Source organism: Pinus tabuliformis, chromosome 8 (assembly GCF_031772625.1).
Source record: "Pinus tabuliformis cultivar Carrire ecotype Pingquan chromosome 8, CPIR1, whole genome shotgun sequence".
Lineage (NCBI taxonomy): Eukaryota > Viridiplantae > Streptophyta > Pinopsida > Pinales > Pinaceae > Pinus > Pinus tabuliformis.
The window spans coordinates 1341941164-1342013252 of NC_142294.1; the positions used below are offsets into that span (position 1 = coordinate 1341941164).

Genomic DNA, 72089 nt, shown 5'->3' on the forward strand with positions numbered 1-72089 from the left:
TTTGACGATACTCCTTACCTTTATATTAATGGATGCTAGAGTCTTTAAAAGCTATAGGCAATAAATTAGGTCATTTCTTAAAGATTTTAGAGGAAACTCTAAGGGGAAAATATACATCCTATGCCCGCATTTGTGTGGAGATGGACCTATCAGGAGCCTTTCCAGATGAGGTCATTCTAGAAGTCTATGATGAAGAATGGGTTCAAGCAATTGACTATGAACATATCCCATTCAGATGTCACAAATGTCATGAGCATGGGCATCTATCAAGAGACTGTCCACTCGATCAAAGGGAGGAAAACTTAAATCCCAACAAAGGAAAAGACTAGATAGGTTTCATTAAAGTGGAAGGAAAGGAAAAGGGAGAGGAAGGAAGACACGAAAGAGCCATAGTGTGAATGATAAAACAAAAAGTTACAACAACTTGATATCTTAGGAGAAAAAGAAGTCAAGGAAGGGGATAAGGAGAGTGAAAAGAAACAGACAGCAAGGGGGAAAGAAAAAGAGAACAACTGATCCAGGTGGATATTGGTGGCCACCTGCCAAGTCCACCTGGACCCCCACCATTGTCTTTCTCAGCATTTTCAGTTTCCTTAATTGTAGCACAACTTACTATTTTTAGTAGTTTTTCGGGTCCTGAACTTTCGGAGCCGTTTTGAGGCCCTAAACGACGTTTTTTGGGGAATCCGGGGGCAACACGAGTCCATGGAATGGACTGGTGTTGCCTGTTCCAACAATGATAGTGCTCGGATAGATCTCTCTAATGAGCTATTGTACGCGTCAAACGGAGATCATATGCCAAAGTTACGACCCCGGGAAGTTGATGTACCAACTTACCCCCAAACGGGGCCCACAGTTTGGCGTTTCATCTCCTAGGGTTAGGTTTTGGAATGTTAAGGGTTTTTCCATTGTTTCTCAACAATAAATAGGCCTTCGAGCCTCATTGTAACACAGTTCAGAGGCATGTAGCCATCACATCTCTTCTCAGAGATAAGCTACCATCGCCCTAGCTAGTTTATTTCCATTTCTGTTTGTAAGCATATTTCAGTATTTTCCATTAATGAAATGAAGTATTATTTCCGCTGCATCTTTGTGTATATGGTTATCTCTGTAATTTGTTGCGTTCCTGTTTAAATCCAGATCAGTGGTATCAGAGCAGTCTGCTTTTCCTCTGTTTTTCTTTGCATGTCCCCAACAAGGTCGGGATATAAGGAGTTAGGGCTTGAACTGGTTGAACCTTTGCAAGACCAGCCTCGCAAATCCCAACGGCCTCCCATGGCGGACGAGAAGAAAGACGAGGGGGCAGGAGATCCCATCAAAATCTTGCTCGAAGAAGCGCTCGAGCGAAAACGGAACGCGATGATGGACAACTTTGTGCAGATCCTTCAGCGGCTACCCAGAAGCGGTGCATCGGCTTCCAGCAGCTCCTCTGGAAATGCCACACCCTTTAAGGTACAAGTTAATTTTGAAATCCCCATATTCGAGGGTCAGATAGACGCTGATGCCGTAGATAAATGGTTAAATCCGCTAGAGGGTTATTTTTCTGTTCATGAATTTTCGAGTCGGGAAAAGATTGTTTTTGCTCTTCTCAAAGCAGCCCCCCACGTCAAGGACTGGTGGGAAACCTACTGCGAGCAGAAGGATGAAAGTACTGGCTCACTATTTTCAGCCACACCCACCTGGGATTCGTTTCGGGATGCCATCAAGGAGCAGTACTACCCTGTCGGAAGCTATGAGGATGAATACATAAAGTGGACCACGGTGCGGCAGGGAAGGGACCAAGATGTGCCGGAGTTCACCAATCTTTTCCATACCCTTCGCACAAAGTTGGGTATCAAGGATTCAGAGCAACATTTGATACTCAAATACTGTGGCTGCCTGCACAAGTACATCCAGGAAGAAATACAGTTCCTAAACATCCCCTCGCTCGGCGCAGCATACCGGTATGCCGTCAAGGTCGAGCAGAAGTTTAAACAAAAGAAGCGAGACTTTGGATCTGCGAATCCAAAGCAGGGGAAAAGTGCCCCTAAACCACAGAACAAAGGACAAAGCCAAGGCGGGACAGCCCAAGACAACCAGCCGAAGCTGCAAGCAAAGAGCAACGCCGCGAAGCCGAGAAAGGACACTGGAAAATGGTGCGAGTTCCATAAGAGCTCCACTCACAACACAAGTGAGTGTCGGGCCAAGAAGTCACTGGTGGCTGAGCTAAAGGTTTCAGAATCAGATGCATGTTCCGACTCTGAGTCAGAACTTGATAAGGGGTATGAAAAAGGAAAGCAGATCATTGATGCGGATCCCAGCGCCACTGTTGCTACCGCAAAGATCCAGAAAAATGAACCCGAAGATCCAGAGGAGGAGGAGCGTCTCTTCCACTCCCAGATGTGGGTAAAGGGCTCCCCGATACAGTTCATTGTTGATAGCGGGAGTCAAAAGAACCTCATTTCGGCAGAGGTCGTGAAGCGGTTGGGCTTACCGACCACAGCACATCCACAACCATACACCATTGGGTGGCTTCACCAAGGGCGAGATCTTCGCGTGAGCCAGCAGTGTCGCCTTCCATACAACATCAAGCCCTTCACGGATGAGGTATTGTGTGACATTGCTCCCCTTGAAGTTTGTGATGTATTACTAGGACAACCATACTTGTGGAAGCGACATGCTGTGTATGAATCAAGGCCCCGTGCTGTTATTATTACATTGGGAAATAAGTTGTTCAGGATGCCAGAGGTAGCACCACCTGCCGCCATCTCTTTGATTACTGCAAAACAATGCAGTAAGATCATTTCCAAAACCAGGAAATTTGTTTTCCTGATGATACGCCCTCAAGGGAAGAAGAAGACAGTGGCCGCGGCCTCCAAATGGGGTCCCTCTGCATGGCAACTACAGATGGACAAGATTGTGGAGGAGTACGAAGACATCTTCACCTCCCCGGCAGGGGTTCCTCTGCACTGTCAAGTCAAGCACTCCATCGATCTGACCCCAGGTGCGCCGCTACCCAATGGACCAATTTATCGGCGCTCCGTTTTGGAGAACAATGAAATCAAGAGGCAGATTCAGGAGCTCCTGCAGAAAGGTCACATCCGTCTGAGTTCTTCGCCCTGTGGGAGCCCGATAGTGTTGGTACAGAAGAAGGATGGGACATGGAGACTCTGTATTGACTATCGGGCACTGAACAAGATCACTGTCCGTAATAGGTACCCGATCCTGCAGATTGATGACCTCCTAGACCAACTAAAGGGGGCGAAATATTTCAGCAAGATCGATCTGATGTCAGGATATCACCAGGTACCAATTGAACCCTCAGATGTGTGGAAGACTGCCTTCAAATCCAAGGAGGGCCTCTTCGAATGGTTGGTCATGCCTTTCGGATTGACGAATGCTCCTGCAACCTTTATGAGGCTAATGGATGACATCTTGCGGCCATTCACCAACTCCTTTGTAGTAGTATACTTGGATGACATTCTGATCTTCAGCCAGAGTTGGGAAGAGCACCTCCAACACATCCGACAGGTTCTCCAAACACTGCGGCAACACAAGCTATGTGCCAATTTGGAGAAATGCACTTTTGGCATGACCGAGGTTCAGTATCTGGGATACATCATTGATGAACAGGGGGTGCATGTCGATCCAGCCAAGGTCCAAGTCATTCGGGATTGGCCCTCTCCAACCACTCTAACAGAGCTCCGCAGCTTTCTAGGTCTTGCCAACTTCTACCGCAGGTTTGTGTTGGGATTTTCTCATATTTCGTGGCCCTTGAGTCAAGTCACCAAGGGCGGGGCGGAAGCAAAATTCTTTTGGTCTGAATCTCAACAGAAGGCATTCAGGGAGTTGAAAGATCGCCTCTGCACGGCACTAGCGCTCGCGTTACCAGATTTACAACAACCATTTGAGGTCGAGACAGATGCCTCTGACTATGCTATTGGGGCAGTCCTTACTCAACATGGACATCCAGTGGCATATCACAGTGAAACACTTTCAGACACAGTCCGGAAGTACCCCACTTATGATAAAGAGATGTATTCCATTGTACAGGCCTGCCGACAATGGAAGCATTACATTTTGGGAAGGAAACGGTCATCCACACAGACCACCGACCTCTGCAGTTCATACAGACCCAAGGGAAATTGCAGAATGATCGCCATCAGAAGTGGTCTACATACCTGCAACAGTTTCACTTGAATATCAAGTATAAAAAGGGCAGCACCAATAATTTGCAGATTGCCTCAGTCGACCACCGATCATGGCGCTAACCACCGTGCTCAACTCTTGCGGGCACGAGACTTCTGATTGGCCACTTCTCTACAAAAGCGACCCAGAATTCGGCCACACATACCAGACACTCTTGGAGGGTCGGCAGGTTGCAAATTTTCACCTCCAAGATGCCCTATTATGCCACCTCGGTCACCTTTGTGTTCCTTCAAGCGAGCGTGCCAAGATGATTTGGGAAGCACACTACAGTCGGGCTGCTGGGCATTTCGGGGTCGAGAAAACAGTGGCAGTATTGCAAAACTATTTCTATTGGCCGAATCTTCGACAGGATGTTGGGAAGTACATCGATCATGTACTGCCTGTGCCATTGCCAAACCGACCATTAAGAAGCAAGGCCTCTATGCCTCGTTGCCTACCCCTAGTCGACCTTGGGAATCCATCTCCATGGATTACATGTCAGGCCTTCCTTCCACTAAGCATGGAAATGACTGTGTTTTTGTGGTCGTCGACAGGTTCTCAAAGATGGCCATTATGATGGCCTACAAGAAGAATATCACAGCAGAAGCCACTGCTAAACTCTTCTTTGAACGAGTGTGGGTGCACTTTGGGATCCCACAGTCTATCATCTCAGATCGGGACAGTCGGTTTCTCAGCACCTTTTGGTCCAGTCTCTGGTCAATGCTAGACACCAAACTCACGAAGTCCACAACCTTCCATCCTCAAACTGATGGCCAGACAGAGGTTGTCAATAGGATGATTGTGCACATTCTGCGCATGTATAACTCAAAGCATCCACGCACATGGGACGAGAGCCTCCCCTACGTTCAGCACAGCTACAACCGAGCTCTTCACAGCTCCACTGGCCATAGCCCTTTTCAGGTGGGTTTGGGATTCTAGCCACTATGCCCCATTGATGTGGCCATGCCACTTGCAGCTACTCACATGAATTCAGCTCATGTCCAGTCCGAAACAGATAAGGCCACCAGCTTCATTGAGCGCATCCAACATATTCGCCAGCAGGTCCATGACATTCTTGAGAAATCAAATGCCAAGTACAAGCAGCGACATGATCAACATCGGGTGCCACACAAGTTTCAGGTGGGCGACAAAGTCTGGTTGCATTTGCAAAAGGAACGCCTCACTGGAGCCTATTGGAAATTGAGACCACTCCGATATGGTCCTTACACCATTACTAAGGCTATGGGAGACAATGCATTTGAGCTCAGCATTCCCCCATTCCTTGGCCTGCACCCAGTATTCAATGTGGACCGCCTTCGGCCATACTTTCCACCATTGCTAGACACATCCAACATTGCAGAACAGCTCAAACCCACAGAATTAAATCCAGATTGCATGGAACAAGCTGCAACTGATCGGATCATGGACACACAGATCAAGAACACTCGCCAACAGAATATCCAACTGAATCGAGTTGTCAAAGCGGGCCAACTCCTTCAGCAGGGCAAGTGGCTCACCAGGGAACAAGTTCAACAGAAGTTTCCTCATCTCATGGAGGAGCTCAACGCAATGGGGACCATTGCTTCCTAAGGGGGGAGGAATGATCCAGGTGGATATTGGTGGCCACCTGCCAAGTCCACCTGGACCCCCACCATTGTCTTTCTCAGCATTTTCAGTTTCCTTAATTGTAGCACAACTTACTATTTTTAGCATTTTTTCGGGTCCTGAACTTCCGGAGCCGTTTTGAGGCCCTAAACGACGTTTTTTGGGGAATCCGGGGGAAACACCAGTCCATTCACTGGTGTTGCCCATGCCAACAATGATAGTGCTCAGATAGATCTTTCTAATGAGCTATTTTACGCGTCAAACGGAGATCATATGCCAAAGTTACGACCCCGGGAAGTTGATGTACCAACTTACCCCCAAACGGGGCCCACAGTTTGGCGTTTCATCTCCTAGGGTTAGGTTTTGGAATGTTAAGGGTTTTTCCATTGTTTCTCAACAATAAATAGGCCTTCGAGCCTCATTGTAACACAGTTCAGAGGCATGTAGCCATCACATCTCTTCTCAGAGATAAGCTACCATCGCCCTAGCTAGTTTATTTCCATTTCTGTTTGTAAGCATATTTCAGTATTTTCCATTAATGAAATGAAGTATTATTTCCGCTGCATCTTTGTGTATATGGTTATCTCTGTAATTTGTTGCGTTCCTGTTTAAATCCGGATCAACAACGTGGAGTACATTTAGGAATAGAATTAACACACGGTGGACTCTTTGAATACCATGATTGTAGAAAAAGACCAGGAAATGACTCAAATTGAAAGCGGTATGGAGGATCAAGATTTGTAGGAGATCTTGGAAAGGGAGAACCTAGAGCTGGAAAAGTTTCTAGAACAGAGCAAAAACTTGGGAATAAAATCCATCCCTCAGGAGGACGTGGATAAGTTCCAATAGATATTCCTTAACAAGACACATCAAACAATTGTAGGAGTCAAAAGAGGACATGACAACCAGGAAAGCAAAGGAACCTCTTCAATAGGATTAATAACCGGAAAATTAACAAAGAATCTAAGCAAAAGGAGGGGTAGAAAGAGACAAAAGGAATTAATACTAGAGTGTGGAAAGCTCATGATTGATTTGGGAAGGATGAAAGACCTTTCTAGTTACTCCTTTATAACCCCACCTCAATGAAAATCACAACCTGGAACATTAGAGGACTAGGGAGCAGAAGAAAACAAAGGAATCTTGGTAAAAGGATTAGAGAGGAAAAACCTGGCATAGTATTCATACAGGAAACAAAATGCTTAGTGGAGAAGATTCGTGAAAAAAATAGCTTATGGGTAAATAGATATGAATACCTTGAAGTTAAGGCAAACAAATTTGCTGGTGGTATTCTCACTCTCTAGGATCCATAGAAATTTGGTGTGATTGATGCAGAGGCATCCAAACATCACCTTTCTCTGATTTTCCAACCGGTGGGAGACAGGCAATGTTACATGATCACCAATGTCTATGGTCCACAACCAATGGATGACAAACTTCAAATCCTCACAACACTTGAGGATATGAAAAAGAGATACCCAGCTATACCATGGATTCTTGGAGGTGATTTTAACATTATCACTCATGGAGAAGAAAGGAGGAACTAGAATACTTGGGAGAGATTCAATTGCCTTCCAGAACTTCATCACCAACATGAAATTGGTTGATATGGAAACAAGCAATGGAATCTTCACTTGGAACAACGAAAGAGGAGGCACTACCCAAGTGGCCTCAAAATTGGACAGATTTATGGTTTAAGAGGAACTTCTTCTCAGGGGAAGCAACATTACTGCACACATTTTACCTTTTGGGGGTTCAGATCACTGGCCTATCCAATTAGAAGCCTCCTTTTTTGGCAAACCAAGGAACATCCCCTCAGGTTTGAGAATGCTTGGCTCACACATTCATATTTCCTCACAAATATTGAACAATGGTGGAAGGAAGATGTTCACCTTCAAGGTACAAATATGTTCTTGCTTCATTGTAGGCTCAAACATATTAAAGGTAGACTCAAAGAATGGAACAAAACGGAATCTGGTAACATCTTCAAAGCTAAAGGGGAGATGGAAAATAGACTAAAGGAAATAAACCAGATTCTTATCACAGAAGGATACACAGATGAAAGGAAAGAGATAGCAGAGTCACTCTAGCAGAAGTGGGACAATAGATGCCTTCAAGAGGAAATACTCTAGAGACAGAAATCCAGAGTACAGTGGATCAAAGAAGGGGAGAGAAACACTAAATTATTCCATAGATCCACCATAGCTCACAAAAACAACCATAGAATTGTGAAACTTACAAATCAACATGGTGTCAAGAGAAACACTCATGAAGAAATGGAGAAAGTTCTACTCTAGCATTTTCAGAAAATTGCTAAGGAAACCTCGGAAGATAGATACCAGTTCATAGAAAAATTCACTTAGTACATCCCTAAATTGGTCACCAAAGAAGATAATTTCAATCTCAATAGACCAATAACAGTGGAAGAAATTGAGGAAGCAGTGAAAGAGATGCAAAATGGGAAAGAACCAGGCCCAGATGGCTTCAATGTGGACTTTTTCAAAGCTTGTTGGAAGATAGTGAAATAGGACAGCCTGGAGGTAGTGGAAGACTCCCGAGGATTTAAGAAAGTCTTAAAGGCGCTCAATGAATCTTTCATAGCCTTAATATCCAAACAAGAGAAGGCCACCTCTCCAAAAATATTTTGACCTATATCATTATGCAACGTGATCTACAAAATTATATCCAAAGTCATTGCCAATCGTCTTAAACCTCTCCTCCCAACCTAGTGTCAGAGGAACAAATAGGGTATGTGGAAGGAAGACAAATTCTAGATAATATAATACAAGCACATGAAACGATTCATTCACTCATCACCAATAAACAAGCTGGAATGATAGTGCAGCTAGACATAGCAAAGGCCTATGACAAACTTAGCTGGTCATATGTAAGAGAAATTTTAAAAGCCTATGGCTTTGATCACGATTGGATAAAATGGGTTATGGCGCTAGTTACCATAGCCAGCTATTCAATTTTCTCAATGGATCTCCTTCTAAAACCTTCAATCCTTCTCAAGGTCTAAGGCAAGGACATTCTCTTTCTCCTTTCCTCTTCATTCTAATGATGGAAGCGTTAGGAAGATCTATCAGAGCTGCTAAGGAGGAAGGGAGAATTCAGGGTCTGAGACTCACTAATGGTGGGGACACGGTGACACATCAACAATTTATGGATGACACTATGCTTCAAGGCACTCCCGCCGTCAAGGAACCAAAGCATTCAAACAGATTCTGAGTGAGTTTCTAGGGAAGCAGGCACTGAGGTATGTCTCACTAAATCAAAAATCTTCTTTTTCAATACAGATATTTCAATTCAAAGAAATATTTCCAGAATTTTGGGCTTTCAAAGGGAGACACTGCTTGTGAAATACCTGGGAGTTCCTCCCACTACCCAACCGCTTCACAAGGATGTCTGGGATCCCGTTATTAATAAGCCAAAAGATAAGATCAACAGATGGACAAACAGAGAACTAAATCTAGTAGGGAGACTAGTTCTAACTAAGCCTATCCTACAAAGTATCCCTATCTATATGCTATCTTCCATTCCAGCACCAGCTAGTGTTCTGATCAATATAAGAAACATTCAGAGAGACTTTCTATGGGGGAAAGATGAAGAAAAGAAGAAATGGGCCCTTGTGGCATGGGACAGAGTATGCAAACCTAAGTCCCATGGTGGCTTGGGTCTTCATGACCCAGGAATTCTAAATAGAGTTCTTGGAGCCAAAATTTGGTGGAGATGGCTGAAAGAAATTCAAGCCCCTTGGGCAAAAATCTGGAAGCACAAATATGCTAGCGAATGGTAGGAGGAAAATCTAATCAAAATGACAGGACAAATCAAAGGTTCTGCAATTTGGAATAGAGCATGGGAGAATAGAGCCCTAGTCCAAAACCTTAGATTCTGGGAGATCCGAAACGGGAACCTGGCTTGGTTATGGGAGGAAAATTAGCAACAGGAGGACAATCTCTGAAGTGAAGAATTATTAGACATTCACACTAATTCCATCAGCAAAGGACTAAAGTGGGTAAGTGATTATTAGGACCAAGAAAGGAATGATAAGAAATGGAGAACTTGGAAACTTCTAGACTATAGTGGAATGGGCCTGTTGCATTCTCAAGCCAGAACCCTTCAAGGTCTTTTAGACAAGAGACAAATCTTAAAATCAAACTTGAGTGATCAACTAAGATGGGGAAAAACAAGACAGGTCTCTTCAACCTTGAGGAAGCCAAAATAATAGAGGTAGGGCTAAACCATCCCAACACCGATAAGGCATGGAAAGAAATCTGGGAAAATCCTCATTGGATGAAAGTAAAGCTGTTCAAGTGGTTCGTTCAACAGGGCAAGATTCTGACATGGGATAACCTAAGAAAAAGAGGTTTTGTTGGCCCCTCAAGATGTCACTTATGTAGATGGTAGGAAGAAACTACAAATCATCTCCTGAATAGATGCACTTTCACCACAACTCTTTGGAATTGGGTTCGAGAAGTCTTTGAGTAAACAGACAAAGATGCTAATGACATCACCACCACTTTGAAGAACTGGAGGAAAAAATTCTCGAATAATGAGATCGTAAACTCTACCTGGATTCTGACCCAAGGATTCTTAATCTGGAATGTCTGGAAGGAGCGTAACAATAGGATTTTCAAGGAGAAAGTGAGTCCGGTGAGTAACATCCTCAATCTTGTCCTTAAACAACTCAAAGAAACTGTACATATCATGGGAAGAGAAGTTACAGGTAAACCTATAAAACAAAGAGAGGTAAGAATATTGAAGAAATTAGAGCTCAAGGTTAATCCCCCTCAGGGTTCTATGTAGATTCTCAAGAAAACCTCAATAGAAAAGTCTTCTTGGCAATCCTCTTCTCAAGGTTTTTTAAAAGTCAACATATATGGGGCTTCAAATGGGAATCCGGGAGAAGAAGGTTATGGAGGGGTTCTGAGGGATGAGGAAGGAAATATACAGGTCATCTTCCATAGCTATCTTGGAAAAGCTACTAACAACATGGCTGAGCTCATGGCGATGGAAGCATGCTTGGAAATACTGCTCAAGTACAACATTCAAAATGTCATCATTGAGGCTGATTCAGAACTTGTCATTAACTCAGTAAAAAGGATAAATACTGAAGCTACTCCTGAGAAAATCTCAAAACATTGGCAGCTTCTGCAAGTCGACCAAAGAATCCAAGCGACCTAAGAACGCTGAGAACCCTCGGGTTGGTGCATGTTCGTAGCGAAGCCAACAAAATGGCGGGCTGGCTTGCCAATGAGGGGGTATGAAATAAGAGTATTGATTTTTGCTGCTGGTGGGAGGAGATAACAGATGAAAAGTTGAAGGAGGGATGTTCAGCCAAAGCCCTTAAGGACCGACAACAGCATCAGGAAAATCAAGAGACCGTTTTTTCTGACCCGGGTTAATACTTTCATATCGGATCCTAGAGGTAGTAGCTTGGGCGTTTTGGTTTTTTGGATGACAGGCAGGATGGTAGGTGCTTATTCTCACATTGGTTTAGGTAGAGTAGACACAGTGAGAGGCCGAAAACCAGGAACTCTCGGCGGCCTTGAAACCCGGGGTCTTTCTGCTTTATTCGCAATACCGCATCTTGGGTGGTTTTTTGGTGATCGCAAGCCCCACAAGCGGGAAGTGGTTTTTCCATTTTGGGAGTGATTCCTTTTAGCGATCTCCACGTGGAAGTGGGGTCGGATGGAATACCGCCCTCATCACACGCTATTTTTCAGTGATGTAGACCGGTGCGATATGATCCCCATCCGTCAGATCTTGTAACATGGATCTACGGATGGGATTGATCAAACATGTTGGTGGGTCCATATGGGTAAACGTCATGCTTCTAAGCACAATGATATTGACCATAGTCGTGGGATCGGGCGAAGAGGTTCGACGGTTGAGATTAAAAATGCAAGTCAGGTAAATGGCAGGAAGCAACTTTTTTTATACATTCTACAGATTCATGGGTTTGTGGGTTATGCGGAGTCACTTGAAATATTTATAGATTGGCACATATGTTCCTCTTCGGGTTCGACTCTAGATTCTTGTTAGTCGGTTTCCGCAATATATTTCTTTAGAGAGTTTTGAGGTTTGGTTGTAGGGGTTGGGGCTTTTGCCTTTAGCCTATTAATAGTTAGTGTTGGGTTTTCTCCATAGGCCACTGCTTATCAAGGAATGTTTTATTTTATGTATTTTATTTACTGATTAATGAAATAGAAGGTCCGATTCTTGCTTCAACAAAAAAAAAGATAATGATTTGTTGGAGCCCTTGAGAGTGGGTTTGAGGAAAAGAGCAGGTTTTTCAGTAAATCCACACTTCATCTTCATATTCTTTCAGTCTTTTGGATATGGAAATTTTGATTGGTTTACTTATGTTGTTTTTCCAATAGTGTCAGGGAAATAGTTTCAAGGAAAAATTGAAACTAGAACATCCTCAAATTAGTTATTTAGGTTTTTTTGCCATATCCATTTATTGTTTGGGCGTGAGTTGGTAAAGCTAGAGGTTCAAGAAATGTAATATTTTATGTGACAGTTCTTGATCAGTTACAATCTTCCTATTTACAATTAGGTTCATAATGACCTGGTGACCTGGGGCTCTCTCAATGTAGTATGTTGCACTCCTAAATCCCTTTTGGTCTCAATTACAGTCTACATGTTTATCATAAGGTCATAGTGGCCTGGTCACCTGGGGTACTCTCAACCTAGTCACTGCCCCCAAAGTATCTAACAAGGTTGCTAGACTTATTGGCAAAAGCTCACAATTCTATTAGGAACTTGCCCTTAGGGAAGGGTGGATCTACCTTACCTATATGGTTGTTGACAGTTGGCTTATTCTTACATTCGTTTTTTAATTAGTTGATGGAAGGCTTTTTGGAGGAATTTGTGGATAGAGTTTAAGTTGGATTCTGGATGACAAGAAAAGTATTCCTACATTACGCATTTGTAATTTCATAGTTTCATTCACATTAAGGAAGAACCAGATTCATTGCATCACTTTTGTTTTCCCTTTCTCCACTTATATAGTGACATTGCAGCTTTGGATTTATTTTTTCTCTCTGAGATTGAATCTAAAGTCTCCAGCACCTAGCAGAGCCTTTTTGTCTTCTATGATAAGATGCATGTATGTGTAAACTTATGTAGTTGTTGAAATAAGGTTGGAGTGGATTGAAATAGTGAGATTTTGTTGTGGTGGTGGAGATCATTGAATCATTTTTTCAATTGAGCATAACATGTCTATATGATATAATGCAAAAAAATGGAAAACAAAGTGAAATTTTCATAGGGTGCATTGATTTTCTCTCTTTTGGCTATTCATCTTCAGTTGTGTTGAATGTTAGAAATGGGTTTCAACTAAAAAACGTTTTTTCTTTCACGAGACTGCAGAAATCAGTTTCCAAGTGAATTGAAAATGTCCTAGCGCACTCTGGGTTATTCTATCACTAGTCTTACATGGGATGTTTGTATTCAGGTCATTCAGGTTATTATTATTTTTAGTTACTATATGATGTCCAACTGTGTGGGGCCTTCTAAATGGGTAATTTTTACTTGGGTATTATGGACAATTGAGTCCTCAATTACTTTTTGTGCTTTGCCTTTCACTATAGGGTCTTTAACATTCATTACTCTTTGATACGCTGAGCATTTTTGTTTTGGTAGATTTGATGGATGATGGCACTAAGTTTTTCTAATCTATTTATTTTATTGAGATATATGTGTTTGATATGCTGGGCAATGTGTGCTCTGATCCAAGAGGTATTTTAAGGTGAATGGTATATGTTTTTTTGTAAATTTGGCTTCACAAAGTAAGTGCTTCTGATGGATTGTAGAATCTTTAAATATATATGAAGGCCAAATGATATTTAACTTCCAATTGTTTTTTTTTAAAGAAAAGGTAAGTGTCTATTTTAAAAGTTTGAAAAGAAAAAATTCATAGCAAAGTGTTGATTGCACTGTGAATGCCTTATCATCTCCATCTATAGTTTATAAAGAGGAAAAGAAGGCAACTTGCTTTCCATTTTTCACTCACTTTTATTTTTTTTCACTCAAAGTCTCTTGAAATATGCAATTTTAATTTCCAATTGATTTTTTTTAAAGAAAAGGTAAGTGGCTATTTAAAAGTTTGAAAAGAAAAAAATTCATAGAAAAGTATTTATTGCACTGCAAATGCCTTATCATCTCCATCTATAGTTTATAAAGAGGAAAAACAAGCAATTTGCTTGCTATTTTTCACTTACTTTTATTTTTGTCACTCAACTCTGTGGAAATATGCAATTTCTTTTTTTTTGAAATTCATTGTGTAGTTGCATTTTTTTAAATCAATGACTATAAATGTAATTTTAAGGATTTCCATAACTCTTCACATAATTTTTTAAAGTGTGCTCTCTCAATGGAAGAGCATCTGCTTTACAAGCACGAGGTTGGTGGTTCGATTCCACTGTGCGCTAACATGAATTAATCAATGATTTTCTAGTTCATTTTTAATTAAATGTTTTTTATATCGATTTATTTCAATGGTGATATATTTATCGATCCATTGTTTTATATTGTCTCTGAAGAGACAAAAGTGATCTTTAAATAATTTTTTATCGTCTCTAGAGAGACACTAGCTAGTATTAAAGACATATTGACACTAATCCGAGTGTTGTCTTTAGAGAGAAAAAAATGAAATTGTCTCCTAACACACAATAATGGTTATGTTATATATTGTCTTTATAGAGACAATATTTTTTAAGACAATAATCTTTAAAACAATAATCTTTAAGACAATATTTTTTAAGACAATAATCTTTTAAGACAATATTTTTTAAGACAATAATATTTAAGACAATAATTTTTTAGACACTCGCTTAAAGACAATATTTAAGAAAATACACAAGTTTTTTTGTCTTAAGTTAAAGACAATTTACTCAAAATTTGTCTCAAATATTGTCTTAAAACCCTCCTTTATGTAGTAGTGACTCTTTCTTAAATTCGACTCTCTTATAACATTTTAGTTCGACTCTGTTGTAATTTGTTTTCTATATTGGTTTAAACCCTCTTCTGATGTACGCACGGCTCGGAAAATCCTAAAGGCTCATGGTTTCCTGGCTGTTTATGTTTTGTTTGAACATAATACATGTTATTTTTTTTCCATATGTATTTTGTTATTATATCAGGAGTTACATCCCACGGTTGATTACTTTTCCCGACATCTCTTCTAATCTCTCACGTTATTTTCTTTCATGATATCGTGGGATGTAACCTCCTTGTACCCAAGGTTCATATATATATATATACACGACAAATTATTAGAAATGGTTCAGTTGCACTAACATAAAATGGTTGAGTTATCAGAGTAAAAAAGCCTCAATTGCATAGACATGATTAAAAAATGCCATAATTATGAGAGTAAAATGGGCTCCCCTCGATTAACTTACATAGGTTAGGGTTTGAACAATAAATAACAGAGTTTGAGGCTTAATTGCATAAAATTAGTCCATTTATTGGCACTGAATGGTTACTCATCACATGAATCTAGAGTTGAGACTCTGTTAAGTTAAAATTGCTCAAAATTAAAATTATATGATTGGATATTTGTATGGTTACTCATCACATGAATCTAGAATTGAGACTCTGTTAAGTTAAAATTGCTCAAAATTAAAATTATATGATTGGATATTTATATGATGAAACTAGAGATTTGAAGTTAAGTTAAAATTGCTCAAAATAAAAATTATACGATTGGATATTTATGTGATAAAACTAGAGATTTGAATTTATGTTAAAGTTGTTTAGAGATATCAATTCTTATAAAATGGTTAGTTCAAGGGAAGATGACTATTGAGATAGGAAACAAAAAATCATATTTATAAACATTATAACTATATAAAATTTTTGAAATTATTTATTATTATTAAATATTTTTTATTAAATGAACTGTTATAATATAATGTATATTTTTAAAATTTTTATTATATCGATTTTTTTATTATATATTAAATTGATTTGCGTTATTTTATATATATATATATATATATCACATTTATTAATATAAATATTCTAATTATTCTCCAAACCTTATTAACATTATAGTAATATTAGCATATTATATTATAGTAATATGGTAGTAGATTTGGGTATCATGCATTTTAAGTTCCTTGGGTTTCAATACTTTTATCCAAAATGTAAAAGCACGATCAATCGACCGATCTATCACACCGAGACTCTAGAACGAGAACACCTCAGCAGCTTTGAGATGAGAAGATATATGCTGCTGAGCTAATAAAAAAATATATATTAGATATAAGACTTTTGTAATTTATAATGTAAAAAGGAGTTTTTTGATTAATCATATTATTAGAATTAGGTCGAAACCAACTAATATGATTTATGGACAAAATGAAAAATAAGTTTATTGAAAATAAGTAAAAGAGATGCATCATTATCAGAATTTGCTTAAAATTAACCATTGGTAAAATTATTACTAAAAAATCTAAGAATTTCAACCTGAGAAAAAACTCTTAATATTAATATAAAAATGAAAATAATATATATATATATATATAAAATAAATTTTTATTTTTTTATTATTCTTAATATTAAAATGAAAACAATATATATAAATGAAAACTCTTATCTATATAGACATTCGTGGATAGCAGCCAGAGATGGTTGTCAAAACTGTTGGTTTGACACCTGAGTTTGATAGGTTTTGCCACCTTCGGAAGAAAACTCTTATCTATATATAAAAAACAAATTTTAACGTTTTTATTGAGAAAAGGTCCTTAATATTAATATTAAAATGAAAACCATATTCCCAGCCGGAGGCCGCAGCGACTCGGATTAAAAACCAGGCTTATAGTGTTATCAGGAAAATCCAGATTTATTGAAGAGAACTTCCGGGTCTGCAGAAAATCTAATAAATGACAGAAAGAAGGCCAAAATGGGAGCTCGAGTCTAGGTTCGGATACGACATTCCTCCCTTTTAATAAATCATAAAATGAAGGAAGGAACTGTCCGATCCACAAGCAGATAAACAAAGAGACCCTATGTATTGTATCCATCTGAACCATGATGAAAGACGTAAAGAATTGACAAATGAAATACTCTGTAAAATACTAGAACAAGCAGTGCATCATTCTTCATTAAGGCCACAAGTGCATTCTCACTGCATCCCTGCCTTCCGATACATTGCCAGGGAGGCATACGCTTTTGAACTCTACATCACGCTTCTTGCTGCAATAACATTCATTATTCCCACAATCAACATACTGCTCATGCTGAACCCCATCATCGATCCTGCATTGGCAGAGCCAGTTGGCACCCCATGGCTACCTGACGGAGAGAGTACCCCAACAGAAGTAGCTGGTGGACGAGCTGACGGATTAACAGACGTGGCGGGAGACTTAGCAATACTTGAAGCAGTTGGACTTGGAGATGAACTGGCGGTTAGGGGAGGGCTGGAAACTGAAATCACCAACCAAAAACTAAATTCATTCTGCTCATCGTTGTTCGATTTTTCAAACAGTAATTAGGAATAAGAGAAAAGGAAAAGGTACGTACCCGGAGTACCAAGTGGAGCACCTGCACCTATTTCCCCACAAAAACAGAAAGAAGCAACAACAACTGCAATTAGCAAAGATAATTCTACAATCTATTTTCACGAATATTGCAATTTGTTAGTAAACATTAGCGATTATAATTAGCAGTCAGTATTTACCAGCAGTTGACAAGCATTGGGTGAGAGAGCCAGTAGTAATTTTGCAGGCTCCTGGAAGAGTGAGAGCCTGAGTTCGGTTGATGGGGATCGACTGGGGAATGTTGTTGATAGGAATCCCCAGGGGATTGTTGGTGGTGGTAAAGAGCTGGCAGACACACACGGTGCTGCTGTCCACTGCTGAAGCAAGGGCAGTGCAGCAGCCCTGTGTTGGAGTAGTGTTGTTGGCTCCTCCCTGCAAGAAGCCCAAGCACGGCGCCAAGCTCGCCAGAGAAGCTCCACATGATGACGACGACGACGGCGACTGAGCTCCAGCCATGATGATGCCTCTCATGTGCTCCGCTGCTATAGCGATGACTATTAGTGCCAATACCTGGATGTTGGCCATTATATTAATGCAGAGAGAGATCTCTATTGAGAAATTAGTTAGTGAAACACAAATTCAAACAAATGAACGAATAAGTAGAGTGAATTCAGTCGCTAGCGTTTGAGAGAAGAACGGTAAAGGCTTTGTTTATATACACGAGGCGAATGAGATGAGGATGAGTGCCCATACACGGAAATACCAGAGCAGGGATAGGTAAAGTATTGGTGGAAAGTCGTTAATCCAAATTCCTGCAAGATCGCCAATTCCAACTGTTAGCCTTTCGGTGGCCAACTAATTCAATCTTCCGTCTTGTTTTGCCTCTCTATGTTTGTTTGCTAGCAAATGAGAAACGTAACTCCGGGTTCTGTTTTTTTAATATTATGCGACGATCAACAACTTTTGCCAGATAAAAACAAAGACTAAAGGTCCGAAACAAAACGCAAGTTAAAAGAAAAAGACGAATTTGCCTATAATAATAAAAAAAACGGTAGATCGCCAACTCTGGTGCATTCGGGTTCATCTTGCAATCCATGGTCAATAATTCAACACAGAGTTCGCCTGCCCTCTTTCTTTCCCAGTTGGTAGGACGGTGTCATCCATCGCGACACTCAATATGCAGATTCTCCGAGTAGATATTATCATTTAGATAATTTAATGAAGTTTCTATGATGTGCGAGAGTTATATTATGTTACAGATTTACCTTATCTCTAAGCGTCAAATAACACTATTCTCTACATCACTTTATATGAGTTAAAAGGTTGATCTTTATAGTTTGATTTACTTTTATTATTTTATTCATTAGTTTTCAACTTATGTTATCCCAGAGCTACCTATATTTGTTGCATGTTTCTCTTATGTTTAGTAAACTAATTCAACAATGTTTAGATTACATTTATATGTCACTTATCATGGATTTTATAAAATAAATATATAAAAATATTAATAGAAATGGTTATATAAATGAAAGAAATGTTGAAGATGGTTAAAAGGATTAAGCATTAAAATAGAAATGAGAAAAAATCCTCGTTTTGAAAGAGAAAAGAGAAAAAATCATCCTATGACTGTACGAAAAGAGAAAAAATCTTGGTTTTGAAGAACTGGTAAAATCATCCTATGACTCTACGAAAAGAGAAAAAATCTTGGTTTTGAAGAATTGGTTATTCGTGACCCAACAAATTATCAAAATTAGCAAGATAATTTTTGAAAATTCTTTCTAGAACAAACACATACATTTCAAACAACCAAGTCCAAAAGTGTCATAAATAGAGAAAACATTTCAAACAGCCAAGTCCAAAAGTGTAATAAATAGAGTAAGCATTGAATAGGCTATCGCTGTGGAACGTGGTGGGGTGAACCACCTAACTGGGTTGTTATTTGTTTAGCATAGAATCATAAGATAATGGAGAAAATTGTAAAAAAAGGCATTATTTTCGATGAATATCGTGTCACATTGAAAAATAAAAAATATGATAAGGTGAGTAAAAAATCGAAAGTTCAAAATGTAAGGGTTGAAGATAAAAGGATTATTGGTCAGGAACACATGAATATTAATATGTCTAGTATTGACACAATGGAGCTCATGGTATTGCATTAATCTACTAATGATGAAATTACTCAAAATGTTACCAACATGGTTGCAGAAAATCATATGTTGAAAAGGAAATTAAAAAACTACAAAATGTTGTGAGTCTTGTTCCTCTACTAATAACTCTACTAGCAGTATGGTCACCTTCATTGTCAAGTTTTGTTGTTGCAACACCACAAGCATTTAACAAGGTTGCGAGTCTTCTTAATGCAGTGAAGGCATATATCCTCGAGAACATATGTGAGAGATTAAAAATTATTGATGATGCATGGCAAGAAATTTTCAATTTAATGCATTTACAAAAGAAAATGATGATATTTATGGACTTACTTATTAGTAATCTTGTAGAAGACAAAAAATTGTTCACAATGAATTATATACTTTTAAGTGGTAGCTATGACTACTCTTTGATTTCAAAAAGCAAAACCAACAGTTATCAAATATTGAATGAGTGAAGCAATTGGAAGATGGATATCAGAAAGGGTCACTACACTTGAGAATATTTCTTTTGCCTGTAGTAACCTATGCAAAAGGAGAGGTAATGCCTATCTCAAGGATATGGATATTATAAAAGGCTTAGACAATCTGTGCATGTTATTGGAAAATGGAAGGTACAGTTTCCCCTGACAAAGTCTACATTAAAAAAAATGTTGAACGAGTCATGGAATCATAATACATCTTATAGGTTGTTGTGTCATTCAAGGAAGAATAACAACAATTTACGCTACAACAAATCCATTTTATAGTTTTCTTTGCACAATTCTGATTCTATTTAACAATTTTGTCTTTTAAAACTATGTTTTGAATATGATCTCGTAAAAATATGAGATGTGGCCACGGTCATTGAATTTTATCCTCACTAGAATTCTTACTGAATTTGATTTTATATAGATGTTATGATATTGTTTTCTTTAAATTTTGAAAAATTGCTTTCAACTTTTCTATTACATTTAGCGTTGTGTTGTTGCTTTAAATGAAATTGAAAATTTCACAATGGTTTGGCATTTTAGACATATATCTCTTAATAATAGAATATTGACACAATTTCTTTAGACCTGTACAAATATTATTTTCTTAAGTAATTAATTAATTATGTTTTTGACACACCCTTTCTGCCTATAGTGAAATAAATCTCAGTATTAGAGTTCTGAACCTATTGAGCTTCATTTGATAATTATGTGTTATTTAGTTCCTTTTATAGAGCTCTCATTGTGCAGAGGCTACAGTGAAAAGTTTCATTATGCAAAGCAAGTTTCTTTCACACAGTGAAATCTCTACACAAAGAAATATCATATGGCCATGGTCATTGACATTTTATTTTAAAATAAATATTACTGAATTTGATTCTGCATCAATTTTATGATAGCGTTTTCTATAAATTTCCAAAAAAAGGCTTTCAAATTTTTTATTATATTCAGTGTTGTGTTGTCACTTTAAACGAAATTAAACATTTGATAATGATTTTTCATCTTAGATATATGTCTCTTAATAATAGAATACATGAAAAATATCTTCATACCTAGATAGATAGCATTCCACAGAATAATGAATCAATTATGTTTTTGACACATCGTTTTTACCTATAGCGAAATAGCTCTTGATATTAAATTTATGATCTTGTTGAGCTTCATTCGTTAATTTTATGTTATTTAGTTCTGTGTACAGATCTCTCATTGTGCAAAGGCTACAATGAAAATTTTCATTTTTGACAACAAGTTTCTTCCACACAGTGAAAGCTCTACACAAGAAATACTGTACTTAAAAACCTATAAACCCAAAAATCTTAGATATAAATTAAATTAAATTGGTTATAATTCTATTGAGCAAATTTGTTTCTAATGCCTATGTCTTGAATCTAGACAAGCTTTGAACTAGTTTCTATTTACAAATTGAACTACAAGAACTAATTTCCATTCAAAACTACTTGATTGTATTGATTTTATGATAACGTTCTTTATGATAATGTTGTGCCAAGAGAGGAGCATTCATTTTCTGCCAAAGATGCAGAGCGTAGAAGAAGTTGTGTGGAAGCAGAAGAAGGTTTGTGAAGGTGGCTTCCGTTGTGCGTGTGTGGAGGAAACAATAAAAACAAATTACAAATGAGAAAAGCATCATGAGTAAGAATGAAAAGAAGATTTAATAATGAATAAATGACAAAACGAATAATTGTGCAAAGAAATATATGCAAAAGTGAAATAATATTCTCGAATAAGGATGAAATGTGGAGCCCATGCTAATGATCAAATGAAAAAAAACTGCCTTGATTAATTAATTAGCAGTAAAGGCAGGGACTATGCTGCATCACATCTATTCTCCTTATTTCTATTAAAATGTCACAATAATCTCTTAATTTATGAATCTCAAAAGAAACTCTTGGATCAATATGAGCCTTTTAATTTTTTTAGTCTCCAAATTTTGCAATGTGACATACTATTCAAAGAAAACTATAATACCAACTTTAAACATAATATCCATTACCCTTGACATGTATAAATGAATATTAAATTAAAAGTAATCATATTTTTACTACCAATTTGTGGTCATATGACATTATTTTATAGCGAGTCTTTGATAATATTAACTATCGAAGTCTCACTTTATACAATAAAATTACCATTGACGTTAACTATATGATTGGTTCGACATGTCATAATGTGATATAATCGTTAATTTAACCTCCTATTTTATGGTCTTAAAACTTGACATGTTTTACTGCATTTATCTCAACCATATTGTCAACTTCATCATATTACTATCTCATTCTTGAAGAATATTATAAATATTTATAACCATTGATGAACAACACAATGTGACATAAACATTGAGGAATGCATAATTTGACATTAATAAGAAAAAATAACATCACAATGCAAAAAAATCTTTGGGAATCACAATTAACATAACTCTTCGAGAATTTCTTAATACAAGAAAACCCTTTATGAAAATTGAAATGTGGCACTACCATTAAAGAGTATAGAAATTGGAAATAAGTCAACCCACATTATCATTGCAATGTAACATAATCATAATCAATCACGGTCAACAATAGTGATATGGGCAATAATGGTCAACCATTCAATCATGGCTATCCATGGTCTTCCTCTACACCCATTGTTTTTTATATAGGCCCTATGACATAACCCAATCCTCCATGAATGTCGCAATGTGATATGACCATTAAGAAACCAAACATTTCCTTATAAGCTGACCAACATGAATATGTAAATGCATCATGACCATTTAGGAACATCTCACTTTAACATTACTCTTAAGGAATTTCCTTATTTGATGAAACCTTGAATGAACATAATTATATGACATAACATTGCAATGTGATGCAATCCAACATATCTTTTCATTAACGTCACAATGTAACGAATGTAGCCCTATGTTATAATATTGTGAACAAATATTGATGTCACACTTTGAGGAACATTACCCATCATTGCAACATGTTGAACAAAACTGGCAGTGCCACATTTGAATATAACCCTTGATGAATGTCATAATGTAATGATATTCAATTATGATAAACATCACACATCCAAAAAACCCCTTGACAAACATCACAATATGACACAATCTGACATATCCTTTCATAGAAACATAATATGATCAACATAGTCCTACAATGCAATTTGATGAACATATTTCAATGTCATAAGGTTACACATATATCTCAATGTTGAAACATGAAAAATAATACCCTATATTGAAATCTAGCATAACCCTTGATGAGCATAAATTATGATGAAATTTGACCATACTTGACCATAGTATACCATATCCATAGGGAACCATGGCCAACTAAATACAACCATGGCTTGCTCTAGTTAGCCATGGTAACATTGTTACATGAAATAACAATTAAGGAACATTAAAATCAAACTTAACACTTCAAGAACACCAAATTACAACATAACCCTTAAAAAATATTATTGTTGACATATGTCCATCAAGATGAAAGAAAATTTGTAATAAAATCATTATGTGATCCAGTGATAAAATTTTAGCTCAAAAATGGAAGTGCCTACAATGTTTCAAAACTAGAATCAAATTGAAGTGTTTGTCATTCTGAATCATACGACACTCATTTCACCTCAATCTAATATAGTATGCTCAAGTTATCACGTTTTGATCATTTGGCCCAACAGTGAAAAATTTAGTAACTTTACTGACTAGGTTGCCATATTACTGACATCATTGATTTGACTATGCAGGTATGAGCCAATGGATATGCCAAGTGGCAGGCTTGTACTAGGAAAGTTGGTTGGTTTTCATTGGTCTATTTGTTTGTGGTAGCCAATGAGGGTGTGCCACGTGGCACTCCGTGGCTAGGTATAATTTTGGTATAGGTCACAGAGCCTCAACAAGGTTTGAACACTCGACGTGTCATCTAGAAATCGGGCACCTTTCCATTACTCCATGAGGGTGGTTCTTAAATCGTAAGGGATTCGACTCTATCTAAGGTTTATGTGGCACATATATATGGAGGAGGGGTCAGGCGGTTAGTCCCAACCCCTGGTCACTTGCTCGCCATACAACCAGACCCTAGGCACAATGTTTGGGGGCTCGGGACTGTGGCTTGGCCCTTACTCACAGACCTTCGCATAAAACTATGGGTGAGGTCTAAGGAGTATATATCCATTGAAATAGGGGCTTGGGATAGCCCTAGCCTTGGTTATATGGTGCCTATACAAAACCATGGAACAACCAAGAAGGTGCTCAGTGAAGATAAGCTCCAGGCTCTAGTAGTATGGCACCTATAGGACCCCAGTGAAAGATGGTGAGGGGCCTTGAGTGGAGAGGGTGGGAAGTTGGCTCGGTCATTAACCCCATTGGCATAACATAATGAACAACCTAAAATTTTGGCGCCTAGGCTTGTGGGGGTGGATGGTTAGCCCCAGACCTCAGGCTTATGGCACCCCATATGGCCAGACTATTCAATATTAGGAGTTATTTGACAAATTAAATGTCCAACAAATTGCACCATCGGTGGATGAACTTGTTGCCTTTGCAACAGAAAATAAGGTGAAATTGTAGCGTTGTTAGACTTTTTATCCATTTTGTAGGACAGATAACAGGAGGAGGAGTTTCCAAAGGTTGTTGGAGCCATAATTTGTGGATTTTTTGGCCTTTTGGAGCTCAAGAAGGGTCCAGATAGGGGTTTTGGACATTCTAGATCCAATGGTGACCTTTATTTACTAATTAGGGCACATCTCCAGAGACATTTTACAAGTTCAATTCCACGGGTGTATGGATCAATCAATGTTTTGGAGCAGTTCTTGAAGGTGTTTGAGCATGGAGAAGGCCTTGTAGGGGTTTTATTACCTTCATAATTTTATTGGAACAACTATGGCTTGTAGGTTTCAACTCATTTTTCCTTTTCTTACTATGTCTTGTTGAGGAAATATTAGTTTTTGTGCCTAAATATGGAATTGAATTACTTATGTTGTCATGCACGCTTATTTTTCCAATGGAGTACTGGGTCTTTGTAGGAGACACCTTTTATTGCTGATGGTTTGATGACTGACTATAGGTTGTCATGTTGTTTATAGAGAGAGTTCTTTGCAGGATAATGTTTCTTTGAAGGGGAAACTGACCACTTCTTTTATCATCAAATTATAGGTACTCCTTTTCACTGAATATATGGAGTAGTCTAGCTATATTTCCAGGCTCAGAGATGTAGCTCAGGAGGGGTGAACTTCATCATCAAATTATTTTTTGTTGCTCTTCATGAAGGACTGTATGAGTTAAATGATGAGATTTTTCTTACGCTTTAAGTTTACATGAAAAAATATCTCGTACTCCTTGAAGAGACCTTTGAAAACTTGTTTTTTCATAAGACCCATCTTTCCTTGCAAAGCGCCAAAGAACAATCACTTTTTAGGAAGGAGAACCTCTCCTCCAATTTCAAATGATTATGGAACATCATAAATGTAACATGAGCATATATGAATGTTATATGACATAAATATTGAGGAACTTAACAATTCCATGTGAGTTGAACATGATGAATCATGACCATTCATATAAGTCACTTTGAAACATATTCCAAGTGAGAAATGTTTCAAGGTAACACAACCCTTAATGAACACCACAATATTATTTAACCACTCAGAAATGATTTAATTCAACATACCACATTGAAGATGAATGTTAGCGTCCAGCATCCAACATAACCCTTTGTTACACGTCATTTTGTCACCATTAGGAAAATGACTGCAAATCTAGATCTCTCAATATCTAATGAACTCTTGCAAACAGTTCCCTACAATGTTGGAAGCAAAACCATTATGAGAAAAACAAGAATCCAAAATTACAGTGCTTAAAAAACTATTCAAGCATTGTCACACTTTTCCTAGCAATTATCTATGCAAATGCGGTTCTAATCATTGTATCCTACACAATCTTGTGGTATGTCTTCCATTAAAAAGTGAAACGACCTTTTAACATAGGAAAAAATAAAAATAAATTTAAAGAAGCTTTATTGGGGAATATTATACCAACAAGAAGGACTCAAGTCCCTACCTATTTCACAGGGGCTTAACTCAATGAACCTTTGACATCTCACATGTGTTCATGGTATACTAAACAGTACCCTTAATTTGACTACATATTATAAAATACCGCTAAAAATCACACTATTTAACTCCCCACTGTTATGAACCCAATACACCTCCCTAATTTAAAAGACCCCTACTTTCACTAGATATTGTAGGTATGCATTTGTTTTCATCACATTTTTTATGCCCTTTTATTTTTTTCATTAACTTTGAGCTCCAATTTTTATACCTGACAATATAAAATCCCTTTACCCCTTATTGTATGCTCAATATATTACGTTGTTTTTTCCTAAATATATATCCCCTAATATGAATGCATGCGGTATGGTATTTCTCCCCAAGTGAAGCCCCCATGACCTATTTGGGCCTCATCCCATTGTTCATGAATCTATTCCCTCTCATTATGTAACCCTAATCCCCATCATTGTGGATCCAATCCTTAAAAAGAGGATCTCTAACCCTCTCCTTTTGTCCTATAAATTCACTACGTACCATAGTTCAACAATTTGACTTTTGATGTAAAATTATGTTGTCAATTTGAGGATGGAAGCTTGTCACTTAAGGGAGGATTGCAGACTATTGGAAGGAGATTTTCCAACATCAAGGCTAGGTTATATCTCTCCCTTTCATTCAATTATCATACAAAAGAGTATTTCTTTGTTAGTATATTATCCATTGGATATGATACATTGTAAACTTACTTACATTGTCCATTGGTTATGATATTAGTTACTAGTCTCCTTGATCACTAGTATAGGTTGTATTGAATCATTTATATATCGTATGCTTTTGATCCTTTGTTTGTTATTGTGTTTGTAGGTATGGATTCTGAACATTGGTTATTTGTATCAAACCATAGTGAGAATCTTCATCAAGCATTTCATTTGAAAGGTATGGATTTCATACTCCATTACTCCTACTTATGATTCAATAGAAATGGACCTAGGGAATATTTACTAGTTTTTTTGTTTGTTACTAGATTCAATGATTGAGTAGAGGGATATCTGGTCTTGTTCACAAGAAGAGATTTGTCTACCTAACAAATTGTCGACCATATTGGGGAACATTTTTGTTCTTCTATATGCCTTCCTTTCTTCTTTGATTGTATTCCACTACCTTGATTGGCCGCATTTAAATGCTTGAAAAGTTTTTTTTTTTATCTGTGGCTACATTTTTTTCTTTGTTTTTCTCAAGTGTCGTACTCTGCCATTTAGCAACAAAGTGATAATTTCCTAGTTTACTATTAGCAATAGTACGACACCACAGTGGTATTAATAGCTTACCTATAACACACTTTGAAAATTTGAAAAAAATGGGGTTTTTTCCATTTGGGTCTGAAAAGTTTTGCTTCTTATGATTTATTGGGTCTATTTACATAAGGAAAAAGGAATTTGTATTTTCATTTGATTTTTTGGATCATCATTTTGAAAAATTACATATCTTTGCAAACTAGGTTTTAGAGTTTGATTTGTTGATTTATAAAAATAAATGTTGGCCATTGTTGGGTTAGTGTGAGTCTATCTATCTTCTCTAAATAGAATAGATTAAATACTTGTGTATAACTACTTGCAAAGCTTCCTTAGCATAGGAGAAAAGTTAGATTTTTTCAAAGTGATCACTTTTGACTCACAATTGGTTTTTTTTGTTGAATTGAAAAGAATAATGGTTATTCTTTTTTTATAAAACAACATAGAATTTTATTACAGTGATTTGATATTCATCACATCAATTTGAAATTATTATTTTTAAGAGTTTGTTGGTTTTACCTTTAGCATTTTGAAGTTTATGTTTTTAGTGATTGAAAAGAGCTTTTTGTAATTATTGTGTTATTTGATGAATTGAAATATGAAAGTGAAATTTCTACATTTGGTGAAAAGAAATATGGTGAAAGTTGCATTCTGGGATTTTGCTGGAATGTCAAAAGAACTTTCTCCTTCCCATAGATAGAATTTCATAAAATTAGAGAATTCATTTTAGCATACTTGCGGCATTAGATTGGATTTGAAATATTTATACCATTTACATCATATCATATCAAATAAAATTTAATGAAAAGACAAACTTTCAAATCAAACATTAGTGTGTTTGTAGGTAAGAGGACATGTTCTAGCATCTATAAACATAGGAGTTGTCATTAATTTTTTGTGTTACATTTTGGAGGTAGTCGGCATTCCACGTACATAAGTATATAAGATCATTCTCCACGTACGCTTCGTTATATCAGATGGCACTCCACGTATGAAAAGTATATTAGAATTCTTCCTATTGTTTAGGACGCACTAGAAAATACTAATAGAGACGGAGATTCCACGTACTCTTAGGTATATGAGAAGATCATCTCTTGGTTGCATACCATGATTAGGTAACCAAGTTGGCTACCTTTTCATCTATGATACACCGAAAACAACATTCAAGTATATTTCCTACACATACTAGAAATGGTATTCCGTTTCACAAGGCCTTCATAATCCTTTCATACCTAGTTACCTTTTTATTTGATTTTGGTTATTTATTTGGTTGATTAACATTTGGAACAAATATTTAATAAAATTCACCGTGGAATAATTACCAAGACATTCATGTAGAATGCAAGGTTTACCCCCTGAATATGCACTTGGTCAATTGGAAAAAATCAAAGAAGATAAATTAAAAGTGGCATAATCTGGAACGTCAAACCAACTTGAAACATCTGGTGTTGGAGAACTTGAAACGACAGAATCTGAAGTAACTCAAAAACAAAGGATAGGATTATAGATAGTTCAATATGAACCCGAAGTTACTGAATGTAAGTATTAAGCTTGTACAGAAATTACCTACAAACAAATTCTTAGAAAAATAGAAAATATACAATGGAGAGAAACACAAAACAAATACACAGATATTTTCCCCTAGATCCAAAAAGCAGGACTTACATATTGGTTTTTCATTATATTTATTTCAATGTTACAAGACATATATATACATGTTGAAGCATTCATAAAACCCAAACCATTAACCTTGGATTAGAACATAACCGTAGTTTGCTTGATCGAATCTACAAAATACCATGGGCAGAAAACCATCATGCCCGAAACCATGTGAAAAGACCATGCACCTAACCATAGGTAGGTCCACCCACCTAATATAGGGTCCAAAAAAACATTCCCAAGGAACTTCCTTGACGCAACGAACAGAGGGGACTATTGCCCCCCATATAACCCCCCTATACCCTAATATCATTCAGTGTGAATCAAAGATTAACAAGAATTTACAAACAAAATTTATCAAACAAAATGTTGAGGAACCTGAATTTGAGATTTTTGAACTTGAGTTAGATTTAGTTATGATAGCTCCTACCCCTCTATTGGTTTCATCCAAAAGAACTATTATTACAACTTGTCTACCTCCCGGTATTTTAAGCATTGAAGATATTACTGAAGAAAAAGAGGAAAATATTTAATATCCTCTTCTTACTACTGGTGACCCATTCATTGTTCAATCTCTTCCTTTTAAACCTTTTCGACTAGGTCCTTGGTATTCAACTCCATTAAACTTTTTAGGTCAAGGTATTCCTCATTTACACACTCATTTTGATTTTACACCTAGGTGAATCATGTTAGAAGATTCTCCTATAAGTCAAACCTTGTCTTTTCAAATGAGTAGACCACCTAGACAATCTGTCGTGACTTCTATGTTTACAAGATCTCTGGAGTCATTCCTATATGGTGGACCTTTGGTTCGTGCAAGGTATCAATCACTCAGTGGAATTTTTTCGGGAGTCACTCCTTCTTCTAAACTTTCTACTTTCGTTTCTGGAACCTCATATGGTTTATCTACTACGAATGTAGAAATTACTCCTTAAAGGATGACTTCCATGCTTGAAAAACCTTTGGCATCAAACCAATACATTCATATGTTATCTGAAAACACAGGTATTCCTCAAATGACTCTGACTAGGATTTACTATCAAGCTATGGGTAAAACGTCCTATGTTCTTCCTGGACGAATTTATTTCCCATTTATAGTACCATCTATTATTGGAACGTATACAAAACCTAGTCAGATACCCCATATCAGTCTAAGACAATATGTTATATCTCAACCATTGATTGGTGCTCCATTTCCAAGAATGGGGGGTTTTATTTGGAATACTCCTTATGTTCAACAACCTATTCAAGCTACTCCACAAGTGCTTGTCTATCAACTTGTCCAAGTTATTGGACAAACTATATCATAGACACCTGTCTAACAACTTTTCCATGGTATTCCTCAAACATCTATTCAACCTACTATGTAAATAATTGTTCAATAGTCGATTCCATGTACACATCAAACACCTACCCAATCTATGCCACATACGACTATGCAAGGAATGCCTTAGATATCAATTCAACAACTTATAGAGACCATGCATGAAGTGTATAGTTATAAAACTGGTCAAACTATACCTCAATATTTTATTAGTCCAACTTTCTAGTCTATGGCACATACACTTATTGGCCAACCTAGTGTAGGAACAATTCAAACATCGTATCCAAGTCGACCTTACCCATGCCAACTTTTTCAAGGTGAGCCTTACCTAGGTCAACCTTTTCAAGGACAACTTTACGAGAGTCAAATGGTACAAGGTCAATCGTATTATGGTCATCCTTTTCAAGGTCAACCATATCTTAGCAAACCTTTTGAAGTATTTCCATTTTAAACTCAACCTAGTATGACTTTCCCTCGTTATCCTAGATGAATGAAAATTCCAAATGCAAAAGCTATTCCAAGATATCCTATATATCATCCTCTAGGGGTTAGACTAAATCCTCAAAGGTATTTCTATTCTAGACGAGACTTTAACCACAAGTTACCTTTCATTGCGGCGTTAGATTTACCATATCTATCTAGGCTCATGAACGACTCAATTTATCATTGTCCTTTTTGCTCGACGATTTGTGTTAAATTACCAAGTGACATCTGAAATTTGATGGTAAAGCCTAGAGAGGATCCGTCAAATCATGTAATGACTTATCACCTGTGGTGTTCTTCAAATTCATTAAATGATAATTCCATTAGGTTACGACTTTTACAACGAAATTTAACAAGTCCAACAACAAAATGGTACATTGAGTTACCACGTGTCTATTTCTACAATTTCAATTCCTTAGCAACTACATTTTTAACACATTTTTAGTTACCTATTTGATATGAATCTGGTACTGAGATTTTGAATTCATTAAAACAATCTGATTCCACTGATATCTTGGATAATATACATAAGTGGAGACTTTGACGTTGTTTAGCCAAAGTTTACATTCTAGATCAATTGTTAGCTTAAAATGTTTGTTAAATCTTTACTTCCTGGTATAACATAAGGTGTTGCTAAGGGAGGAGTTGTTAGGGAAGAGAAAGTTATTTCTTGTGTCCAATACTTAGACCTTGTTTATTCACAATCCAACACCTTGTACAAGAAGATTCCAAATGCACCTCGCACATCCAACATGACTCAACCAAATCCATCTCCTATAGGATCTCACACCTTTGATGGTGTAATCGGTTCTATTAGCCAACACTGAAAGAGTAAACAATATAAGAATAATTATAAAACTACTCTTACTTTGTCTACACAAAATTCACCCAATGAAAATATTACTCTTGAAATTACTTCTGAGGTTAACACAATAGAATCATCTACTGGTAAGCCACAACAACCTAGAAGTTAGAGAAAGGGAAAAGGAAAATCAAAGCAAAACAACCCTCAAAAGGAAAAACCAACAAAACATGAACATTTTGAAGAGGGAAGGAAACCTCGATATCCTTGTTTGATTTGTAATGATGGCCATTATACTAAGGAATGCTTACATCGTGCATAGGTTAATAAATTTCTTAAGGTCCCTCATCACTTGTTGTCTTAAAATATCCTTTTCCTTCTCAAGACAGTAAAATAGTTGCTCACAATTCGTCTACCTCATCCACATATGCAAATATCATGATGTTCTCCTCTCAAATTTTGGTAGAAAAGGGTCTAAATAATATGGATCTAAAACTAATTCGAATGAAAATGATGCCAATCAACCTTTCACATTTTTTCAACCTCCTTCTAAAACTTTATAGATTGAGAAATCAATTTATGACATATTAATTCGTCCTCCTCCTAAAGGTGTTATTTGAAAGTCATCTTTTAATCGACATGCTAGAGTGGCTTAAAATTATAACATTGTTGAAGACCTGGCTCAATCTCCTTCAGCAATGTCGGCTCTCAAATTGCTTCAAACATGTCCAACAAAATGAAAATTACTATTGTTAGCCATTGGTGCAATCGATCCCCATTATTCTAACCTCATATTATTTGATCTAGAAAGTCATATACCTAGACTCTCGCATCAATTGGAATTTCAAATTTTGGTTTTTGTTAAAACCAAAATACTTTTTAGCACAATAATTGATGACGAAGCTTCTACTTGTATTATGTCTATTTCTTGTTGGAAAGCTTTGGGCTCCACCACAATCAATCAATTTCCTACCGCTCTCAAATATTTTGATGGAAGAGTATTTCAACCTTATGGAATGTTAAATGATCTAAAAGTAGAGTTAGAGGGTGAAATAGTTGCTATTGAAGTAGAAGTTGTTGATTCTCAACTTGATCACAATCTTTTACTATGTTGAAGTTGGAATTATGCAACGTTGGCAGTGGTCTCGTCACATTTTCAATTAATATTTTTCTCGCATCAAGGGAGGATAGTTAAATTAGACCAACTGGATTTTTACACTTCTAATCCAAATTCCACTGCTAGTGTACCCTTTATGGGGAAAAAAACTAGTTCTTATGAGAATATTGGAATTGGTTTGCTTAAGGATTCATCATTCATGGGAAATTTCACGCTCTCTCCACCCAATGCTATTTTTACTCTAGTCTAGTTCAATATGATTTCATCAATCAATCCAGAATCATATGATCCTTAAATCATGCCTACACAATTAGAATTGACCACTTACAACAATCAAATGCCTCTAATCCCATTGGAACTAGCTTATTGGTTTGTTAAATCATTTTCAGAACTACTTCTTAATGAAATTGGTATAGTGAATGCGATCATTGATGAGTATTCTCAATCATATTGGTTGGAACCTATTTCATTCCCTGACCCTTTCGATAACATGTTTCCAATAGAAAAGAGTATAATGGAGGTTATGATTTTAGATAAAATGCCTTGGGACGATTATAATCATCGTTCCTCTTTTCTTTCCAACCTTGAAAAGATTGAGAACACCTTTTCTACAATGTTTTCACCTGAGGTTGTAGATCACCCTGAGTTCCCTATATCGATTTTTGAATCTAAACTTGGAAAGGAAAGAAAATATTTTACGTTGATTCATTCTGAATTATGCAGATCAAACTAAAAGTTTCACTCAGATTTTGAAAAAGGGCATCCTTTTCATTTGGGATGAAACTACTCAAAATACTTTTGATGCACTTGAACACATGTTGACTCACATACCTTTATTGCATGCACCTAATTATTACTGTGATTACTTTTTGTAATTAGTTGTATCAAATTTTACCATCGATATGATATTAGTCCAAGAGGATGAATTAAATAATGAACATGTTGTTACTACTTGTGTAGGAATCTTAGCAATTCTGAAATAAAATATGCACATGTGGAGAAATTGGCCCTGTTAGTTGTACACGTTATCCAAATATTTTGTCATTATATTCTATTGTGCAAAATAACAATGGTTTCAGATTGTAGCCCCATGGTTTATATTATTACTAGAAAATTGATAGGGGGGGAATATTCCAAATAGATTGTTATCCTATACGAACTTGACTTAGAATTTGCTAAATCCAAGTAAAAGAAAACACTAGTGTTTGCTGATCTTATTTGTGACTTTCCCTATTATGAGATAGAAACACTGGAAGATGATTCTCTTTGAGATGAATCTCTCTTTCTTATCAATACAATAGATCCTTGGTATGTAGATATTATTATGTATCTAGAGACTCAAATTTTTTGCCTATCTCAAATTGACTATCGTCACATTCGGCACCAACCCCAGACATACAATATTATTAGTGATACACTTTATTGTCATGGTGTTGATTCAATTTTCTAATGATGTTTAACACATGGTGAAGCTGAAAAAGCTTTGAATCATTGTCACTCTGGAGCATGTGGCCGTCATATGTCAGGGTTTTCCACTGCTCAAGTAATCTTGTGCATTGGATATTTCTGGCCTTCTATGTTCAAAGATTGCATTTTTGTAGTCCAGAAATGTCCTAATTTTCAAACATATCATCGTAAAATGTGTTCACCTCCTACACCTGTTCACCCAATAATCGTTGTTGGTCCCTTTTCAAAATAGGGCATCTATTTTATTACATGTAAACCTCAGTTGACCAATGGGCAGGGATATATTATCCTAGATGTGGATTATTTTATGAAATGGATCGAGGTGATGCCTACAATTAGGGATCATGGTAAAACCATTTCTCTGTCCCTATTCAATCATGTGATTTCTTGGTTCAGTGTCCCACAGGCCATCATCACTAACCATGCAAGACATTTTTGAAACTTTATGATGATTGAACTTATCGTGAAGTTGGGCTTATGTCATGATAGCTGGACTCCCCATTACTTGTAGGCCAATGGCAAGGAAGATGTTGTGAATAAATTTTTGACCACTATGATTCAACGGATGATAGGGATCCATAAGCAAACTTGGCATCTAATTATTTTCTCAGCATTGTGGGCATATTGCACCTCAATAAAATTTGCAACCAGATTTACACCTTTTTAGTTAGTTTATAGTCTATAAGCAGTGTCACCTATTGAATGCATAATTCCTTCACTAAATCTAGTAATCAAACTACTTCTTACTAATTTTGTAGAGGAGGAACGTTTTTTATACTTGACACATCTATATGAAACTCGTTGTGATGTCACATTGGCTAGCAAGGCTCATAAGAAACATGTTAAAGGACATTTTGACCAAAATGTAAATCCTCATGTGCATTCAAAAGGTGACTTGGTCTTGGTCTATGATCAAGAACATGAAAAGTTAGGAGCTAGCAAGTTCAAACCTATTTGGCATGGTCCCTATATTATAAAACGTGCACTTGCAAAAGGTGCTTATGGGTTAGTTAACTATGACGAGATTCTTTTGTCTAAGCCTAGGAACGGGCTTGAATTGAAAAAGTACTATGCTTAGGTTACCACATGACTACATCTTGTATTGTTGTATCATATTTTACATGTGTGGAAATTTTATTTCTTTTTTACAAAATCCTATTTCTCATTCTTATCTTGTGTTACACTTGATTTGAAAATGTCGATTCTCTCCCAAACTTACGTTGGCTATGTTGATGGTGCTAGTCTTAGTACTCATAATATTTCTTCTATTTATTGGGTCATCTCTTCACCCACCGATGAGTTAGTGAGTTTTCATGGGGTATGCATTGGTCACATTACGAACAATATTTCATAATACAGTGCCATAATTGAACTATTATCTTATTGCATTTCATTTAGTATTCATAATTTAATCAACAGATTAGATTCTCAACTCATAGTATTACACTTAAGTCACATTTATTTAGTTAGAAGTTATTTAATGTTAAGGATGTTTTTACAGGTCCATCTCTTGGAAAGAGAATTCGATTACATTGAATACCAACACATTCCAAGACATTTAAAAACATTAACTAATGCATTGGAAAATTACATGTTAAATTGACATTTAAAACACATGTAAAAATAAACAATAGTCATTCAAACATTGTATAAAATAAGATGAGTAAATAGAAGTAGTCTCCATAAATTATAATGTGTGTAAAAAGTTTTTTGTTTTTACAAAAATGAATTCCAAAACATATGAAACCATTTGCCTTTATTATACATATATATGTTTATAGACCAAAAAGAAAAAATATAGTTCCGTGCCTAGAAGCTAAGCATGGCGCTTATGATAGCAGATGATAAGACAAGCCACTCATCATAAAATATTACCAATATTCCCAGGTACACCTATTGTATGCCTATGATAATGGGGAGGAAGGTCATAAATCTTGATGTTTGGGATATCCAAAGTCAAAATATCTAGGTTCCTCTCAATCCCAGCTAAAGTCTCCACTACAACATGATCCTGCTCAACAGGAACTCGTTGTACACCATGCGTAGTTGTTCGTAAGATCATTTCTAGTTTGATTGGTCCCATATCTGCATAATATTTACAAGTTAAGTTTTAGCTCAAATTTAAAAACATAACAAAAAAATCTTGAAATGGAAAAAACAACCATAGTGAGTTTTACCCATGTCACCCCATTGCATTCCATCAGGAAGAGGGATATTTGGATCGCCTCTAAAATCTACACCTATATATGCATAATCCTCAATCATGAGGAATTTTTGGCCCAACCCTCTGAAAAATGTAGGGGTCAATCTAATCACTGAGCCATCACCTCCGTGGTGAGCCAAGAACAAACCCCATTGTAGAATACGAGGATCTCTTGGACCTGTCATATCCATGGAAACCCATGGGCATAGTATGGGGATGCTCTCCAAGTAAAATGATACTACAATCAAGCCATATCCAATGTGCTTCATTCATATTATCTTTTCTCTAGTAATTTGTTCTTTTAATTGGCTAGAATCCCTTAGCACCAATTGAATATGGTAGGTTGCATGACCTCTAATGAAATTTGCATTTGCGCTTTTGTAGCTAGGCGAAATGTTGCATTTCTACATAAGCGATAAATAGTGAATGTGATGATTGGAAGTTCTCTTATGTCCATAATTTCAATTCTTCCAGTTCTTATTTGGGATCCATGATTACCATACTTTCTTAGGTAAAAATATTTTGGTTCACCTCTTTCCCTAGGGTTGAATAGTGAAATATTGCTTCCTTAACATGATTAGTGTTATCACCAATCTCAAAACATTGTTCCTAAAGCTCTTACTAACCATATCAACAAATCTGTTTGGGCCCTCATGCTTGGAATTAAGAATTTATTTGCTAAACCACAATTCCTGAGTGTTTGCATTGTTGTTGGATCATTCACTGCCTCAACATCTTGGGATTTATGTTATATCTCTCTCCATTCCATTTTTACAAGAAAAAAGTTTGCAATGAATGAGAAAAATGTGTTAGATAACAAGTATCAAATGCTTGGGAGAAATTGTTGAGCATTTTAATCTTTTTTTAGATTCCCTCGCTACCTTGCACACATTTCATTAAGATATAGAGTGAATTTGCGCACTTTGTCCCATGTAAAAGTGTTCAAGTCGTACTTTCCCATATTGGGAGCATAGGGCTTACACACTTCTCGATACACAAGAAGGGTGCTATCCTGCAAGCACATTGTTTGGTTTTAAAAGACTCAAAAAACTAAAAAATGACCTTCAAAATGAAAAATAACAACCATGAATGTCAAGAACATGGAAAGATGTCTCACCTAGAGAAGATGGTACTTGAAATGGTCCACCATATTGATCACAATCAACTCTTGCATATTTGGAAGAAAATACACATGCAAGAGCTCTGAAATGGTAAAAACAAAATGGTGAAATTTTATTTACTTTTTGACTTTTTATGAGAAAATTAGGTCTATAAAAATAATATTTTTTGTCTATAGCTTTAAAATTTCAAATATTTAAATATTTTTCACTATTTTTGACCAATTATTATGATTTTGAGACTAGGTGTGCAAATTACAGGCTTATTTTTTCAAAATTGATCATTTTGGCAACAAGTGTATTTTTATCAATTTTTGAGACTCTTTAAACTTACAAAAAAGCGAAACCTTGGATTGATCTTTAAAATATTTTCTGGCTCTCAAAACACGAAAAGGTTATTGAGTACACTTGTTTCTGTCGAACTCGTAAAAGTAAATGAAAATACATCTACCTGGTATAAGTTTACCCCTTTTACGGACCAACAAGGCTAGTTATGAAAATGGTATACTTTAGTGGATCACGGCTAAAAGAGTTCTCCCCTACATTATTTTACCATTTTTTGGGCTTAAGAGACTAAATTTATGAAAAAGGGACATTTTGGGGTTTACTTAAGTCTTTCTCCTAACTCCCTAAACATGAAAAACGTTGAGCTTTACTTTCTTTGGGCTCGTAAAAACTTTAGATTGAAATAAGTGCATGCACTTTCTTTTGGCCTCTTTTTCAACTCTTAAAATATGAAAAGGAGTCGAGTTACCCCTATATTGGAGTCATAAAATTAAACAACATAGGACTTGTTAATCATGATGAGAACGAACCACTCCTTCCTAGGGTTCATTAAAAATACTCCAAAGGAATCGTATGAGGGATGAGCTTACATGAAAATCATATGTTATCCTCCTAAAGCTTATGTAAAATTAAAGAGGTACTTTCTAGTGATAGTGGGGGGAATGGGAAATAAACATTTATTTTTTTATTGTGAAAAGGAAGTATGTTGCTCTTGAACATGACACTCCACCACTCTTGTGTCTGGGTTGGGAAATCCATTTGCCTCTCACCTCATCATACCTCGTTGTTCAAGTATTTAAAATGGTTCTTGATTTTCTTTTTTGAGTTAAATGTTTCCAAGTCAAAATTTCATGTCACCAATATGTTCAAGATAAGTCCAACCTCATTCAAAATTACCTTGTAAATCATAGCCTTCAATCACGTCGTCTATCCATGAGTCAATCCTGAATCATTCCAAATTTTTTCTTCAAAACTTGACATGTGTTTCATATCGTAGGCCCTCTTTGATGGATCACTTCCTATAAACTTTAGATCATTATCTAGGAAGTTGATCTAGAAACTTCCTTTAGTACCTTGGAGCCTACATACCTCAATGGTAGGTTTCTCACTTTCGATGACATATTTTCATTATTTACCTTTGATCGAATGATTCTATGGGTGGTCAAATTGAGGATATTTATTCACGCCTCGTAGATTATACTGGAGTGCCTTGATAACCATAGTCATTATTGGTGATTTCTCTCACACCTACTAACAATCCACATCATTGGTTAATAATCAGGTGGTTTCTACCATGTTTGAATTTGGAACATTCACTGACATGGTTAGATTCATACTACGGATCAATACAGATGAATACCAAGACCCTTGATCTAGTTTCATCCATCCAGGTTGAGTGGAGTTTTTAGATATTCATGATTGTAAATATAGATCCATATTTGATGGTTGCATCCATTCTAAGTGTATTATTAACATGTATCTTTGTGCATTTCCATACTTTTTCTTTGAGATAATCGTACCCGGAGTATGGGAATGCCTACCTTCATGATGACTATATGAAGATATTGTATTGTAATCCTTGATTTTTTGTTTCAGATCTCTAATGAGTTGGCTTGTAATCCAAACTTTTGCATGATAAAGCGCTTTAGTCCACAAACACCTTTTATGACTTTGCACTTTAGGGGGGAAATATATTACATGTCATTTTTTCACCATTAGGAAAATTACCGCAAATTTGGATCTCTCACTATCTAATGAAATCTTGCAAGCAATCCCATACAATGTTCGAAGTAAAACCATTGTGAAAAAAACAAGGATCATGAATTACATTGCTTATAAAGCTACTTTCAAGCATTGTCGTAATTTTCCTAGAAATTATCTATGCATATGAAGTTTTAATTATTGTAGCTTGTGCGATCTTTCACTCTATCTTTCATTAAAAAGTGAAACAACCTTTTAATGTAGGTAAAAATAAAGAGAAATTTTTGTAATATTTGTTGGGGAATATTATCCCAACAAGAAGGACTCGAGCCTCTACCTATTTGGGCCTTATCCTATGGTTCATGAATCTAATCCCTCTTATTATGAAACCCTAATCCCCATCTTTGTGGATTTTATCCTTAAAAAGAGGGTCTCTAACCCTCTCAGTTATCATATACGTCCATAGTCAAATGTAGACAACCAAATTTATCTGTGGCTAGAACAATTGAAAATAGTCAATCATGGTCAAAAAAACTCTACCATATTTTGGCATGGTTTACTAAAGTCAATCATAGTCAAACATAGTGGTGCACATAATCAACCATGGCTAACCACAATCAATTATGATCAAACATTACCAAATATGGTTAACCATGGAAAACTATAGTGCAAGATGGTCAACCATAATAAAATATCATTGATATTTCATTTTTGTTAGATAAATATTTTAAATGTGCAAACCTACTAATACTCCCTACACAAGTAAACCATAGTAAAAAAATGTCAATAATATGTTGACTATAGTCAACCAAAGTCAATGATGGTAAACCAAAATTTTCTATGGTCAATTATGGTTAACCATGTTCAAGAACACACAACCATGGTTAGCCACAGATAATCATGTCCAATTAAACATAACCATAATAAATCATAGTCAATGCTAGTGAAAAATGTTATCCACTATAAATATGGACAACCTATGGTCAACATAGTCAACCATAATCAACCATGGTCAAATCTGGTTAACAAATTTTAACTATGACCAATAAAAATATATCATAGTAAACCATAAGTAACCATGAACAACCAAAATCACCATGGTGAAGCATGGTAATCTTAAAACAACCTTGGTCTCCCATGGTCATTTGTAGTCGGCCATAGTCAAACATAATTCCCCACAGTCAATGTTTTCAACCTTAATTACCAATAATCAAACAGGGTCACCCATGGGAAAGTAGAGTTAGATGTTGTCAACGAAATTCAACCATGTCTAGTAATAGTTACTCCTAAGATACTCATAGTAGAACATGTTCAACCTTGTCAAAAATTCAACCAAAGTCAACATCACTATCCATAAGCAACATAGACACTCATGGTCAACCATGATCAACCATACTTAGTGAAATTCAACCATTGTAGACTATTGTTTGTGAAATTCATTGATACTCAAATATAGTTACATAATCAACCATGTCTAACCAAAGTCAACTATGGTAAAACTTAACCAAATATGGTCAACCATACTCAAGCATTGCAAACCATAGTCTATTGTGTTCAATCATTGTAAAGTATTGGAGATTTTTTATTATTAATTATATTTATTACTAATTCAAAAGTATATTAACCCTCCCCATGTCAACTAACACAACCACATAATAGAAAGTGGCTGATATATGATGATGAACAACAATATTTTCAAAAAGTAGAAAACAATAATAATATAGCATATATTAACCATTGTAATTATATAAATATGATCATTACTAACACATCCATATAAATTAAACCTCTGCTAAATGCTTATATGCATCTATTCATAATAGACATCAAAGCACTTACCTCATGATACATCTCAAATTAACATATATATGTGTGTGCCTGTGTGTGTGAGATACTTTGAAAAAACATAAACTATAAAGAAATATTTGTGCCAATGAAATACATAACGAAATGGATCAAAAAGGGCTCAGAGCATTTAGTAAAGATCAACTTTATTTAAAATAACTCTAACCACTGCAAAGAATTAAATCATTAAAGGTTCCAAGTCCAAGTCCACACTCTAAAACCATATACTCTTGAAAGGAAGGGGATGATACTATTCATTGATATCAAAACGTTCTATCTCATCTCCTATGAGATGATACTATAATTAGCATCTGCACCGGAAGGTGCAAGGTGAAAACCGATAGTGTTTTGGGTTTCTTTAACCCCTCGAATATATATACAAAATAATTTAGAATAGAGGTGGAAGGATATGTGGGCACTGACAATGAAAATCACAGTTTTTGGAGTGTAAGCATAGGCAAGCTTGACAACAAAACCATTAGTGGTTTTGAGAGACACCCCCAACAGAAAGATTGTGTTTTGAATTTTTTTGACCCTTAATATATATATGTATGTATGTATGTATGTATATATGTGTGTATGTATGTATGTATGTATGTATGTGTATGTATGTGTATGTGTGTATGTATGTATGTATATATATGTATGTATGTATGTATGTATGTATATATATATAGATAATAGAAGTAGAAATAGAGGGGTTTCTAATGTCTCACTGAAGGTCAGGGGTCATATGATTAGACAAGCTTGAAGCTCGGGTATCTCCTAAAGGGTATGGTGTGCTGAGGAGCCTGACTATGCAAGCCCTTCCTCAAGTCAGGTCTCAGGGGGGTCATGCTAGTTCCCCCTTTTCTTCTTCACAATTGTCCTAACTAAATTAGGTCCTGATTACACTGATTTCCCTGACTAATTCATTCAATAAATAAAAACATATAGTTTCAAAAAACTAATATGTCATACATCAAATGTTTCAAAACTTTACAGCTATATGTGCAAAAATTGTAGATAAATATAAGCCCCCAAAGCATATAGTCGCCATTACAAGACAAAAATAGACTAAGTAGAATAAAAGGGATATGGAGGGATTAAAGAAAAAATGTCCATGGAATTATGAATAACCACATCTAGAACTTCTAAAATGTTAAAAGTCCCAAATCGGAAAGAGAGAGCTTCATTAGATAACTAATCATTCTAGGAGTTTAGCTCTCTAAGAATATGTTGAAAAGAAAGCCATTCAAAGGAGGACATTTCTTCTTTTAAATCCACTAGGAGAGGATTCAAAGATATATTTTCCACTGATATTTTTTTGTTGGCCTTATTAATAGGGTGAATATTAGTTACCAAAAAAGTTCAAGTACAAAACATGAATCAAAACTTACAATGCAATTCTGGACTTGACTTCAAAATTTTCTATAGACACTCTGAAAGATTACCTGCCCTGGCAACCTTGCCAATTTGCAATAGACCAAAAAAACCAATGAATAAAATGAAACAGGAAAGTTTCCATAGAAACAACCCATCTTCTTGACATCACAAGGTTAGGAATCGGGATTAAAATTTTGAACAAAATTTCTTTGATACAAGCCCTATGCATGGGCTTGAGATTCTCACGACCTTGCTTCAAAGTTTTTCCTTCCATAGGCCCTTATTTTCCATTTGCCAAATCTTCAATGTTTCTTCCTAAAAGGGATTCACTGTCATTCTTTATTGCATCTATATCAACCAACTTACTTCCATTAAACCATTTTGATTCATCCTTTCCACAAGATGTTGGGGATCTTGACAAGAAATAAGAGTCTCCAACACATTTTTATTTTCTTGACTACTCCCATCTTAAGTCAAAGTCACTACATGGCTCTTCATTAATTGTTTTATAGGCCTCTCTTTCATTACTATATAATTTAATTATCTTCAATAGTTGGTTTCCCTAGTCTAAAGGGTTGCTTACATCCAACCCTCTAAAACTAGTCCAGTGCCTGAATGCATCCATATTAGAATTACAATCATGCAAAGTCATGTTCTTAAATTTTGAAACATTCATAAAATCATTATATCCACTTGCAACTTTAGCTAGTCCTCCATTTCCAGCCATTGGCATATTATCATCATTACCATCCTTAGTATTTTCGAATATTTCCAAGTTTTTGGATTCTCTCTCTACAACCTGGGAAAAAATATTTATCTTTTTATTGGATGAGTGAACATGATCCCTCAATTCAAGTGAGGATTTGTATCGAAATAAGTCATTACTTAAGGTTGGATAATGTAATTAAATATCACAATGTTCGCTAGCATCATACAAAACAACTATTGTAGCTAGATCTACATTTGTTTCCATATCAACGTGCCAATTTTGGACCCACTCTTTGGAAATGTGCAAATCACATTTATGGAATTTTGAATAAACACTTTCACTTGAAATATAAACAAGCTATCTTACAAATTCTCTGTTAAACACACACATGGTAGAAATAGAAGATTAAAGATAACCATGAGAGTACTTCTATTATTAAAAAATGATATACATTTATAATACATTGTGTGACCCTTGGGTTCCACATCCCAAGGTCTCTTGGAATTCCTTAGTCTATTCGGCTTCCACACTAACCCATAGAAGATTAGGTATCCAACATTCCCCCCTTAATCCAAAGGGTTATGTATGAGTCCAAGAAGAGAGCTGTAATACAGAATGTGAAAAAATGCATGGCAGCACTAGGTTGAATGTGCTCTCTGAAATGTTGGTATAAAGGGTGGTGGTTTAAGGATGACCACCAACATTGGAATGCTTAGTGAAATTCCTAGAACTCTTCCAAAACTAGCAAGAAGCTGAAGTCTTCTGCTAGAGGAAGTGATCATATTGTTTTGAAGAGGGAAACCTTCAACCATGAAAGGGAGGTCTCACCCCGCATAAAAGGGAGAATATCAACCTTGAAAAGGGAGGTCTCAACCTATGATGGTTTGAGGATTACCAACAACTCTGGAATGCTTAATGCAATTCCTAGAACTCTTCCAAAATTGGAAAGAAGCTGAAGTCTTCTGCTAGAGGAAGTGTCCCCAATTCTATTGTTGGAACTCTTCCAAAACTGGCAAGAAGCTAAAGTCTTCTGTTAGATGAAGTGTCCCAAATTCTTTGAAGAGGCATTACCAACTGAAGGCATGATCAGGGGCATCTTTGTCTCTGGCTACAACTATGAATCTGGTGTGGCAGGTTGTGGCTCAGACTCACTTGATGTGGCTTTGAAGCTTGTAGATGACCATCATTTCCCCCCCTATCAGATTCAAGGTGAGATGACGGAGAAAACTCAACTACAAGACTATTCAATACTCTAGAACAAGTTCTGACATGTGACTGGAATATCTTCTTGGCTCTTGATGCCCATTGCCAAGAAGCGATCCATCCAAGATGAATCTTTATTCTTGTAGAAGGTTTATTTCTAAAGCATTTGTTTGAAGAATGATTAGTTTTATGATAGTGCTTACATGGATGAAGATCAAAACAGTGATCTTTCAGATGGCCAACTCGGTCACAGTGTTGGCATTTCACAATCTGTTGTTGTTGAAGAGGGGCATAGTCTGGAACAGTTGGAGATGAATGGTCATGAAGGAATCCAACACTTTGAAATTGGATGGCCTTTGAGTAATTTGGAATATGAAAGGACACATCCTTGTCATATCCAAGACTAGTTCTGTGCTTGTTATGGACAAGCTCTTCCAAAGGTCTGATGATTGGCTTGGGAAATGCAAACTGAATTTATGCATCTGCATGTAAAACTGCTACTTTATTGGGCACTGGATCTAAATCAATTGTAACATTATTGTCTTGCTATTTATGGGAGTCTGTTTCAATCTTCTGAACATAAACATGTTCAGAATGATGACTCCACTATTGTAATTCTTCTCGTTGTAGCTGAGATTCAAGCTGCAAAAAGTCAATTTGCTCTTGCGCATTTTGTAGACAGACCTGAATGTCTATGAGAGAAACTTTGCTGACTTTTAATGTATCATGAGTAGTAGACAATATCAAAGTTTTGAGGAACTCTAATACTTCATTGATTCTGGACATTTTCATTGAAAAATAAGGTGAATTTCACAAATACAGATTCTTGATCTCAAGCCATATGTAAATAAGCCAAGTCGTAAAGATATATAATTAGTTCAAAATCACAATTGAATATGATTGAACATATGAAATATGCAAGCCTTGAATGTATTCAAAGTAGCATACAGTAGTTCCATGCCATGGAATTTCAATCGTTCCCACTCAATTTTGAATAATACAACACCAAGGGGATTGCCTTATGCAATGCTCAATGCTAAACATTAAAATGCTCATGCCAATGCATCAATTTGAACACATATATCAACCTCAAACAGTATATAACGTCTTCAATTCAATGCAAACAATTCAATCATGCTAGCAAAATATTAACGCACAAGAAACATATACTGTTTATAGCACAATCATACTTCAAAGCTATCGGTTTTTCCTTAAATAACCGGGACAATGCAGATATCTGAATACATAGAAATACACTGAAATTTCGAGCATGAACACCTAAGCTGGATCTCAAATAGAATGCTCTCGCATCTATAAACTTTTCGGGAGTGCTCTTTTCATTCAAACTCTATCAGCTTCAATCTCTACCATTCATTCCATTCTCTGATCCAATGGCTCACACTTCATCGCATTATTGCTCATCATAGTCCACATTTGTCACACCACATATCACAATATACAAATACACTGAAAAACAAAGGAAAACCCCACTCCGGCAGGATAAGCCGGACTTCAAAATTCATACACTTGCTCTTATAAATATTGTCAGGTCCGTCTCTCAAAGCCTTTGCACTGCACTGCTTTTCTCAAACTTCGATCTCCGATTTTCTCGATCTCAGATCAGCTCTTATCTCTATCAGCTATCGCACTGTCCTTCACACCTGGCCTCTTCCTCTTAAAGTTGCGATTTGATATGACTTATAGATCCGATAAGGGTTCTAGGTTGTAGTATATAGTTTTTCAGGTCCGCTCCTAAATCGCATGTCGCATATTGCTTGAGCCAAAGTGCATTCACTTACCATTTAAATGTTGCGATGCGATATTTAAGAGTTGTCCTCCATCGTTGATCTGAGCACTGATCCAACGCTTGGCAATGAGATTGCTTGTCGCAATCGCTGATTGCTATTCCCCCAGCTTAAGGCCTTATCGCTCCCACTCAAATGCTCCGATGGGATATATCGTCAGTATCATGTCACAATGTTTCAATGGTGGTAACTTTATAGACTTGATGGATGGAGCATAGTTCAATGGATACCAAAAGTTTGAAGTAGAGACCATGGAAACGTTTTAATTCCCAAAGAACCCGATCAATCAACCAATAGCGGAATACACGTAAACTCACCTTTTCACCAATACACGGATTTCACACAGTTCCCGAGGTTTAACTTTATCGTGTTCATTCTCCATCGTAGATTTCAATCTCATGATTTGATGGTTGATATCTTTTCCGCTGTCAATCAAACTTGCATGATCATCCTCCGATGTAGATCTACACTCACAAGATCCGATGGTCTTCAGCGATTTTGTGTGGACAACTTACACGAGATTCACCCATCTGAAATGGGCATTTTTTCTCTCTCCCCAAGTGGCTACATGTCGTGCAGTGAGTGGAATCGGACAGACTCATGAGATTACTGCTCACCACATTTTATGCACCTGAAACATTGATTCCTATGCAAATACCACATTTCTCACTGGCTATCTTCTGCGTACCTTCTCTAAGTGATGATCATTAGATCTGTCGATCAGATGGTTTTCACTCCCCTTCAACTTTAGATTCAAAATTGTTGGGTTTTCTGTTGTTCCACTATAGATTTAACACTTCTGCCAGTTTATATTGGAGCCGTGGTTTGTAGGAGCTCCAATACCAGAGTGTGAACTGAAGGTGTGAATGAGGTAATACCATGGAGGACACACAACACCAAATCAAAGTTTAGACAAGTGGTTTGGAGAGCCGCGAATGGCGGTTTGCTTCAATGGAGCTGACAATGCATAGGCTAAGGAAGGCGAGGAGAATGCGTGGCATTTGAGTTTCAATAGCAGACCGATGCATTTAAGGCTTTGAAGATGCCTTTTCCAGCGTAGGTACACTTTTGTATTCAAAAGCAATGCTCACCATTACCGTAGAGAAAATTCAAGGTTGTCTTAGTGATAATAGACATATAGGCTTAGATGGCAGAGTCCTAATTTTGACAAGACCACAAGTCAATTTGAAACCAAACTCAGATTGGAGCAGCTATGAACTAGATATGAACCAGATGATATAGTGCTCACAATAATCTCAACAGATATATAAATACAATTGAAACTCACTGCAGGAGTAATGCTACAACTCAGCATATAAACTTTGAACTTCAATTAATGCACAGAGAAAGAGCATATATAACAGGATTTCATGGGGCAGAGAGCCAAATTTACATCTCCCGTTCCAACCAGATGCAAATTTCGGATAGTCTAGATAACGCCTAGGTCGAGAAACAAACTCACAGAGAATGGTCACAAAGAATAGTGGCTCAAATTGGAGCATGCCATGAATAGAAATGTTAGAGGAGTGACTCTACATAAAACTAATCTGAGACCTATGCTCTAACCAGAGTAGATAGATTCTGGAAAGTGTATTAAAGTGGTTCATGAAATTCAGGGCATGGTACAACGTTTAACTCTCAACCAACTCATTCGACAACATAGATTTTATAGAGATGGCAGTCCAAAATAGAGGTACAGGATTGATGTGTATAGAAAGGCCACAGAACAACAAGCTCACATAAAAAAGTGGCTCATACTTGAGTAGGGCAGGAGAACACTCGCTCTGATACTATGTTAAACACACACATGGTAGAAACAAAATATTAAATATGAACATGAGAGTACTTCTATTATTAACAAATGATATACATTTATAGTACATTGTGTGACCCTTGGGTTCCACATCCCAAGGTCTCTTGGACTTCCTTAGTCTATTCAGCTTCCACACTAACCCATAGAGGATTAGGTGTCCAAAATTCTCAAAGAAGCAGTCCACCAAAAATTCAAAATAACATGGAATTATATGTATATATCATACGAACTATCCTATCTAACAACAAAGAGAAAAAAACATTTCAGGAAAATATATTTGTACCTCATCAGAGGGTATCTTGATCATAAATTCAACTCCTTCCCACCAACAATCATTCCATAATGCATCTACTACAATTCCAACTTCAAATCTATTAGGCATACTCTGAGGTGGGGAAGGATGAATAGTAGGACACCCAATAATTCTCATACCTAATTTATCTTGAGAGGTTATTCTTAAATATAGAATCCACTCCTACAATTACAATTACAAAACAAAACAAAAAACAAAAGGCTCATTTTTCTAATCATTATTATTTTTTAGACAATTTTTCTCGAGATTGAACAAATAATTGATAATTGGATTAAACAGAAAACCTCTCAATTTCCATTCTCGTCTTCATTCAAAATATATGTGTACAAAACCTTTACTTTGTGAGGTAACTTTCTTGTCATTGTGCATCTAAACCAACAACCTCTGATGCTCCAATCTCGACACAAGACTTCAATATGATAACCAATATTAAAAGGCACAACTTCCCCTTCATATGCAAAACCTTTTTTTTATGCTTTTATTTGAATCCAATAAAATTTGTCTCCTTTCATATTTGTGATTATTTAAATATCTATCTACTCAATCATCCTTCTTCTTTCTAAAGATATTTCCATAAACAAATTGAGCTTGTTCAATTGAATTTCCCCTACAAATTCAATTAGAGGTACCCGCACATGTTTAGTATCATCTATTTTTTCTTAGAAATATCTTTAGTGCAGTCATAATATATGCATATTATTGTTGATGCACATCTAATCTATCACTTAGACAATGTTTTGAAGAATCTTGCAGATCAACCAAATCAATAGTTTTAATTATCTTCTAGTGAAAATAGCCTTGCATCTCATTCAAATTAAAAGGTTGGATGCCTTCATTGTCAAACTTCCTAGAGCAGACACAAATTTACGACAACACATGTGATGGGAATTTGACAAAGCATTTCTCATACTGCTCTACAGTTAGTATTGTAGCCAATCCATCAAGACATTCAACACTAAGAACTTGAAGAAATGGAGTGATATTTTTTTTTTCAATGTGAGCTAGTGGATGATCTGTAAACTGGCATCGATATTCCATTGGATATTTCATCACAACATATCTCATAATATTATATTAAAACTCTAAAAGTTCTACAATATTACAGTTTATGTAGAATTTTCTTGTAGATTCAAATTGCTAATTGTAATATGCTAAAACAATAGACTTGAATCTACTCTACTCATCAGCAGAAAACATAATTTATCGATGAAATCAAGAAGAATATAAGAGAAAGAATTCAATCACTCATAACACAATGATTTTCTGCAGAAATCGATAGTTAAAAATCTCTGCGATCTGTATATTGCATTAATTAGAAAATATGAGAAGATTACAATGCTTTGCTCAAGCTCGAGGAACCTCTGCACTATCTCTATCTATCTCACTACTTCCTAGACAAGCTTTGGATGAATACAATATGCTTTGATCAACCTTGAGCTCAAGCTGCATAAGTATTTTCTATCATCTTCCTGAGTGACTTCCTTTGGCCAATACTTAGCCAAATTCCTAATCCTTTAAGACTCATATTTCCTTGCACTGTTCCTCAAGTAATTAGCCCCTGTTTAATGTGGAAATTCTTCAATTATGAATTGTGCAATCCTTATAGTACTTCTGATGGTCCAATCAATTGATAGTATAGTGTCGTTGAACTCCAATCTCAATTGGGTATTCCTCTGATTTGACATGCATTAGTTAATTATGAGTGAATCTTTAGTTTATTGGTTGATCACTACAGGCAGCACCCCATTATTTGACAGGAAACAACTGACTACTATAGGTTGCACCCCACTACCAGGCCTCTCACTAATTCCTCCATCAGTTGGAACTAGCTTAACTAACTTTAACTTAGTTAGATTGAATTAAATAATTACAACTCAAAATAAACTCAACTAGCGTGCCTAATTGTAGGAGACACTCTACATGACTCTAATTAGACCCTCAACTCAAATTAACTAAGATAACTAAGTCAAATTAACTTAGTTAACTATTACAAATTTACAAGTTGTCATGAGATGTGGAATTATAATTTTATTCCCAATTTAATTCAAGGACAAATTAAATTACGATTTTTTTCTTGATGCTATTTTTAACATTTCATGTTGCTATGTTCAACAATCCCTCTCCACAAGAAATGAATTCAACTCTATCCGAATATGATACCTTTGGAATGTTCTTCATGCAACACTTGTCATTGTTGTTGTTTCTACTGCAACATCTACAATCAAAAAGCATAAAAGATAAACTGAATCAACTGGGTCTGCAACTCTCCACAAAGAAAATTGTGTTGTTTTTGACTCTGCTACTAAGCCTCCTACTCTAGTGTAAGCACTTCTCTGCATTCCTTAGTATCTGACTGTCATTGATCCTCCTTCTACTGAATATTGTGGGCCCTCGTAGCAAGGTAATGATGCATGGAACAAAAAACACCTCAATGGATCTTGCCCAAAATTCTACAACTCTTGGGATTATTACTTCACATTGCCCCACCTCTCACCTATGGGTATGGCTGCATGTACTCCCTCTACCGACTTGGCTAAATTTTTGCCCCATATGGAGGTCTCTGCTTGAGTGGATGGCTCCACCTTATCTCCTCTCTGCTTCTCCAATTATCACTACTCCACAACTTTTTGAGGCTACTTCTGATGTTGCATGTTGAGAGGTAATTCATGCTCCCTCTCAACCACCAATTCTCTAGTCTTTGCCTTTCTCCTGAAGGCTTTGCATGCATGAGCTAGATATGATCTACTCATATTGTTGTTGCTACTCGTTTGTTTCTTCTTACGCACTATTGTTACAACCACTGCAATAATGAGTTTGATCTACCCATATCATAAAGTACTAGCTTCCACAGGGTTTCTCCCTATGAAACTAGACTCCTTCTGAGTTTCAATCTCCCTTTGGGAACTCGCTGCTCCTCAATCGACTAATATAAATGATAACAACTCCCTTTCATTTCACTAAAAATTGCCTCGTTGATCTGCCCACTGGCAGCCTTCTAGCTCCATTAAAAATTATGCACATAGGGCCTTGTGGATCTTCCCTAAATTAGAGCTCCATCAATATGAAAGGACAACTTAAAATTATTCTCTTGTATTGTGACTTGAAATCCAACACCATGTAGATATTTCTACAAATCTAGCTCTTATACCATGTAGAAATTTCTAAAAATCTAGCTCTAATACCATGTAGAAACTCCTTGTAGATTCAAACTGCTAATTGTAATATTCTAAAACAATAGACTTGAATCTACTCTACTCATCAGTGAAAAAAATAATTGGTCGATGAAATCATGAAACATATAAGAGAAAGAATTCAATCACACATAACACAATGATTTTCTAGGGAAAGCCACATCTAAAAATCCTTGTTATCTATATATTTCATTAATCAGAAAATATGAGAAGATTACAATTCTTTGCTCAAGCCCAAACAACCTCTACACTATCTCTATCTATCTCACTGCTTCCTAGACAAGCCTTGGATGAAAACAATATCCTTTTCTCAATGTTGAGCTCAACCTACACAAGTATTTTCTATCCTCTACCTGACTGACTTCCTTTGGCCACTACTTAGCTAAATTCCTAAGCCTTCAAGCTCCCTATTTCCTTGCATTGTCCCTCAAGTAATTAGCCCTTATTTAATGGGGAAATTCCTCAATTATTAATTGCACAATCCTCATAGGTCTTCCAATGTTCCAATCAATCGATAGTACACTATCCCTAAACTCCAATCTCAACTAGGTCTTTCTCTGATCTGACATGCATGAGTTAATAATGAGTGAATCTTCAATTTACTGGTTGATCACTGTAGGTAGCACCACACTGCACTTTAGGAAACACCCCATTAGTCGATAGTAAGCACCCCACTACTATAGGTTTCATACCACTACTAGGCCTCCCACTAATTCCTACATGAGTTAGAACTAATTGAACTAACTTTAACTCAGTTAGATTGAATTAAATAATTACAACTCAAAATAAACTTAGCTAGTTCTCCTAATTGTAGGAGACACTCTACATGACTCTAGTTAAACCCTCAACTCAAATTAACTAAGTGAACTAAGTCAAATTAACTTAGTTAACTATTGCACATTGTCATGAGATGTGGAGTTACAATTTTGTTCCCAATTTAATACAAGGACAAATTCAATTAGGATTTTTTTTTCTTGATGTTATTTTTAACATTTCTTGTTCCTATTTTCAATAGTTTATTAAACATTAAGATCTGTGGATTTAACTATAATTAGTTCATGCATGCAAATGAAAATTATGCAGAAAAGTAGAGAACAAAAAAATAATCACACACATAGACACAAGGCACGAGATATGCTCTATGGGAAACCCCTCCAGGAGAAAACCCAGTTGGAAGGTGAGGTCACTTCACTCTCTTTCTTTGTCTGGAAATATGGTTGCAGGTACAAAGAAGTAATGTTTCTGTCCCATGGGGTGCTACAATGCACATATACTCTTTGTGTGCTCTACCTCCTATCTCTCCTATCTATCTTTGCTCATCTATGGCACAAAATTCTCTCGAAAGAATGGAATGCCTCTTCCTCTTAGTGGCTAATTTATAATGCATCCTGATAGCCTACTAGTGGTTACATCACAAACATGTGCCTAGCCCATTTTCCATAAATAATGGGGGTTGATGCGACATCCTCCTGAACTATAGGTGTGAAAATAGGAAGGTCAATTTCTGAGTGGCATAACTTTTGCATACGGACTCTGATTGAGGTGCTTCATGTGCCATTGGAAATATCTTTGTGTGTCAAATAACATGAATAGGTCTTGCATTAAAGTAGAAAAGTGTTACCCCCAAGAAATTTTTTTTGATCCCTCAAAATGCTCTTGGAAGGTTTCAGACCCTGTTTCGCCAATCTGGGTCTCGCCAGTAAAAATGGTCTTGTGAGCTGATTCCTCTAATTTTTCCACTCCAAATGCATCGAGATGGATGAAAAATAATATAATTATCAATTCAGATCCATGGAGGAGGAGCATTGTCAACCACTTCATTTTTCCTATGAAACCAATGAACTCAAACCTTCTTCCAATCCTTCCTGTCTTCATACATGTCTTCTAAACATGTTATATGATGAATTTTCTCTTTATCCATGACATATACATAAGAGTTAACATAACCAAATAAAACAAAATGTTACCACCAGTAAAACTTAAATTTATGACAAACACTATACCAAAGTCCAAGATCAAACAAAACAGTTAAAAAGAGATAAATCATTATCACACAAAATAAATATTGTGTCAAGTTATGGGATGTATAGGCTCAAAAGATAACCTAAAAATCCATAACCATGATAGGTTCATATAAAAGGTTCTAGTGAAATTCAAATTATTGAAATGGAAATGCCATGGTGGAAAAAGACTCATAATTCCTTAAGCACTTTTGAAAAGTAAAAGAAAAACCTAACCATGTAATACTCTTGTGAGTAGGTCTGATATTCCTTGAGGATTTACCCTATAATCTATATTTTTAATTAGTGTATTCCAAAAAAAAGAGTCAATAAAACACTTTTATAAGAAAAATTCCTAACCAAGTATAGTAAACAATCTTAAAACAAAGAATTAAAGGGAAATTAGGCAAGAGAAAAAGAGAGAGGATGTAAAATGGGGAAGATATGGATAAACAAGACAATTGTCTTAATAATTACAAGGTGACAAAAGATATTTTTTTGAGCTAAGTGCAACCCAGGAAAATTTGGTAGAATAAATCCCCTAACAAAATTAAAATCTCTTTATAGGTACATTCACTCCTTTTGACAACACAACTACATAAGCAGGTTGCTCAATGTTGGGCCTAAGTGAAAATCTTGGACAAATTTAGTAGAATAAATCACCTAATCACAACAACTTAGCAAATAATTAATTTTAAAAAACCACTTGGTTTCATTAGCAAAAGTATAGTTTAGTTGTACCCTTGGACACTATTGTTGTAGTTCAATGAAAAAATATGGAAATACTTTTTTTTGATTGATAATCATCATGGAGTCTATGATAACCTTGATTGAGCATACAACCATATCTTGGGAAATGTTGAGTCTTTTCCACCATGCATCAACCTTTTCTTTAGTATTTGAAGAAATACCTAGTCCCCAATCAAAATAAGTTTCAATCATCCCTCAAAGGTCAATAGTAAACTTCTTCAACCTACCACCCCACACAAAGTGCATTTTACAAGGCTTGAGTGAATGCTCTAGATCTTCCAAACCCAAACAATTATATAGATTGAATACAATTATAAATTTTGGTCAAAATAGATTAAAGGCATGGGACTTTAAGAGTATCCTATATTGAGGGAAAAAATCGTGTTTTTTAAAGTTTTTCAATAAATAAAACAACATTAAGGCTTCAATCCATGACAACAACAAAAAGTACTTTTAATGGAAAATTATTGTGCATAGCCATTGATCCAAATCTTTTACTTACAGATGCATCAGAATTTCATATAACAAAGTTAATTAACCATGGAACTTAAAAAAGAAACACATAAAAATGCGTAAATATTCAGAAGAGCACAAAAACCATGACACAATTATTTGATTATGTAGTTCGTCTAGTTTGGACTACATCTTCGAGCCCTGCTCAATTGTGGGGAGGCCTTCTTTCTATTAGTGGCATAAAAGAGATAAACACACAACAACAAGAAATTGCAGCACTTATACCTCCAAGATGATAGATTGGCAGAGAATGGAGAGCCCAAATTTGAAAATATAGAGAACCACTAAACTCTTGGCGAATAATAGTGCAAAAATGCCTATCCATACTCCCAATTTGGATAATTAGGCCTTCTACAATCTTCTCAAAACCTCCTTGCTGCTAAGGCAAGATTGTGGCTTGCTGTCGGAGGTCAGGGTCTGTTGTATATAATAGAATTTGAGTTTCGCTCAATCCTCCCTACCTTTCTCTGACACAACAATCATATATATAAGATCATGGTGGCATCTCTCAAAATTGGGGCAATTCCAACATAATACCCAAGGTTAGTAGGCGAAAGGATTCACGACAACAACCTTTATGCAATAGAAAATCCAATGTCTAATAAAACAACTCATTATAATAGTGCATGGGTATCGGTAGCAGATTTATCAGCGATTCTAGCTTATCGGCGGATAATCCAAGTCTAGATATAAGCATCCTGTGATATCTATGGATCCGGCAAGAGTATTCACTGTATGTCATAATGTCTCACATCCATCTGTCCCATTGTACTATCGGAATCGGCGTGAAATTCTTGGTGCACTGATTTATCAAACTGCAACATCTACGGACCCACTGAGTGTATTAAGCATAATATATAGTATATTGGGTCAAGGCCCCTTATCGCAGTATCACAATCGATGCCCACCATGAAATCACAATCGGCACTTCCCCTCGAACCACATCGCAAGCACCATCCTTTTCATGCGGTTGTGATATGCGATGTATATCACATCACAACTAAGTCCTATCGGGGCTGATTCATAACTCCTCTGGCCTACAATATGCGATATCGCAATCGCAGTCGGGAATTGTTGAACCTCAGAATTACCCTCTCCTTGACAACTTTTCTCACTTCTTTCCCTTGCTTTTCCATAAGATTACAGATCCCCATCAATGATAAATGATATATTTTGTCTTAAGGAGGACATTAAATGATTGACATGTTATAATTTTATGTTTTTTCTATTTGAATAAGTTTTTGAAAATTAGCTATAGAACGCAACCTATTCTGCAGCTAACTGAGTATTTCGTAGCTACTTCCATGGTCTAGCAGGTTTCAGGTGTCAAACGAAGAAACTGGCCACATGGGCATCTCTAGAATCGTCTCCACATGGATTCTATCCTACTTATTTAGCCCAGATCAACAAGGAAGAAAGCTCAAGACCATAGTCAAAGGTGGAGTGAAACATATGAAACTCAGAAGCAATAGGACTCTTTGCCTACTCTTTCGTGGTTAATTAATAAATCCAATAGTTTTGTTGTAGCATTAACTTGGATCAACCACCTGTGTTAATGGTTCTGTGTAAACATCTCGCTTGAATTCAAGTCACCTGTAGCTGATCAAACATTTACGTAGTCCTGTTGTAATACGTATAAACCAGTTGTAGCTAATTTTCCTCAAAGACAATTATGAATATTTTCTTTTAAATATTGATTGTACAGAACCGAGAGGGGTTCGAAGATTTTGATGCTCTATTTTTCCTCTAGGGCAGATGCTCTATTTTTCCTTCTTTTAACTTAGATTTTGACTAGTTTTAAGCTCATGGTTCACCTTTAGGAAATTTAGATTCAGTTTCTCATAGTTCAGATTATACATCATTAGGAATCAACGAACGGAAACCCCCAAAACAATATAAAAATACAAAACAACGAAGTAGGAAGGGTTAACTAAGCACATATAGTGCACTACACTTCATCAACTTACGAACCTCGATTGATAATTCATGCAAGCAATTTAGGAAACTAAATTGACTACACATTTTGGTGCCACTATCGGGATGTGTAATCAGGTAACCTTATCTCTTACATTCAAAAAAATTATATGCATAGAGAAAGAGACTCTAAGGGTAGATTTATAGCTAGAGGTAGGAGTTCAATTCCTACAACACCACCTACTCCACTAAGAACAAGAAGAGATACACGTCCATCTCAAGCTCATACTCCTAGCCATAGAACTCCTAAAGTTCTAAGGTCATAAATCCAATCAAAAGGATCTCCTATTTCATCTACTGAGGCAGTTCTAGAGGAAAAAAATCTTGAGTCTCCAACAGAGAGAGTAGACTTTCTCACCTCCACGGGGGAGCACATTTTAGTTGAAGAATTAGGAATACCTAGTGAGGAAGAAGAAGTATAACCTCTCTCCTACATACCATTAAAAGAGGAAGCAGAGGAAGAGAAAGTAACCTTGTAGGTTTAACCTTATACTGACTTTGAAGAAACTATAATGGTAGAGGAAGGAGAGGATGGAGAATTCACACTGTTTGGAGGAGGGGGTAGAGGAAATAATGGAGGAGGCAGAGGAAATAGGGAAATAGATAATTCTTTTGGATTCCCTATAGTGGATGAAGAAACAAATGCCACAATGAAAAATATCTCACCTTCTGTCCTCCCAAATTTCCATGGGTTAAAAAGTGAGGATCCTGAAACATTTTTATTTGAGTTTGAAGTCTTGTACAGAACCTATGATTACTTAGAAGATTCTCAAAAACCTAAATTGTTTCCATCAACTTTGAAAGGAGTTGCTTTGAAGTGGTTCATGGGGTTGGTCACTTAGTCCATTAGAACATAGAATGACATGAAGAAAGTTTTTTTGGACAGGTATTTGGATTATTACTTTCCTATCAATCACAAGGATGAAGTGTTCAAAATGATGCAAAGAGAGAATGAAAATTTAGAGGATTTAATTGAGAGATTCAACTATAACTTGAAAAGAGAAAAGATGGATAATTTAGATGAATATACCTTAAAATCTCTTCAATTAAAATCCATTAGAGGTGAGTGGACAGACATCCTTAACATGATGGGGAAGGGAGATATCTCTCAACTCCCATTAAGTGACATAGCAGAATTATGTGTTCATCTCTCAAGAGGTAAATCCAAAACTGGGAAACGTCCAAGAGATCCTTCTCAAAATAGATATTCTAGGGAGCCTTAGTGAGCAAATAGACACCCTTAAGTTGCAAAAAAAGAAAAAAATTGAGGATGTTGCTTTAGCTATTTTCTGTCCCAAATGCAGAGAAAAACACACTTTAAGAGAATGCCCTTTGGATGCAAAAATCATAGAGACTTCTGTGATTTGTTCAGAAAACCAGGAGACCAAGGATTTTACTTCAATTCTAGGTCTTAAGGCTATTTTTCAAGAAGAAACAATTCCAAATTCAGTAGAATCTCTTTGCTTTGTCTCTAGAAGACCTTGGCAGGGGCCACAAAATTAGGGTTTTAACAATCAAATGTATCTTCAGCCCCCACCAAATTGGAATTCTTGGTAGCAACCTTGGCCTCAACCTCAATCTCAACCTTGGGATTAAGGAATACAAAACCCTTATGGAAGATTTTCTCAATATTATCAATATCATCCATCATATTAGAATTATCCTCCCCCACAAATTCCACAAGAAAATCAACAACCACAACTTCAAAATCAGAACCCTCAACTTTCACGACCATTTCCACAACAAATTCCACAACGAAACTAAAATCCTCAACTCTTACTACCATTTCAGCAAAGACCAAATCATCTACCTACCCAACCATTACCAAACCCCAACAATAAAATTCCTTAGAATACTTACATGGTGGAAGGAAAACAATTTCCAACTTATATGATTACTCCTCTAGATCTCAATGATGTTCAACTAAGATCTGGTAGGATATTAGAAAAGGAAAGGCATTCTGTAGTTATTCAGGAAAAAGACAGTTCTGAGGAAGATTCTCTATAGCCCAATAAAAGTTTTGAAGGAACATCTCTCCAAAACCAAATACTGAGAAAGAAAAATAGAAAGAACCAGTGAACTAAACTCCTATCATTGAGCAACTAGTGTATACTTCTGCACCTCCTTTTCCTGAAAGATTACAAGTTGATAGAGGAGTAGAAAAATAGATTATGTTACCTAATTATGATTTTCTAGATGAATTAAAAAATGTCTGTATCAAAATCCCTTTGTTACAAGCCATTAAGTAGATTCCAATCCTAGCTAAAACAATAAAGGAGTTGAGCATAAAGAAAACAGGAAGAAAAGAAAAGGAAACAAAAAGAATTCACTTGGTAGGAAAAATAATAGATATAATGATTGGAAAAATTGCCATACAAAAATATGTAGATCTAGGAAGTCCAATTATGAAACACATATCAATGGAGTTGAGATTCCAAATACATTGATTGATTTAGGAGCAGCTATAAACAACATGAGAAAACAAACCATGGAACAACTCAAGCTTCCTAATCTTCTTTACACACCTACATTACTGCAATTAGCAGATAGATCTGTAATCAAACTAGATGGTGTGTTGGAAGATATTTCAGTATCCTTAGATTCTTGGGAATATCCTGTTGATTTTATGATTTTAGCCCCCAAGAAAAATCTAGGAGGACATCCACTTATTTTAGGAAGACCTTGGTTGGCCACAACTGAGGCTTTCATTAGCTGCAGATCTAGTGACATGTATATTTCTGATGGGAATTGAACAAAGAAATTAATTCTATATCCTCCAGCAAGAACAACCATAGAAATGGATCAAAAATAATGGATTGATGATGAAAATGACATTCAGCCTCTCTTTACTATTTCAGACATCAGTGAAGATAGTCAAATCTTGAATACAATGGAAAATTTTGAATCATCTCCAGAATATGAATATGATCAATTCCAAGAAAAATCCAATATTGAATATTTGTCATCTAGACAGATGTCTCTTTATTCTATGGAAGAATTTGGTAGCTCTACAATTGAAATCTTTCCAAGGAGAACATTGAACATAAACAACAACTTGGAGAAATTACAACAAGAAAAGCTAGTTAAAACATTACAATAAAATTCTGCTGCATATGCATGGGAATATACGGACATGAAAGGAATTATTCGTAAGACTTGTATAAATCACATCTACATCGAGGAAAATTCTAAACCTATCAGACAACCTCAAAGAAGGATGAATCCAAATCTTAGGGAAATTGTGAAAGAAGAGTTGCAAAAACTGTTGAATGTAAACTTCATTTACCCAATTTCAGACAGCCAATGGGTTTCCCCTTTAGTGATTGTACCTAAAAATAATGGTAAATTGAAGATGTGCATTGATTATCGAGAATTGAATAAATCTACCTTTAAAGATCATTTTCCTCTACCCTTTATAGATCAAGTGTTAGATACATTAGCAGGCAAGAAGTATTTCTCATCCTTGGATGGTTTTAGTGGTTATAATCAGATTTAGGTGGCACCTGAAGATCAAGATAAAACCACATTTACTTGTCCATGGGGAACCTATGCCTACCGAGTACTTCCTTTTGGATTATGTAATGCACCTGCAACATTCCAAAGAGAAATACTAGGAATTGTTTCTGATCTAATACATGATTGTGTAGAGGTATATATAGATGACTTTACAGTCTATGGGAATACATTTGAAGAAGCTTTGGAAAATTTGGAAAAAGTTCTTAAAATATGTAAGGAAGTAAACCTTTGACTAAGCCATGAAAAATGTTTTATGATGTTTACAGAAGGGATTGTTTTAAGACATCACATTTCAGGAGATGGAATTAAAGTTGATAAATCTAAAATTGAAGTCATATCTAAATTATCAATTCCAAATTGCCAAAAGGATGTTAGAAGTTTTCTAGGATTTATAGGATACTATAGACAATTTATAAAAAATTTCACTAAAATAGCATCCCCCCTCTTCAAATTACTTACCAAGGATTGTGAATTCAATTGGAATCCTGATTGACAGTTAGCATTTGAGACTTTAAAAACAAAAATTTCTGAAGCACCCATCTTGAGAGGTCCAAATTGGAAACTATTTTTTTCACATTTCAACAGATGCTTCAAATTCAGCTCTGGGTGCTATATTAGGACAAAAATATTTGACTCCCTATGCCATCTACTATACAAGTAAAAAATTGACTCCCACTGAGTTAAATTATAATGTAACTTAAAAGGAATTTTTATATGTTGTTCATGCCATCAACAAGCTCAGACATTATATAACATGCTATGAAACCTTTATTCATACAAATCACTATGAAATTAGATACTTAATGAATAAACCTATTGCTAATGGCAGAGTTACAAGATGGATATTACTCTTGCAAGAATTCAATATCACTGTGCTAAATAGACCTCAAAAACAAAACATAGTTGTTGATTTCTTGTCCAGAATTCAAACTATCAAAGATGACACTCCAGTTGAAGATATGTTTCTTGATGAATATAATTTTGCAGTGACTACTCAGACCCCTTGGTTTGTAGATATTGCTAATTACTTAGTCACATGGAAATTGTCTTCACATTTGTTTCCTAGAGAGAAAAGAAAAATCATTCAAATAAGTGCAAGATACTCATGGATCACTAATGAATTGTATAGAACAGGTCTAGATCTCATGATTATAAAATGTGTTAGGGAAGATGAAATGCCTGAGATTCTTAAGGCATGTCATGATGAATCGTGTGGTGGACACTTTTCTGACAAGAGGACAACCTATAAAATTCTTTCTTTGGGAAATTATTGGCCATTAATCTTCAAAAATGCCAAAAAATATGTCACGAAGTGTGACAACTGCCAAAGGGTAGGGAAATCTGCTTCTTCAAGTGAAATGCCACTACAAATTTAGGTACTCATTGAACCTTTTGAAAAATGGGGCTTCGATTTTGTTGGACCAATTAATCCACCATCTAAGCAAAAGAAGTATATATTGGTATGCACTGATTATGTCACTAAACGGGTAGAAGCTAAAACATTACCTTTTGCTAATGAAAAATATGTAGTTAATTTTCTTTTTGAGGACATCTTCACTCGTTTTTGTGTTCCAAGAGAAATTTTGACAGATCAGGGATCTCAATTTACATCTAAAATGGTGAAGAGTCTTGTGGAAGATTACAAGATCAAACATAGAAAATCTTGTCCCTATTATCCGCAAACAAATGGTCAAGCTGAATCTACAAATAAGGTGATTAAAGGAATTCTCACTAAGACTGTGCATCTACATAGAAGAGATTGGGCAAAAAGGCTTCTTGAAGCCTTATGGGTTTATAGAACTACATGAAGGAACACAACGGGACACACACCTATGAACTTGTTTATGGGAAACAAGTCTTGTTCCCTATAGAGTTTCAAATCAAAACCTTCAAGATGGCAGTCCAATTGGGACTGGACTTATCAAAGGCACAGAAACACAGATTGGAGAAACTCAATGAACTTGATGAGATCATGCAAGATGCAATTCAAAGAACTAGTATAGTCCAACAGCAGAGGGCTAAATGACATGATAAATATATCAAGGAGAAGAAGTTTCAAGCAGGAAATTGGGCACTTTTGTTCGATTCAAAATTCAAAGATATTCAAGGGAAGTTTTAGACTCATTGGCTCAGGCCATATGAGATTGAAGAAGTATTTAATAAAGGAGCAATAACAATAAGGATGATAGATGGAAGAAAAATACCTCTTCTTGTAAATGGTTGTCGGTTGAAGATATATCAGAAACCAATTTCAAGAGAGGAGTTCATTAAGATTTTCCAAAATAACTCTGAAATGAAGCTAGTGAAGAAGAATCCTTATTCTCCACTAACTTAGCCTTTATTTTTCCTAAAAATGAATGAAAAAAATAATAATAAAAAAAATGAATGATAATAAATTGTATAAGGTTGAAAACCAATTGTTGATTGGCATACTTATACAGAAAATACAAGGTGAAAATCAAAGATTTCTGACATCCTATATTTTCCATTTTGTTTCTGTAATAGGTAGTGACAAAAAGCAACATTCATTTGCAGTTTAGAGTCTGCAAGTTCATAGTCTCATTCCATCTCATTCTATTTTCATTTTATTTTACAGTTCCATTTCATCTCACTCTCATATTTCATTTACATTTTACTTTTACAGTTTTACTCCATTTCACCCTATTTCCCATTTTTTTCTTACATCTCATTCCATCTCACTGTCATAACCCATTTCCATTCCATTCTTACACTCATATTCCATAAACCATACTTTACTTTTCCTTCTTTTCACATTCTGCAACTGATTCCATTCTGCAGCTAATCTGATTCTATAGCTACAACTTACTTATCAGCTCTGACACAATTGTACAACTCACAAATAAATCATGAATGTAGGAAATTGAAGAATCAAGTTTTGGAGATCAAACATGCTAAAAGTTACCTATGGATCAACACCAAAGGAGTTATCAAGAAAAAGGTTAAGTTCTAAAGATAAAATGAAAAATTTATTTCAAATAGCAAGTTAAAAACATAAGTCATGTATAATATGAATAATCATATGTCTCCTTAACGACTTATCATTTGATTTGATTGCCACTTCATCATACCACATCTCTGCCACATCTTCCATACTTGGTACCAAACGGTCCATAATAACTTCATCATACCACATCTCTGCTACACTCTCCATACTCTATACCTAAATGATCCCTAACAACTCCATCTATTAATGGTTAAAACTACGATGTGACCAAAGTATCCTCGTCTCTCCAAACCCTCATTGTCTACTTATTCCACGCAAACCTGTAGTTCTTTTTCACCATACCAGCAGTCAATCCATTTCATAGACTCGGAGATTAATTCTGAAGGTTAAGAAATTTTGTGAAACAGAAGCCATGGGACTCATTGTCAGGACAAAGCTAGTAGGAGCAAAATATATGGAGGGATAACCAAAACTTAAGGAGATGCTGCAGAAGGCTGGATGGCTCAATTTCATTGAAAAATTTGATGGCTTCCACAAAGAGATCACAAAATCTTTTTCTAGATCATTTGATGGTACAGAAGTAGAAATTGGAGACATTAAATTTGCAGTGATAGAATCCTACATAGTAGAGGCTACAAAACTGCTAAGACATGGTGAGAGATGGCTCAAAAAAACGGAATTCCACAGTGAATCATTGAAAGTAATCCTCAAGAATTTGTTAGGGCCTAAATCTACCTTAGGCTGAAAAGGTAGGATCCAGGGCCAACATCAAACCACTCTCAGCCTCGTAGCTAGGCCTACGAGGATAGGAGAGTGCTCTCTCTGGGTCAATCTCAACAAAAGATGATATATGGGGCTTGAGATGACTGAAATAAAAACTAATTTTATTCCTGGTATGAAGTGCAAGGATTTGATTTAATTTTTTGGTGGTTTTATTGGAATCAAGGGAAAGGCAAATTTTGGGGTGCGGGGATTGAGGCTCAGTTCTGCAGAGATCTCGATGGGGCAAGGTAGGAAATCATTTTGGCACTCAAATTTTAGTGAGATGGAGGGAAAAGATAGGTGAGGTGTTGAAGAGGGCAAGGGAAATCAAGAATCCTCCCCAAACAGTTGAAAACATCAAACAACTAAAGCAAACTTCAAGTAGAGCATTGCACTTTCAATGAATTCTACTTACACTCTTGTTTGTTTAGTTCAGAAGAAATAAGATAGATGATGGATACATAAACAAAATTCATAATTACAAAGAGAATCACTGTACCAAGACAAATTGCCACATGAATCCCAAAGAGTGCTGCAAATCCTGGTCTCAATTTCTTAGCCAAAATGAAAATATGAGTGTACAATGAAGTTCTTTTCTTTCTCAAGAGTCCAACCATGCTAATGACTGAAAAATAGCATAATATAGACAAAAATAGCTCATCCTTGCCTCTAGGGGTCGATCTCATGAGTTTAGGATCTGATCCAACTGATTCTAAACTGAGAACTAGAAACTAGGCAACTTAACAACATGCCTCTAAAAACAAGGAAACGGATCTATTCATTTTGAAACAACCTCTAAACTAATGAGTCTACCTCTACAAGTGAAAATCTAACATATTTACATCATAATCCCTCAAATTTCATCAAATTACATCATAAATTTTCCATTAGGAAAGTGAAAAAGTCAAACTAGGCGAAACTGGGCGAAAAACAGAGCAAAACTTGGTTAAACTGGCAATTTTTCCTCTATGCGCTATGCCTAGCCAATGCACCGGGCCTCCTGCCCAGTGCGTCGTGCCATTCGATTTGGAGCAAATTTCACCCAAAACTCCCACAATCACTTTGCTTTGTTTTCTCTTGGATCTTGGAGTGCAAATAAGTTTCAAACACTTGGAGGAATGACTTATACATGAGCTTTTCAAATTTAATTTGCCAAAACCCACTTTCATAATGTTTTTCCAATAAATTTATTTACAAACTCTGTTTTTTGGACTTTTCACTTCTTTTTGGCTTTGCAATGAACCATATGACTTGAGCTTTTCTTGCTTTGCAGGTGTTGGAGCTTTTTAGGCTTAAGGAAAGAAACTAGGGTGTAGATGAAAGAATTTACAATGAGGAAAACAAAATTTCAATGATTTTGTACAATAAATACTAAATACTCGGTTTTTTCGAAAAACACATTTTCAAATGCTTGGTGATAAAATTTATTGATGTTGCAACCCCCTCATGGCCTGCTGGCAATTATTAGACATTTTAACACATTTTTTGACGAAACCCTAATGAAACCCTATACCAAAATGACAATGAAACCCTAGTAAAGACTTCTGCAATCTTTAAGACAAAAAGGTGACTGTGTACAATTTTTTATGAAAAAAATGAACCAGCAGGTAAATGACATGAGTGAAATTGTAGGAGAAGCCACTACCGTTAGATGATCCATGGTCCTAATGGAATGCAACTGACTGAGTGGGACACCTAACATGCAATGCAACAAGAGAATTTGATCTCTGATGGAGGGATGAAGATACTGACACTAACGGAACCCAGATATGGATGTCTCTGTGTTTAAAAATGGAATTCCTATTTCAACACTGAAAAGTAAATGGAGAAGAATGCTTTTGATATTACAGAAATTCATTACCTGTGAGGGGAAATTTGGGTGCATGTATGTCTATCATATATGTTTATTGATGAACTTTCTAGAAAATGGAGACATCAATCTCCCTTTCTTCCTACTAAACTGTTTAAGAAGGATGGCTTCAAATGTAGAGAAGAAAATAGAATTCATAGACACAACCATGTACCATCATGGGTTGGTAAAAATACTGGTTGAGTTTCATTTGAAAAGAATACGAGATACTTGGGAAAATTTCCTGATAAGAAACTATTTCCAAGAGGCAACGGAATCACTTTAAGAGGGTAATTTTCGTAGGAGTATGAGAATGAAGATTGGTATAACCATTCAAAGTAAACCTGCGTCATCAACACAGAAAAATGATGAAGAACTAGTCTCTAAAAAATTGACAGAGTTCAGGGATAAAATCAAGCAAAAAGGGAAGATGAAAAAGAAAGCTGGTGGAATTATTGGAAAAAAACCTAAATCTTCATTACAACAAGATGATGAACAATTAATCTTTGAAAAATTGATAGAGATTAGGAAACAAATCAAGAGAAAAGAAAAGGTAGGGAAGGAGAAAAAGGGTACAAAGGAGGAGAACATAAGCCCTCTACAACTTAGAAGGAGCTCTAGACTCCAAGGTATGGTAAAGATGATATCATCAAAGGGAACAGAGTTCATAAATCTAGAAGAAGAAACCCCAGTACCATCTCCTGATAGTGTTCCATTTACACACAGTCCTCAAAATTTGCCTGAATAGTATTTTGAAGGCAACCCCAATAGTGGATCTCTAGGCATAGACATAGTGCAGCAACAAGTAAATGATTATATAGAATCACTAGAGAAGAAAAGTGCCTCAATGGATCCAGAATCCTCAGCCAATCCAGAACCCTATGTTAATCCACATGAACCTCTAATTGACTCTCTCAAACATGAAATCTATGAGTTAGAGATATTGAACAAACATATCAAGAAAGAAAATGAAACCTTGAGGGAACAAAGTAAATTGGATAAGGCTATTCATGATAATGCAATACTGCTCCTAGGGCTATGGTATAAGAAGAATAGGAAGTTGAAGAGGAAGAATACAAGCTTGAAAAAAATAGTCATCAACCTTAAATATAGGCCTCTTATGAAGAAACCCAGAATGGAAGTCACTTCAAAGAGGAGCAAAAGAAGAAAATTAGATGTACTCGCAGAGGTGTTTCAACAAATGAAATAGGAAAGAAGAATTCACATTTTTGGCAAATTTCATGGGGACATGCAATGATTTTGTAGTGGGGGTATGTTGAACCTTAGAATTACCCTCTCCTTGATAACTTTTCTCACTTCTTTCCCTTGCTTTTCCATAAGATTACAGATCCCCGTCAATGATAAATGATAGATTTTGTCTTAAGGAGGGCATTAAATGATTGACATGTTATATTTTTATGCTTTTGCTATTTTAATAAGTTTTTGCAAATTAGCTATAGAATGTAGCCTATTCCACAGCTAACTGAGTATTCCGTAGCTACTTCCATGGTCTAGCAGGTTTCAGGTGTCAAACGAAGAAACAGGCCACATGGGCATCTCTGGAATTGTCTCCACATGGATTCTATCCTAGTCCCCTAGCCCAGATCGATAAGGAAGCAAGCTCAAGACCATATTCAAAGGTGGAGTCAAACATATGAAACCCAGAAGCAATAGCACTCTTTGTCTACTCTTTCGTGGTTAATTAATAAATCCAACTGTTCCATTGTAGCATTAACTCGGATCAACTACCTGTGTTAACGGTTCTATGTAAACATCTCACTCAAATTCAAGTCACCTGTAGCTGATCAAACATTTACGTAGTCCTGTTGTGATACGTATAAGCCACCTGTAGCTAATTTTCCTCAAAGACAATTATGAATATTTTCTTTTAAATACTGATTGTATAGAAATGAGAGGGGTTCGAAGATTTTGATGTATTAAGTTCAGAGTTTCAGCTCTGTATTTTTGGACTTTGTTCATGTTTATAATATAAAGGCATGTGTTGACCATTGATCATTTAAAAAAGAATTTTCAATTAGTTAGTAGCTAAACCCAGTCAGTTGCAAAGGGCCCCTGCAAAAAAGGAGGGTTTCTTTCCATTTGTTTTTTTTTCAATTTTAAAATTTCACCATTTGCTTTTAGCAATGTTTCTAACTTAGGTTGATTTCTTGCAGTTTGATTTCTTTTAGTTTTGAATAGTAGCATAATGTTAGAAACCAATTGTGCAGTCTTGTTTCCCCAACCCATTTCATGAAAGGAAACAACTTTGTTTCTAAGTAGAGTAAGGTTGAAAGTAATGAGAATGCATTGTTGACTAGTTTACTCACTGCTTCTGTTATTTATTTTCTAGTTCAAATTGTCAATACACTGTGTTAATGAATGTTTTTTATCACCATTTCAAGCTAATACCCATCCTAAGCTAAATGGTTAGACATTCACTCTACACAATGGTCGAAATAAATCAGTTACCTTCTGCATGTTTATATTTAGTTCTCTAGATCATAAAGTAAAGAAAGTTGCTTGTATTCCATCTCAATAAGGTTATCTTTCAAAATTGAAGGTTAGAGTAACTAGAAGTACTTCAATTAATTTGATTCTCTGTATTTATTTCAAAATTCCTTACAACTTCATCTTTTTAATTTTAAGAATTAGATTCATGACTTAGGATTAATGACAAGATAGGACAGATGCTCTATTTTTCCGTCTTTTAACTTAGATTTTGACTAGTTTTAAGCTCTTGGTTCACCTTTAGGAAATTTAGATTCTATTTTTCATGGTTCATATTGTACATCATTAGGAATCAAAGAACATAAACCCTCAAAACAATATAAAAATACAAAACAATGAAGTAGGAAGGGTTAACTAAGCACCTATAGTGCACTACAATTCATCAGATTACAAACCTTGGTTGATAATTCATGCAAGAAATTTAGGAAACTAAATTGACTAAATAGGAATGTTAGGAGTCGATTCTTCCATAAGCACTACTCATTTTCGCCGATATGCGATACGCGGGGTCCAGTGGCATCCTCCTACATGGAACTCCCTTATTCGTTGAAACTATTCCATGTCATCTTTTCCCTGCTTCCTGGTTAAGTCAAACTCAAACTTTGACTTTCTCTAACTTTCTCATCTAGACTCGGATTTCAGTTCCATTTATACCGTTGGAATCAGGATGACGAGCACTTCAATTCGATGCTAAGATTATCCAGATTCAATTAATTTTAGCCTTGAGCCTTTTGTCATGCCACTGATAGTTTTATGAAGATCCACCTAGATCAATCCTCCCCACTAAGATCTTTTGCACCACCAAAAGACTTTTTAGTCAATTGGTAAGTGAGGAAATTTCTCCCTCACTTTTTCATTCTCCACCCATCGAGATTTTCTTTTATGCATTCCTTTGAAGCCAACATGGATGTACTCCACATATCACCGTTGTGAAGTTATATTACTTCGGTCGAGTATGATATCTTTGGACAACTTATCTAGATACTCGGGTGAAAAATCATCCACTGTAGGAATCTATGCAACCTCCTCGGTATCCATAATCAATGGAGGTTCATAAAGCTTCAGGTTTTCCACATTTACCATGGAGTACATTTGCATATAAGCAGGCAAGTCAAGACAAAAATCACTATCTCCAATATTTTCCAATATGGTGAAGGAACCATATCTATGGGTCTCAGTTTCTTCCCTTCTCCCTTCATCCTATCGTTTCTGATGTGGAGCCATACCTTGTCCCAAACTTGAAATTGATAGTCAACTCAGTGCTTATGATGTTGAGCATTATACTGAGCTTGAATCTTCTCCAACTACTCCTGCAGGGCCTAATGAATTACCTGTATTCACTTAATGAAATTATGTGCATTGTGTAGGTTTTAACCCCGTACAGTAATTATCTACATGCGAATTCTAAAACATAGAAAATAAACAATGCGAGAGCATAACACATAAAACACATATACACAGAGATTTTCCCACTGGATCCCAAAACAGGGACTACCAGCTTGATTTTTCATTATATTCCTTTCAATGTTACAATACATATTTATACATGCTAAAGCATCCAATACCATGGACCGAAAACCATCGCGTCCAAAACCATGGACCGAAAACCATAGGTAGGTTTTCCCAACCTAATCTAGGGTCCAAAAAAAAAAATTCCCGGGGCACTACCCACCCCCCTCAAACCCCCCGGACATGGGGGGTTGCCGCCCCCCCCCGTGACCCCCCCACTGCGCAATTGGCGCAATGAAGGGGGGGCTCCCTCCCCCCCCTAACCCCCTGGTTCACTACGTCGGTTAGTCGTGGAAAGAATATAACACAACCCAACAATCTCCCACTTGTTGTTTTCTTTCCACAGGGGGCCATGGGAGAGCTTAGTCATTTTTCCAGCCCTCAAATGCCCATTGTTTCTCTACACCAAGAGAAATTCTCAGAGCTCACAAATTTTGTCAATGCATCTGCAGTATTCTTCAAAGTGTCCACCTTTACCAGCAACACCTTTTTGTCTTCTATCATATCCCTCACAAAGTGATATTAAACATCAATGTGCTTTATCTTTTAATGATAAGCAGGGTTCTTTTCCAAGAAAATTGCACTTTGGCTGTCACAATCTATTCTTATAGCTCCTTATACTAACCCCATACTTGAACACAATCTCTGCAACCTGCTTCCTTGCTTGCATGAGTGGCTGCCATGTATTCTTCCTCTGTAGTTGATAGTGCCACTACAAATTGTTTCTTACTCATCCAATTGACTGCACCTCCAAATAGGTTAAACACATACCCACTTCTAGATATTCTCTGATCCAGATCTCCAGCCCAGTCTGCATCAACAAAGCCATGAATATCCAACACTAGATCCAATCTTGTTCTTCCTTGGTAGCACAAACCAGAATCACTAGTGCCACGCAAATACCTGAAAACCCGCTTCAATGTTGTCCAATGCTCCTTCCCTGGTTTTGACATAAACCTGCTCAATACTCCCACTGCATGTGAAATGTCCGGTCTAGTACAGACCGTTGCATACATCGGGCTACCGACTACACTTGCATATGGAACACGGGACATGTCCTCTTCCTCTTCTTGTGTCTTGGGACACTGTTCAATAGATAACTTCACACCTATAGGAATTGGAACCTTCACCAGTTTACTATCCTGCATATTAAACCTCTGTAGTATTGTCTCGATATACTTCCTCTGGTTTAACCAGAGCTTCCTCTTTGCTCAATCTCCTTTAATTTCCATTCCCAAAATATAGTTTGCAGCACCAAGATCTTTCATGTCGAATTTGGAGGACAATTGGGTCTTCAAATCCTGGATAATTTCTTTGTCATTTCCAACCAGCAACATATCATCCACATACAAGACCAGATAAATAACACGGTCACCAATTAATTTAAAATACACACAGTGATATGCTTTTCTTCTGGTGAAGCCAAGTACCCGTATAAATGTATCAAATTTCTGAGACCACATCCTTGGTGACTGTTTTAACTCATACAGAGACTTCTTTAACTTGCATACCAGTTCTTTCTTACCCTTCACCGCAAAGCCTTCAGGTTGCTTCATGTAGATTTCCTCTTCCAAATCCCCATGAAGAAATGTTGTCTTCACATCCATCTATTCTACCTAAAAATCAAAAGTAGCAGCAACAGATAAAATTAACCTAATAGAAGTTACCTTGGCAACAAGAGAAAAAATATAACCAAAATCAATTCTCGGCACCTGGGAATAACCTTTTTCTACCAACCAAGCTTTGTATTTCTCCACCTTCCCTTCTGCATTTGTCTTCTTTTTGAACACCCATTTTCTGCCAATGGGTTTCCTTCCAGCCAGCAACTCCACCAGATACCAAGCCTCATTTTTGTGCAAAGATGCCATTTCATCAACCATGGCCTCTTTCCAGAGTTTTCCATCCTCTGAATCCACTACTTCCTTCACAGTTCTGGGATCATCATCAGTAGCAGACAAAGCAAAATTTGAACAGAAAGCAGATGGACTATACCTTTATTGTTGCCTTCTTTCTCGAATTGATCTTCTCATAGCTAGAGTTTGTGGCTCTTCATCTTCTGATTCCTCCTCTGCCGCAGAGTTTAATTCTTCCTCCTTTAGCTCAAAATTTATGT

General features: G+C 36.2%; 1 protein-coding gene across 1 annotated transcript; it reads right to left on the reverse strand.

The window, feature by feature from the left end:
• Positions 1-16650: 16650 nt before the first annotated feature.
• On the reverse strand, positions 16651-17962 carry LOC149240434 (uncharacterized). The gene is made up of 3 exons (XM_089367296.1): positions 17465-17962; positions 17308-17334; positions 16651-17211 (listed from the first exon to the last, which is right to left on the reverse strand). The coding sequence occupies exons 1-3, from the start codon at positions 17847-17849 to the stop codon at positions 16964-16966; spliced, it is 660 nt and encodes a 219-aa protein (XP_089223422.1). The 5' UTR covers positions 17850-17962; the 3' UTR covers positions 16651-16963.
• Positions 17963-72089: the final 54127 nt, after the last annotated feature.

Excerpts from the sequence above, each read along its gene's own strand:
- LOC149240434 (XM_089367296.1), bottom strand. The coding sequence starts at position 17,849 with ATGGCCAACATCCAGGTATTGGCACTAATAGTCATCGCTATAGCAGCG. Across the intron at positions 17,335-17,464 it reads CCAATGCTTGTCAACTGCTG|GTGCAGGTGCTCCACTTGGT; the intron begins GTAAATACTGAC and ends GTGGGGAAATAG. Across the intron at positions 17,212-17,307 it reads TGCTCCACTTGGTACTCCGG|TTTCCAGCCCTCCCCTAACC; the intron begins GTACGTACCTTT and ends TGGTGATTTCAG.